Source organism: Nerophis ophidion, linkage group LG08 (genome assembly GCF_033978795.1).
Source record: "Nerophis ophidion isolate RoL-2023_Sa linkage group LG08, RoL_Noph_v1.0, whole genome shotgun sequence".
Taxonomy (NCBI): Eukaryota; Metazoa; Chordata; class Actinopteri; order Syngnathiformes; family Syngnathidae; genus Nerophis; species Nerophis ophidion.
In genome coordinates, this window is record NC_084618.1 from 73,328,997 (window position 1) to 73,401,085 (window position 72,089).

General features: G+C 40.6%; 1 long non-coding RNA gene across 1 annotated transcript; it reads right to left on the bottom strand.

Moving 5' to 3' along the window:
• Positions 1 to 10,630: 10,630 nt before the first annotated feature.
• Positions 10,631 to 42,904, bottom strand: LOC133558370 (uncharacterized). Its single transcript, XR_009807939.1, has 5 exons — positions 42,699 to 42,904; positions 42,462 to 42,550; positions 37,310 to 37,416; positions 14,385 to 14,493; positions 10,631 to 11,010 (listed from the first exon to the last, which is right to left on the bottom strand). It is a non-coding gene; the product is annotated as an uncharacterized LOC133558370 (long non-coding RNA).
• Between the last annotated feature and the right edge of the window lie 29,185 nt (positions 42,905 to 72,089).

Genomic DNA, 72,089 nt, shown 5'->3' on the forward strand with positions numbered 1-72,089 from the left:
GAGGTAGGAATTTAAAAGGTAACAAGGTATATGTTTTTAAAAATCCTAAAATCATTTTTAAGGCTGTATTTTTTCTCTAAAATTGTCTTTCTGAAAGTTATAAGAAGCAAAGTAAAGAAAATAAATGAATTTATTTAAACAAGTGAAGACCAAGTCTTTAAAATATTTTCTTGCATTTTGAAATTCTATTTGAGTTTTGTCTCTCTTAGAATAAAAAATGTTGAGCAAAGTGAGACCAGCTTGCTAGTAAACAAATACAATTTAAAAAATAGAGGCAGCTCACTGGTAAGTGCTGCTATTTGAGCTATTTTTAGAACAGGCCTGCGGGCGACTCATCTGGTCCTTACGGGCTACCTGGTGCCCGCGGGCACCGCGTTGGTGACCCCTGCTGCACTGCAATCTAATTTTCATCAGTTTTGATTATGGCTCACTACAAAAAAAAAAAAAAAAATACAGCGAAAACTGAAAAATCTTGATCAATGCTGTCTTTTAACGATGTGTACATTTTATCTCCAATTGGTAATTAAGAAACTTGATGAGAGGAAATACAAACACACACCTGAGCCCAGTGAACAGCTGAGCCCGTGCCAGTGAGGACTCTCTGGGGAGGATTTTCCCACCAACCATTATGACCTGCCCGTGAGAGCGCACACTATTATATATGTGTGTGTGTACGTGTGTGTGTGTGTGTGTGTGTCTACATGTGAGCATTTGTGCATGTACAAAGATTTGGGAACATGATTAAAAAAAACACACACACACGTATCTGCATCCTCATGAAATGGCTGCAGACAGACTGGCATGGTGTTGGCAAAGGAGGAGGAGAAAAAAAAAAAGGGGGCGGCGGCTCTTTGTAATTGATGTGCCTCACCAGAGCTTTTCGCTGGAAGATGAGGTAGGCGCCGGTGCCAAAACAGCAGCCGGGAGAAAAGGATGCACGGGCCTTTAGGGAAGTACCGTCGTGGGCTGAAACAGTGCCCATCAATCAGAGGCTAGTTCACCTTACCATGCCAATTGGTGAGGAGGGACCGTGCACACGCCAAGGGAAAGGTGGCGGCGGCGGCACAGGGACTGAGACTGGCACACTGGCTAAGCCCTTGCTAATCCTCATGGTGGGTGTAAACAGTGCCATGACCGAGCTCCAGCACCGTGCCGAGTCAGTCAGATTTGAGTTTATGAAAGTTCAACTGCTGCTCCGAAAGTGCATATTCATACCTCAAAAAGGATGTAAGCATGCCAACATAACTACTGCAATACAGCACACATACAATATAGAGAATGTTTGGCTATTTACAACAATGCATAATATTGTATCAATTCTGTATAACAAGAAAGAGAAACAGTGATTTACGGCACGGAACGTCACACTGTCATGAGTCTTCAACCTCACGGCAGTATGCTACAATTCGCAACTTTGTTTGGCCCCATGTTGGGTTATTTTGCAGCGGCAATTTACAAAACCCAAAACCAGTGAAGTTGGCACGTTGTCCATCCATCCATTTTCTACCGCTTATTCCTTTTGGGGTCGCTGGTGCCTATCTCAGCTACAATCGGGCGGAAGGTGGTGTACACCCTGGACAAGTCGCCACCTCATCGCAGGGCCAACACAGATAGACAGACAACATTCACACTCACATTCACACACTAGGGACCATTTAGTGTTGCCAATCAACCTATCCCCAGGTGCATGTCTTTGGAAGTGGGAGGAAGCCGGAGTACCCGGAGGGAACCCACGCACTCACGGGGAGAACATGCAAACTCCACACTGAAAGATCCCGAGCCTGGGATTGAACCCAAGACTGCAGGACCTTCGTATTGTGAGGCAGACGCACTAACCACTCTGGCACCGTGAAGCCCGTTGGCACATTGTGTAATTCGTAAATAAAAACCGAATACGATGATTTGCAAATTATTTTCAACTTATATTCAATTGAATGGACTGCAAATACAAAATATTTCCTGTTCGAACTGGAAAACGTTATTTTTTGCAAATAATCATTAACTTAGAATTTAATGGCAGTAACACATTGCAAAAAAGTTGGCACAGGGGCATTTTTACCACTGTGTTACATGGCCTTTCCTTTTAACAACACTCAGTAAACGTTTGGGAACTGAGGAGACCAATTTCTGAAGCTTTTTAGGTGGAATTAATTCCCATTCTTGCTTGATGTACAGCTTAAGTTGTTCAACAGTCCGGGTTCTTCGTTGTGGTATTTTAGGCTTCATATTGCGCCACACATTTTCAATGGGAGACAGGTCTGGACTACAGGCAGGCCATAGTAGTACCCCCACTCTTTTACTATGAAGCCACACTGTTGTAATACGTGGCTTTGCATTGTCTTGCTGAAATAAGCAGGGGCGTCCATGGATGGCAACATATGTTGCTCCAAAACCTGTATGTAGCTTTCAGCATTAATGGTGCCTTCACAGATGTGTAAGTTACCCATGCCTTGGGCACTAATACACCCCCATACCATCACAAATGCTGGCTTTTGAACTTTGTGCCTTTAATAATCCGGATAGTTCTTTTCCTCTTTGTTCCAGAACACACGACGTCCACAGTTTCAAAAAACAATTTGAAATGTGGACTCATCAGTCCATCTTAGATGAGCTCTAAAACAGTGGTTTTCTAAAAGTCTTCCTGAGCCCATGTGGTGATATCCTTTACACACTGTTGTCGGTTTTTGATGGTTTTTGAAGTCATGGGCATTCAATGTTGGTTTTCAGTCTTGCCAGTAATTTCTCCAGATTCTATGAACCTTTTGATATTACAGAATAGAATAGAATAGACTTAATTGTCATTATATTTGCATATAACGAGATTAAAGACTCCAATTTAAGGTGTGGTAGTGGGAACAAATATGGGGTAAAATAAATAACACAAGAGGTAGTAATAAAGGAAAAAAACTAACAATTGAAATAAACAGACTACTATCCAATAAAAATAACAAGCAAACCTGTACAATATACAAAACACTGTAGAAATACAAAATACTGTAGAATATACAGAAGAAAAGAAGAGTACCGAAGTAATAATTAACAATCAGTGTTGGACGTATTGCACTCGAAGAGTAGTATTGCACAGTAGGGTATTAGGGCAGGATATTGTACAGGGGTGAATTACTATTATTATAAGTTAGAGTTCAACATGGTGACAGCTCTGGGAAAAAAGCTGTCTCTGAGCCTGTTTGTTCTGGCTCTGATGCACTTGTAGCGCCTGCCCAATGGTAGCAAGTGGAACAGGTGGTAGCCAGGGTGTATGCTGTCTTTGGTGATGGTTTTTGCTTTCTTGAGGCAACAGGAGTTATGTAAATCCTTCAGGGAGGGCAGGGGGCAGCCGATGATTTTTTCTGCAGACTTTATGACCCTCTGAATCGCCTGTTTGTCTGCTTCAGTGCAGCTGGCGTACCACACTGTTATGCAGTACCAGAGGTGGGTAGTAACGCGCTACATTTACTCCGTTACATCTACTTGAGTGACTTTTGGGATGAATTGTACTTCTAAGAGTAGTTTTTATGCAACATACTTTTACTTTTACTTGAGTATATTTATAGAGAAGAAACGCTACTTTTACTCCGCTCCATTTATCTGCAATCAGCTCGCTACTCGATACTTTTTTTTTTTATCGATCTGTTAATGCACGCTTTGTTTGTTTTGTTTTTGTCAGACACGCATTCAAAGTAGGAACTACGTATGCTTGCGTTTCACCAATCACATGCAGTCACTGGTGACAGGTGGTCACGTGACCGTCACACGTAGATCCCGACATGTTGAAAAACTTATTGGGGTGTTACCATTTAGTGGTCAACTGGACGGAATATGTACTGTACTGTGCAATCTAATAATAAAAGTTTCAATCAATCAACCAATCAATCAAAAGTGTAAAGGAAAAAAGACACTTTTTATTTCAACCGTACTTCCTGTCAAAAGCCTAAAGACTGATCGCACAGTTCCTGTCTTCACAACAAAAGTGCCGCTCCATCGCACAAAATAAGAGTCTCCGAAAGCCAGCGCAAACAAACTAGCAAACTACGGAGTTTGCCGCCAATGTATTTCTTGTAAAGTGTATAAAAACGAATATGGAAGCTGGACAAATAAGATGCCAAAAACCAACGACTTTCATGTGGTATTAGACAGGAAGGAGGAACTTTTTTTCTCCTCCATTTGAAAACCGGGACGTTATCAGCACTATACTGTCTGATTCCAATCAATGCAAGTCATCAGAATCAGGTAATACACCAACTTATAGTCTTGTCTTCATTAAAGATAGGAATCTATATGTTAAACATGCATGTATATTCATTAAAACACCTTTAACATGTCAACAAAAACAGCAAAATAAATAAATATAAATTATATACTGTATATATATATATATGTATATATATATATATATATATATATATATATATATATATATATATATATATATATGATATGTGTGTATGTTTATGTATATATGAGGTAGATCACCTCGACTTGGTCATTTATTAAGTAATTGATTAACGTTGAAAAACTTATTTGGGTGTTACCATTTAGTGGTCAATTGTACGGAATATGTACTGTACTGTGCAATCTACTAATACAAGTTTCAATCAATCAATCAATGAATGCCTACTGAGCCTATGGTGCTGTTAAGTTATTGTGGCTCAATTTGCCGTAATTTTTATTTATTTAAATGTATTATTATTTTAATATATAATATTGTTTTAGTTGCTTAAGAGATATTCCTGGCTCTGAATTTGCTCATTGCTATTTTTATGTTTTTGTGCATTATTTGTTGCCGTAATCATTAAACAATCAGGTTACTCATCAGTTACTCAGTACTTGAGTAGTTTTTTCACAACATACTTTTTACTTTTACTCAAGTAAATATTTGGGTGACTACTCCTTACTTTTACTTGAGTAATAAATCTTTAAAGTAACAGTACTCTTACATGAGTACAATTTCTGGCTACTCTACCCACCTCTGTGCAGTACGTCAGCAGGCTCTCGACAGCCGAGCGATAGAAGGTCATCATCAGCTGCCTCTCCATTCTGTTCTTCTTCAGCACCCTCAGGAAGTGGAGTCTCCGCTAGGCCTTCCGGATTACGGACCGTAGATGGTGGAATCCCTAAATTCCTTGCAATAGCTCATTGAGAAAAGTTGTTCCTTAAACTGTTCGACAATTTACTCACGCATTTGTTGACAAAGTGATGACCCGCACCCCATCCTTTTTTGTAAATGACTAAGTATTTTATGGAAGCTGCTTTTATACCCAATCATGGCACCCACCTGTTCCCGATTAGCCTGTTCACCTGTGGGATGTTCCAAATAAGTGTTTGATGAGCATTCCTCAACTTTCTCAGTCTTTTTTGCCACTTGTACCAGTTTTATTTTTAAACATTTTGCAGGCACCATATTCCAAATTAGCTAATATTTGCAAAAAAATTACAAAGTTTCAATATAGAGACAACTTCTTTTTCCACTCTACTGGTACTTCATTTAAGCCAGGTGTATACTTTTGCGTCACGTAACTTGCATAAACGACACTGTCCTGCCCCCTCACCCTGCGTACCTTCCGGCAAACCTTGTATGTACCTCCCGAAAATCCAAATTTTGCATTAGTGGCGACGCAGACCGCTGAGCTGTGATTGGTTAACTTCTGCAGAGTAGGTTCCTTCAACACAGGAGAAGACTTTGTGCTTGAAATGCACAAATTATTGTACGAAATAAAGCAACTGTGTTTAAACATTTGCATGAAAATAATAATATTGTGTACGTTAAATCGCAGCGCGCTTTACAAATAATTACTGAATGCGTCGTTTTTAGTTTATTGTGTTGTTGTTGCGTCCAGAAGAAGTCTCAAAGTACGACAAACTGTTTAACTTTTATTGCCAAACATCAATAACACATCACCATACACCCATCCATCCATCCATTTTTTACCGCTTATTCCCTTTCGGGGTCGCGGGGGGCGCTGGCGCCTATCTCAGCTACAATCGGGCGGAAGGCAGGGTACACCCTGGACAAGTCGTCACCTCATCGCAGGGCCAACACAGATAGACAGACAACATTCACACTCACATTCACACACTAGGGCCAATTTAGTGTTGCCAATCAACCTATCCCTAGGTGCATGTCTTTGGAAGTGGGAGGAAACCGGAGTACCCGGAGGGAACCCACGCATTCACGGGGAGAACATGCAAACTCCACACAGAAAGATCCCGAGCCTGGATTTGAACCCAGGACTGCAGGAACTTCATATTGTGAGGCAGACGCACTAACCCCTCTGCCACCGTGAAGCCATCACCATACACATTAACCGCAATAACAACAGTTATTTTACAGCAGTGTTTATTTTCAATTACAATATATGATAGCTCGCTCTTGTCCCGTCTACCATAGGGCCAAATAGCGTTGCAAATAATAACAGTGTCCTCTGCAGAGAATCGTTCAGAAGTTGCACAGTCCATCTTCACGTACTTAATTAAATACTTGAGGTTTATAAGTACAGTACAGGCCAATAGTTTGGACACACCTTCTCATTTAATGTGTTTTCTTTATTTTCATGACTATTTACATTGTAGATTGTCACTAAAGGCATCAAAACTATGAATGAACACATGTGGAGTTATGTACTTAACAAAAAAGGTGAAATAACTGAAAACATGTTTTATATTCTAGTTTCTTCAGAATAGCCACCCTTTGCTCTAATTACTTTTTTGCACATTCTTGGCATTTTCTCGATGAGTTTCAAGCAGACCTGTGAAGTGGAAAGCATCTCAGGTGACTAACTCTTGAAGCTCATCGAGAGAATGCCAAGAGTGTGCAAAGCAGTAATCAGAGCAAAGGGTGGCTATTTTCAAGAGATACGAAAAGAAAACATATTTTCAATTATTTCACCTTTTTTGTTAAGTACATAACTCTGCATGTGTTCATTCATAGTTTTGATGCCTTCAGTGACAATCTACTATGTAAATAGTCATGAAAATAAAGAAAACGTATTGAATGAGGAGAAGGTGTGTCCGAACTTTCGGCCTGTTTTGATTCAATTGATTGATCGAAACTTTTATTACTAGATTGCACAGGACAGGACATATTCCGTACAATTGACTACTAAATGGTAACACCCGAATAAGTTTTTCAACTTGTTTAAGTCAGGGTCCACGTTAATCAATTCATGTACAATGTACTGTACAATGGCCATTAAAGGATTATTCTGAACGAGTAGTTTAAGTGCAGACAAGAACAAGAAAGTTTGATCATATTACGCCTGTACTGGCTCACCTGCACTGGCTTCCTGTGCACTTAAGATGTGACTTTAAGGTTTTACTACTTACGTATAAAATACTACACGGTCTAGCTCCAGCCTTTCTTGCCGATTGTATTGTACCGTATGTCCCAGCAAGAAATCTGCGTTCAAAAGACTCCGGCTTATTAGTGATTCCTAGAGCCCAAAAAAAGTCTGCGGGCTATAGAGCGTTTTCCGTTCGGGCTCCAGTACTCTGGAATGCCCTCCCGGTAACAGTTCGAGATGATACCTCAGTAGAAGCATTTAAGTCTCACCTTAAAACTCATCTGTATACTCTAGCCTTTAAATAGACCTCCTTTTTAGACCAGTTGATCTGCCGCTTCTTTTCTTTCTCCTATGTCCCCCCTCCCTTGTGGAGGGGGTCCGGTCCGATGACCATGGATGAAGTACTGGCTGTCCAGAGTCGAGACCCAGGATGGACCGCTCGTCGGGACCCAGGATGGACCGCTTGCCTGTATCGGTTGGGGACATCTCTACGCTGCTGATCCGCTTGAGATGGTTTCCTGTGGACAGGACTCTCGCTGCTGTCTTGGATCCGCTTGAACTGAACTCTCGCGGCTGTGTTGGAGCCACTATGGATTGAACTTTCACAGTATCATGTTAGACCCGCTCGACATCCATTGCTTTCGGTCCCCTAGAGGGGGGGGTTGCCCACATCTGAGGTCCTCTCCAAGGTTTCTCAAAGTCAGCATTGTCACTGGCGTCCCACTGGATGTGAATTCTCCCTGCCCACTGGGTGTGAGTTTTCCTTGCCCTTTTGTGGGTTCTTCCGAGGATGTTGTAGTCGTAATGATTTGTGCAGTCCTTTGAGACATTTGTGATTTGGGGCTGTATAAATAAACATTGATTGATTGATTGATATCGATGTTGTGGTTGTCATCACTCTTTACAAGAAGGTAAATATCTAGTCAACAAGCTGCAGTTGCTCCTTCAGGTCACACTGCTCCTTAGTGTTTTAAAAGAGAATTGCAAGTCTGCCACCACCCCCCACCGAAGAACTCTACATCAAACAAGACGCCGCCAGAAGAGAAATGCAAGCTACGTGATGAGAGAGTATATTCCAGCCTTGAGTCACCAACGATCGGATGCTTTGCTTAGGTTACCATGAAATGATTTACATGGACCCCGACTTAAACAAGTTAAAAAACTTATCCGGGTGTTACCGTTTAGTGGTCAATTGTACGGAATATGTACTGTACTTTTATTCTTTGGCTTTTAACACTACGTGTGTTGTGTGGTCCTCTGTTCTCTGTTGTCCTCTGTGTTTTTTATACACTTTGATTTCTATTTTAATTGATTTTACCCTTTAAAATAGTTTTTAATCATATTTGTTTTTATATTGTTTTTATTGGTTTTATATTTATTTATTTTTGGTTTTTATTCAGTCATTGGTGGAGCATAATATATATATATATATATATCCATCCCATCCATTTTCTACCGCTTATTCCCTTTCGGGGTCGCGGGGGGTGCTGGCGCCTATCTCAGCTACAATCGGGCGGAAGGTGGGGTACACCCTGGACAAGTCGCTACCTCATCGCAGGGCCAACACAGATAGACAGACAACTTTTTTTTATTTTATTTTATTTATTTATTTATTTATTTTTACAATTGTTTTTAACATGGCTGTGCAGCACTTCGGAAACGTTATTGTTGTTTAAATGTGCTATATAAATAAAGTGGATTGGATTGGATTGTACTGTGCAATCTACTAATAAAAGTTTCAATCAATCAATCAATCAAAAGTCAGGGGTGTTAAACATACAATCCATGGACAGAATCCTTTTGCTAAGTATAAAAGTGAGAAGAAATTTTTGAAAGAAAGAAACTGCTGTCGTAAATGGATAACACAATAGCATTTTTTTGTATCCCTTGAGCTATACGAGCCATGTCAACAGGCCCGTGTTTAGACACCACGTACTTACGCTGCTTATTAGTGATGGAATTCAAAATAAGGATTGTTACAATAATGCCCTGATTGTCAAATAAGTTGTTGGTAATGTTACCTGTGACATTGCTAACCAAATAAATGCTTCAGATAATCAATACATTTCGTGTTGTACTGGGGACACATTTCCTGGGCCCACATAAATATGCTGAAATAATATTCATGTGTACTTGATGAAATACGTTTAAATTCACACGTTTTGTTGTAGATGATGTACAGAATAAACCACATTGTGTTAGTACATCAGTTGAGGAAAATTGTTAAATTACATTGCTAACATCCTGTAATTTGATTTTGGTATTATTTATTTCATCTTTTTAGAGCTGCCAGACTCCATTCCATCAATTTGACTGATGAACATTGTCACATTGTTTATTCAAAAAGTATAAATATCGACAAATGAAGATAGATTACTATTAACCGCAACATGTATTTGTCATAAAACAACGTTATGATTTGTAATTTTTTAGAAGGTAATTGGTCTATTTTTAAACTAAAAAAACAATCTGAATTATTCTTTAATTTCAAGTTATTTCGCCACGAGTTTACCAGTCCGGCCAACTTGGGAATAGATTTCTCTCCATGTGGCCCCTGAATACATTTTAATTTAATTCTTCATTTTAGCTTCAGGTTATTCGACGAAGAATATTTGTTCAAACTTATTATGACTAAAATTCAAAAAAATTATTCTGGCAAATCTAGAAAATCTGTAGAATCAAATTTAAATCTTATTTCAAAATCTTTTGAATTTCTTTTAAAATTTTTGTTCTGGAAAATCTAGAAGAAATAATGATTGGTGTTTGTTAGAAATATAGCTTGGTCCAATTTGTTATATATTCTAACAAAGTGCAGATTGGATTTTAACCTATTTAAAACATGTCATCAAAATTCTAAAAATTAACCTTAATCAGGAAAAATTACTAATGATGTTCCATAAATTATTTTTTAAAATGTTTCAAAAAGATTTGAATTAGCTAGTTTTTCCCTTCATTTTTTCTGGTTGAATTTTAAATTTTAAAGTCGAAATTGAAAATAAACTATGTTTCAAAATTAAATTTTCTTTTTTTTCGTGTTTCCCCCTCTTTTAAACCGTTCAGTTAAGTGTTTTTTCATCATTTATTCTCTACAAAAAACCTTACGAAAAAAAGGAAAAAAAATGCACGACGGAATGACAGACAGAAATACCCATTTTTATATATATATATATATATATATATATATATATATATATATATTAAAGTTAAATTGAGCACTAAATTGGCCCTAGTGTGTGAATGTGAGTGTGAATGTTGTCTGTCTATCTGTGTTGGCCCTGCGATGAGGTGGCGACTTGTCCAGGGTGTACCCCGCCTTCCGCCCGATTGTAGCTGAGACAGGCGCCAGCGACCCCAAAAGGGAATAAGCGGTAGAAATGGATGGATGGATGAGCAAATTGGATATTTCTGGCAATTTATTTAAGTGTGTATCAAACTGGTAGCCCTTCACATTAATCAGTACCCAAGAAGTAGCTCTTGGTTTCAAAAAGGTTGGTGACCCCTGCTCTAGATTATACATCTATTATTCCTAAATTACATCTTATTCCAGATCAGCCAAATATTTTTTCTAGACTCAAATAGTTCTAGATGAGCCAACTATGGTTCTTGAAAGGAACCACAATTTTAGATAAGCAAAATATTAACCTTGCGATGAAGTGGTGACTTGTCCAGGGTGTACCCCGCCAACCGCCCGAACGCAGCTGAGATAGGCTCCAGCGATCCCCCCGCAACCCTGAAAGGGAGAAGCGGTAGAAAATGGATGGATGAATGGAAAATATCAACCTTGAATCAAATCATTCTACAGTTTAATTTTTGAATATAATTGTACTGTTTTAGGTCAGGGGTGTCAAACTCGATTTCACTGAGGGCCACGTTGCAGTTTTGGTTCCGCTCATAGGGCCGGCCGCTTGTAACATTAATAAAATAAACATACATGTATAAGGATTAGCCACATGATATAGTCACATGATTACCTATGCATTTGATTAGTAAATGTATATTTTACCTACACTGTAAGAAAAAAAAATCGGTGGATTTTGCGGTCAAAAAAATGGCAGAATTTTACCATAAAATTTATAGTAAAATGGTCACACTCTATTTTACTGTAAAATTCTGGGGATTGGAATGCCATTTTTTTGTGTTTTTTTGCATAAAAATATGGTTGCTGTTTTCACAGTGTATTACTGTAAATGTAAAAATGGTACCACAGTTTTTTTCTGACTGTAGGATTCTGAAAACCAAGCTGTTGGGGCAAAAAAGTATTTAGTCAGCCACCAATTGTGCAAGTTCTCCCACTTAAAATGATGACAGAGGTCTGTAATTTTCATCATAGGTACACTTCAACTGTGAGAGACAGAATGTGAAAAAAAAAATCCAGGAATTCACATTTTAGGAATTTTAAAGAATTTATTTGTAAATTATGGTGGAAAATAAGTATTTGGTCAACCATTCAAAGCTCTCACTGATGGAAGGAGGTTTTGGCTCAAAATCTCACGATACATGGCCCCATTCATTCTTTCCTTAACACGGATCAATCGTCCTGTCCCCTTAGCAGAAAAACAGCCCCAAAACATGATGTTTCCACCCCCATGCTTCACAGTAGGTATGGTGTTCTTGGGATGCAACTCAGTATTCTTCTTCCTCCAAACATGACAAGTTGAGTTTATACCAAAATGGATACATGGATGATACAGACAGCAGAGGATTGGGAGAATGTCATGTAGTCAGATGAAACCAAAACAGAACTTTTTGGGCTGAGATATATATATATATATATATACATATATATATCTCAGCCCAAAAACATTTTTTTGGAACAAATTGCACTGTCTTAGATGAGCCAAATATCATTCTTAAGTCCTATCATTCTACAGTAGAATCCTTGAACAGGATTGTATCATTCTAGATGAGTAAAATAACGTTCTCGAATGAAATATTGTTCTTGATGCTAATATCATTTCTAAATTGAATCATACCACTTTAGGGGACGATATAGCAGATGATTATTCTTCTTGAATTTTATTGATACTGCTTGAAATTTGAGTATCAATCTAGGTCAGCGGTACATCGTTGTTGATTCGAATATCATTCAAGATCAGCCATATATCGTTCTTGAATCGGATCATTCTACAGTAAATGAGCTCAAAAAGCCGCTGCCTGACCAGGGCTCAGAAAATCGTCAGGCCCACCCCCACCAAGGACTGTTTTCACTGCTGGATTGATTGATTGATACTTTTATTAGTAGATTGCGCAGTTCAGTACATATTCCGTACAATTGACCACTAAATGGTAACACCCGAATAAGTTTTTCAACTTGTTTAAGTCGGGGTCCACATTAATCAATTCATTGACTCTAGAAAGAGGTTTCGCAGTCTCCGTGGCAGAACCTTCAGGTTCTGTAACAGCTTCTTCCCTCAGGCCATAAGACTCTTGAACGCATCATAATAACTCCCTCATACCCCCCAAAAATAGATTATCTAGCTGGAATATAAAGACAATATAACATACATCAATATGTATGTTATGCAAAAGTACATTATATTTATCTGTACAGTAATCTATTTATTTATATCTGCACCATATTGCTCTTTTATCCTGCACTCCAACAAGCTAATGCAACAAATTTTTGTTCTTTTCTGTACTGTAAAGTTCAAATTTGAATGACAATAAAAGGAAGTCTCCAAGTCAATATTGTCCTTTGAAATTAATTGTTTCGATATAGATGAGCTGAGCCAAATATTTTGAGTTTGAGTTTATTTCGAACATGCAAGCGTACACATAAGGGCTGCGAATCTTTGGGTGTCCCACGATTCGATTAAATATCGATTCTTGGGGTCACGATTCGATAATATATCGATTTTTTCGATTCAACGCGATTCTCGATTCAAAAACTATATTTTTCCGATTCAAAATAATTCTGTATTCATTCAATACACAGGATTTCAGCAGGATCTATTGTACCCCAGTCTGCTGACATGCAAGCACAGTAGAAGCATTTAAGTCTCACCTTAAAACTCATTTGTATACTCTAGCCTTTAAATAGACTCCCTTTTTAGACCAGTTGATCTGCCGTTTCTTTTCTTTTTCTTCTATGTCCCACTCTCCCTTGTGGAGGGGGTCCGGTCCGAGGGGGTCCGGTCCGATCCGGTGGCCATGTACTGCTTGCCTGTGTATCGGCTGGGGACATCTCTGCGATGCTGATCCGCCTCCGCTTGGGATGGTTTCCTGCTGGCTCCGCTGTGAACGGGACTCTCGCTGCTGTGTTGGATCCGCTTTGGACTGGACTCTCGCGACTGTGTTGGATCCATTGTGGATTCAACTTTCACAGTATCATGTTAGACCCGCTCGACATCCATTGCTTTCGTCCTCTCCAAGGTTCTCATAGTCATCATTGTCACCGACGTCCCACTGGGTGTGAGTTTTCCTTGCCCTTATGTGGGCCTACCGAGGATGTCGTGGTGGTTTGTGCAGCCCTTTGAGACACTAGTGATTTAGGGCTATATAAGTAAACATTGATTGATTGATTGATAGTACATTTAAAAAAAAAAAGCTTTTATAATTGTAAAGGACAATGTTTTATCAACTGATTGCAATAATGTACATTTGTTTTAACTATTAACTGAACCAAAAATATGACTAATTTTATCTTTGTGAAAACATTGGACACAGTGTGTTGTCCAGCTTATGAGATGCGATGCAAGTGTAAGCCACTGTGACACTATTGTTCTTTTATTACATTTTTATAAATGTCTAATGATAATGTCAGTGAGGGATTTTTAATCACTGCTATGCTGAAATTATAACTAATATTGATACTGTTGTTGATAATATTAATTTTTATTTCACTACTTTTGGTTTGTTCTGTGTCGTGTTTGTGTCTCCTCTCAATTGCTCTGTTTATTGCAGTTCTGAGTGTTGCTGGGTCAGGTTTGGTTATGGAATTGGATTGCATTGTTATGGTATTAAAAAAAAAAATCAATTTAAAAAAAAAAAAAGAGAATCGATTCTGAATCGCACAACATACTCGAATCGTTTTTTTCCCACACTCCTAATACACATGATACTAAATATTGTCCTGGAATCAAATCATGCAGGATTCAAAGTCACCTTCCAAGTCACAGTGCAGGATGGACGATCCAGGGAACCTTTTACCCTTTTCCAGAATCATAACGGCACGGCCCATCTGTTAGTGATGCTCCACGAAGCAGGAAGTAGCCTGGCAGCGAACAAACAGATGGGCACACAAACACAACTTAGTGTTATTCTATGGTTATGTTATGTGCATTATAACAACAACAACAACCACAATGGCAACTTCGGCTGATAGGTGCACTCCATAAATCATGACTAGGGGGTGATTAGTACCATAAAAAAACCCATTGAGTTCACCTCTCCTACAAGTTTGAGACCGGTACGCCTGGAGGCTGGACACGGTCCAGAAAACAGTGCAGCATTACTCGGGTGCAGATTGGGAAGGGGTTGGGGGGTTTTGGGGCGGGGGTGAGGGGGGGGCACACTTTCTGCTTCCCTGGCGCCGTGTGCCTTGAAGTGTAAGGGCAGCTGGGAAGAGAGGAAGCTGTGAGGGAAGAGGCCGAGAGAGAGAGAGAGAGAGAGAGGTGGGAGGAGCTGGGGCCCCGGCAGGACCATTTGTGATGAGGCTCATTTGCACGGCGGCACTTAATTGGCTAAAACAATTAATTAATGTGTTGGAAAGTTGGCACGAAAAGTTCATTTAACAGGGTTTTAATATGCAATTAGGGAGAAGCGGAAGGCGGTGAGGTAGAAAGGAAGCGTGAATACGCACACACACATAACACAAGGGTAGTGTTTTAAGGAACATACAGTGGGGCAAAAAAGTATTTAGTGCAAGTTCTCCCACTTAAAATGCTGACAGAGGTCTGTAATTTTCATCATAGGTACAGAATGTGAAAAAAAAAAACCAGGAATTCACATTGTAGGAATTTTAAAGAACGTATTTGTCAATTACGGTGGAAAATAAGTATTTGGTCAACCATTCAAAGCTCTCACTGATGGAAGGAGGTTTTGGCTCAAAATCTCACGATTAATGGCCCCATTCATTCATTCCTTAACACAGATCAATCGTCCTGTCCCCTTAGCAGAAAAACAGCCCCAAAGCATGATGTTTCCACCCACATGCTTCACAGTAGGTATGGTGTTCTTGGGATGCAACTCAGTATTCTTCTTCCTCCAAACACGACGAGTTGAGTTTATACCAAAATGGATACATGGATGATACAGCAGAGGATTGGGAGAATGTCATGTGGTCAGAGGAAACCAAAATAGAACTTTTTAGTATAAACTCAATTCGTCGTGTTTGGAGGAAGAAGAATACTGAGTTGCATCCCAAGAACACCATACCTACTGTGAAGCATGGGGGTGGAAACATCATGCTTTGGGGCTGTTTTTCTGCTAAGGGGACAGGACGATTGATCCGTGTTAAGGAAAGAATGAATGGGGCCATGTATCGTGAGATTTTGAGCCAAAACCTCCTTCCATCAGTGAGAGCTTTGAATGGTTGAACAAATAATTATTTTACAAATAAATTCTTGAAAATCCCCACAAAGTGAATTCCTGGATTTTTTTTTCACATTCTGTCTCTCACAGTTGAAGTGTACATATGATGAAAATTACAGATCTCTGTCATCATTTTAAGTGGGACAACTTGCACAATCGGTGGCTGACTAAATACTTTTTTGCCCCGCTGTATTTGGGGAGGAACAGGATGCCTTCATGGACAGTTGGGAGTGCATCCTGTTGGGATGAAAACATCCACGCTCAATTGTTCACTTTCTCCCCCCGAAACAGCATCCCCTTTTCTATCCGTCTCCTCCCCTCCCAGTGTCTGCCTCCCCTCCTGCATGAAACATCGCATGACTAATGAGCGGAGCAGGTTGAAATCCTGGGGAAGATGTCCTTGGAAGACGAATGCATTTTCAGCAGAATAATTAAGTTAATTAACAAATCCGCATGCATATTCATCAGCCTATTAATGTCCTCCTCTGCGCGGCTTGATGAGCAGTGGGGTAATAACCATCTCATTTGCATAGCCTGTTCACACGACGCCACGTTTAAAGACACAGGCAGCAGGGGAGTGTGTGTGTGTGTGTGTGTCTGTGATGGGGAGGGGGGGGGGGGGCTGATTTGAATGAGCGGAAAAGAGAGTAAAAAACAATATAAGGGGAAGAAAAGTGAAAGTGAGGTGTGCTCAAGCCGGATTCCACCACTTCCCTGACTTTAGAGCACCCCTGGCCTATAGCATGAATGTCCCTTCCGATGGAGGCCACATGATCGTTTCCTCCGCCCCAACTCCCAAGGGACGGGGGCGGAGGGGACAGGGTGTGAGGGGATGGGGGACGGGGGGGTGGGGGGGTCTTCTTGGCATTGCTCCACTCCTTTCTTCTCCAACGCCAGCCAGGCAGCCATGTCTAACTGTGGCCCGCTGTCTACATGCAACCTGGCGCTCCTAGCAACGCCACCTCGCTCACACACACACACACACACACACACACACACACACACACACACACACACACACACGCTCTTCACATGGTGTGCGCACATACACGCACGCGCTGTGTTTACTGTGGCTTTATTGGTGGAGCCTGTGCTAACCCTGCACCGTGAGTGTGTGACTTAGAGAGGAAAACAAAAGAAGAATGTCAAAATCGGCCTCGATTCTATCGTGAAAGTGTATCAGGGCGGTTATTCCTCGATGCTGTAAAAGTGTATCGCAATATTCTAACAAGAAGGGGGGGAATGGGGTTCGTTGTCAGGCTCGTTATATCATGCCACCAGAGGGCATTGTCCCTCAAATTGGAAATGTATGGCATTGGGATTTCAGCTCGCTTAAATCAATCAATCAATCAATGTTTATTTATATAGCCCCAAATCACAAATGTCTCAAAGGACTGCACAAATCATTACGACTACAACATCCTCGGAAGAACCCACCAAATAGAGTCCTCTAGAGCTGGGGTTCTTCACCTTTTTGACCCCGGGGGCCAACTTTTCCACTGCAAAGGGGCCTGTAATCGTACTCTTGATTTTGATCGGATTCAATAATTATATCTTACCTACTCACAGTGTGCAACCCTCTTATCTAAGTTAACATACAGTGGGGCAAAAAAGTATTTAGTCAGCCACCGATTGTGCAAGTTCTCCCACTTAAAATGATGACAGAGGTCTGTAATTTTCATCATAGGTACACTTCAACTGTGAGAGACAGAATGTGAAAAAAAAATATCCAGGAATTCACATTGTAGGAATTTTAAATAATTTATTTGTAAACTATGGTGGAAAATAAGTATTTGGTCAACCATTCAAAGCTCTCACTGATGGAAGGCAGTTTTGGCTCAAAATCTCACAATAGATGGCCCCATTCATTCTTTCCTTAACATGGATCAATTGTCCTGTCCCCTTAGCAGGAAAACAGCCCCAAAGCATGATGTTTCCACCCCCATGCTTTACAGTAGGTATGGTGTTCTTGGGATGCAACTCAGTATTATTCTTCCTCCAAAGTGTGAAAGTCATTAAAACAGTTAGCTCCATCTTTTGACACTTCTTCCATTACCGTCCTTGCACGCTACACCGCTACAACAAAGATGACGCAGAGAAGACGCTGCTGAAGGTGAGCCACGTAAGTAAGAAAGCTCACAAAACTGCGCGTCTGGAAGGTACTTTCAGTAAGCGGCTTGAAGATGATCTGTAGAACATAATCCATGCGCCATTTTGACCAAAGAACTACCTTTTATCTGAAAAAAGATTGAAAATGGACCATTCGTCGGCAGTGCGCCTTATAATCCAGTGCACCCTATGCTCCAGAAAATACGTTAAACTAAATTAATAATAAATATGTTTCTTAATTAACGAAACTGTTTGTAAAGTTAAAGTGAAAATTAAAATACAGCTTCATCCATCCATCCATCCATCTTCTTCCGCTTATCCGAGGTCGGGTCGCGGGGGTAGCAGCCTAAGCAGGGAAGCCCAGACTTCCCTCTCCCCAGCCACTCCGTCTAGCTCTTCCCGGGGGATCCCGAGGCGTTCCCAGGCCAGCCGGGAGATATAGTCTTCCCAACGTGTCCTGGGTCTTCCTCGTGGACTCCTACCGGTTGGACGTGCCCTAAACACCTCCCTAGGGAGGCGTTCGGGTGGCATCCTGACCGGATGCCCGAACCACCTCATCTGGCTCCTCTCGATGTGAAGGAGCAGCGGCTTTACTTTGAGCTCCTCCTGGATGGCAGAGCTTCTCACCCTATCTCTAAGGGAGAGCCCCGCCACCCGGCGGAGGAAACTCATTTCGGCCGCTTGTACCCGTGATCTTATCCTTTCGGTCATGACCCAAAGCTCATGACCATAGGTGAGGATGGGAACGTAGATCGACCGGTAAATTGAGAGCTTTGCCTTCCGGCTCAGCTCCTTCTTCACCACAACGGGTCGATACAACGTCCGCATTACTGAAGACGCCGCACCGATCCGCCTGTCGATCTCACAATCCACTCTTCCCCCACTCGTGAACAAGACTCCTAGGTACTTGAACTCCTCCACTTGGGGCAGGGTCTCTTCCCCAACCCGGAGATGGCACTCCACCCTTTTACGGGCGAGAACCATGGACTCGGACTTGGAGGTGCTGATTCTCATTCCTGTCGCTTCACACTCGGCTGCGAACCTATCCAGTGAGAGCTGAAGATCCCGGTCAGATGAAGCCATCAGGACCACATCATCTGCAAAAAGCAGAGACCTAATCCTGCGGTCACCAAACCGGAACCCCTCAACGCCTTGACTGCGCCTAGAAATTCTGTCCATAAAAGTTATGAACAGAATCTGTGACAAAGGACAGCCTTGGCGGAGTCCAACCCTCACTGGAAATGTGTTCGACTTACTGCCAGCAATGCGGACCAAGCTCTGACACTGATCATACAGGGAACGGACCGCCACAATAAGACAGTCCTATACCCCATACTCTCTGAGCACTCCCCACAAGACTTCCCGGGGGACACGGTCGAATGCCTTCTCCAAGTCCACAAAGCACATGTAGACTGGTTGGGCAAACTCCCATGCACCCTCAAGAACCCTGCCGAGAGTATAGAGCTGGTCCACAGTTCCACGACCAGGACGAAAACCACACTGTTCCTCCAGAATCCGAGGTTCGACTATCCGGCGAAGCCTCCTCTCCAGTACACCTGAATAAACCTTACCGGGAAGGCTGAGGAGTGTGATCCCACGATAGTAGGAACCCACCCTCCGGTCCCCCTTCTTAAAGAGAGGGACCACCACCCCGGTCTGCCAATCCAGAGGTACCGCCCCCGATGTACAGCTTCAACACTTTAGTTATAATTTTCGCGCTAAAGAAACTTCTCCAGGACTTTAGCTACAGACTTCTTTTGTTTGTTTGACAGTGTCATTACTGCCACAAGTGGTGAAAAAGTGTCTGACAACCGAGTACCACTGAGGCCTATACTTGCCAACCTTGAGACCTCCGAATTCGGGAGATCGGGCGGGGGAGGCGGGGTTTGGTGGTAGCTGGGGGTGTAAATTGTAGCATCTCGGAAGAGTTAGTGCTGCAAGGGGTTGTGGATATTTGTTCTGTTGTGCTTATGATGTGTTATGGTGCGGATGTTCTCCCGAAATGTGTTTGTCATTCTTGTTTGGTGTGGGTTCACAGTGTGGGGCATATTTGTAACAGTCTTAAAGTTGTTTATACGGGCACTCTCAGTGTGACCTGTATGGCTGTTGATCGAGTATGTCTTGCATTCACTTTTGTGTGTGCAGAAGCCATATATATTATGTGATTGGGCCGGCACGCTGTTTGTATGGAGGAAAAGCGGACATGACGACAGGCAGTGCCCTTAAGGCACGCCCCCAATATTGTTGTTCAGGTGGAAATCAGGAGAAATTCGGGAGAATGGTTTCCCCGGGAGATTTTCGGGAAGGGCACTGAAATTCCGAAGTTTCCCGGAAAAATTGGGAGGGTTGGCAAGTATCCTGAGGCCCATACGGACCACAGCTGAGGAACAGATATTTTTTAGAGGCTCTGTATGGGGCATTGTCTCCTATGGTTAGGAATCACTGCTCTCGAGCAGTGATTCCTAACCATCGGTGCGGGGACCTGTACCGGTCCTGTGACACATTTGCTACCGGGCCGCACAGAAACATTAAATTATTATTAACTAACGCTTTTTCTCCAACTTAACTTTCGCCTGTCCCACTAAACACACCAATAGTTTGTTTATAGATGTATATTACAAATCTTGATAGGAAGTCAACATATGTTATAATACATTAATGAACAACATATAAAATGTTAATGTGCCAGCTTGTAGCCAATGGCTAATTTCCATCTGCAGTTCCCAGCAGGGTCATTGTCTATAGCAGCGGCTCTTAACCTTTTTCTCGGGTACCACTCCAATATTAACACTGAATGAGTAATCTTATTCTTGATTTTGATCATATTCAAAAATTATATTTAACCTACTTACAGTATACTACCTTGTCAAATAACATAAAAGCATGTGTCAATCACAAAGATTATTATTGATTTAACAAATAAACATTAGGCTCAGGTCAGGCAGATTAGAAAAAGAAGTACTAATCAAATAAACAATTAATTTACATACAATATGTATTAAGTTGTGCTAAAATAAATAAGCTAAATTAATGATATATAGTCATAATTTTTGCGCTTAAGAAATTTCTCTATGACATTAGCACCAGACTTCTTCTGTTTGTTTTGTATTGTCATAACTGCCACAAGTGGTGGAAAGGTGTATACGGACCGCAGTTGAAAAACAGATGTATTACTGTGGAGGGGGCGTGGCCTGCGGGCCTGCCGCGGAACGGGGTCTGCAAGGACCGGCCTCGAAGACAGCGACAGGTGAGTGGATGGCCCAGGTGGGCTTTGTTATCTAATCATCTGTCGCCTTTATTAGCAGCAGCCGGCACGAGACACGTGGTGGGAGCTGGAGTGGGAGCCAGAGAGAGAGTGAGAGAGAGAGAGAGAGACACACACAGAGACGCAGAAAAGACATTTTGCTGGGAAGCAAAATACTTGCACAATTTTATGAAAATAAAACAGTGTTGTACCCCTGGGCTCTCTGAGGCAGTGTGTGGGGGTCCGATGAACCCACTAGAGGGAAACCTCTACAATTACATTCAAAGGGGCGCTCGCAGCTCTGTGGTTAAGAAACAGCTGTATGTAGCATATGCCACCAATGTGCCGGGGACAATCTATTCGCAAAGAAACATGCCTCGTGCTCCCACGACTAATAGTGAGTTGATTTTTCATGTTCAAATTTTTTGCTGTTTTATTCTGCCACACGTGGAAAGCCGGTCCATAAAAATAGTGCGTACATTAAACCGGACCCTGGTGGAAAAAAGGTTGAGGGTCCCTACTCTAGAGTAAGACGACTGAACTTGAAGTGAGAGGAATTTTTATGTTTTATGTCAAATTGTACATTTTCATTCAGATTTTAGTCGAGGCTCAAAACAGTTTTCAAACTTAAAACATGTCAAAGGACAGTTGTTGTTTATTTCGGTGGTCTTATAGATTGATTGATTGATACTTTTATTATAGATTGCACAGTACAGTACATATTCCGTACAATTGACCACTAAATGGTAACACCCCAATAAGTTTTTCAACTTGTTTAAGTCGGGGTCCACGTTAATCAATTCATGGTCGAGGTCAAGGATCCCCAAACTGATGGAGAGATGGAGTGCGGACCCCTACTTACCTATCTTGAAAAAATGGTGTTTTATATTAAACTAGTCATAAATGTACCTTATTAATGTGCAATACTAATATATTCAAACCTACTCTATTCGCTAGCTGGCAACTGGCGCACTAATCGTTAGTTGACAACTACAGTGTTAATCACTAGCTGGCAAATAGAGCGCTAATCGGTAGCAGGCAACTAGAGTAATTGCTAACTGGCAACTGGCGCGCTAATTGCTAACTGGCAACTAAAGCAATTGTTAGAAAGCAACTAGACCAGTGGTTCTTAACCTTGTTGGAGGAACCGAACCCCACCAGTTTTATATGCGCATTCACCGAACCCTTCTTTAGTGAAAAATCAAATGTTTTTTTTTTTCAATTTCAAGAAAAAGTCATGTTTTTTTTTACTGATGCACAAAATTAACTGTGCATAAACATCACCTTGTTCATAGAACAAAACCAACACAGTGCATGAACTCACAACAAATTACACACCTTACACACATTACCATGAATTGTTAGTGATTCCCAAAGCCCAAAAAAAGTCTGCGGGCTATAGAGCGTTTTCCGTTCGGGCTCCAGTACTCGAGATGCCACCTCAGTAGAAGCATTTAAGTCTCACCTTAAAACTCATCTGTATACTCTAGCCTTTAAATAGACTCCCTTTTTAGACCAGTTGATCTGCTGCTTCTTTTCTTTTTCTTCTATGTCCCACTCTACCCTGTGGAGGGGGTCCGGTCCGATCCGGTGGCCATGTACTGCTCGCCTGTGTATCGGCTGGGGACATCTCTGCGCTGCTGATCCGCCTCCGCTTGGGATGGTTTCCTGCTGGCTCCGCTGTGAACGGGACTCTCGCTGCTGTGTTGGATCCGCTTTGGACTGGACTCTCGCGACTGTGTTGGATCCATTGTGGATTGAACTTTCACAGTATCATGTTAGACCCGCTCGACATCCATTGCTTTCCTCCTCTCTAAGGTTCTCATAATCATTATTGTCACAGACGTCCCACTGGGTGTGAGTTTTCCTTGCCCTTATGTGGGCCTACCGAGGGTGGTTTGTGCAGCCCTTTGAGACACTAGTGATTTAGGGCTATATAAGTAAACATTGATTGATTGATTGATGAATTGATTAACGTGGACCCCGACTTAAACAAGTTGAAAAACTAATTCGGGTGTTACCATTTAGTGGTCAACTGTACGGAATATGTACTGTATTGTGTAAACTGTACTGTTTCATAAAATGTATTCTCTTCCTTTGCAATCTGCTAGTAAAAGTTTCAATCGATCAATCAAACAAGCTGCAAATCAGATGGAAAATTAGAGGGAACATTGTTTGGGAGTATCCATAATACGCTGATAGGGAGAAGTTTTTATTTACACGATAAGTCGGATGTGTCTTTACCTTTGTGGCGGAGGCTCCGCCGAACCCCTTAGGCAGACTCACCGAACCCCTAGGGTTCGATCGAACCCAGGTTAAGAACCACTGAACTTGACAGTTAATCGCTTACTGGAAACTGGTGCACTGATTGCTGACGAGCAACTAGTGCAGAAATCGCTAGCTGGTAATTAAAGTGCTAACCGCTAGCTGGCAACTTGAGCGCTAATTGCTAGCCGGTAACTAGTCCGCAAATCTCTAGCCGGAAACTACTCAGCGCTAATCGGTAGCTGACAACTGGTCCGCAAAATGAGAGCTAATAATATGGTTGTTTACAGTGAGTATTCCAACGCCATTTATATGCTGTTTACTGTTAATGATCCATGCTGATTTTGCGTTAGGGTGCATTAAGTTATGTATTTGGCAACTTCCATCCATCCATTTTCTACCGCTTATTCCCTTTTGGGGTCGCGGGGGGCACTGGCGCCTATCTCAGCTACAATCGGGCGGAAGGCGGCGTACACCCTGGACAAGTCGCCACCTCATCGCAGGGCCAACACAGATAGACAGACAACATTCACACTCACATTCACACACTAGGGCCAATTTAGTGTTGCCAATCAACCTATCCCCAGGTGCATGTCTTTGGAGGTGGGAGGAAGCCGGAGTACCCGGAGGGAACCCACGCATTCACGGGGAGAACATGCAAACTCCACACAGAAAGATCCCGAGCCTGGATTTGAACCCAGGACTGCAGGACCTTCGTATTGTGAGGCAGACGCACTAACCCCTCTACCACCGTGAAGCCCTATTTGGCAACTTGTCATAGCAATTAAACCTAAACATTTAGTTCCACCTATTTGATTTAAAAAATATATAAAAAAATCCCATGTAAATAACATTAAGAAAACTAACTCTCGACAGCATCCAAGCATTTTACATAGACAAAACAAACAAAAAAAAAAACAATGAAAAAGCAAGTTGTACGTATTTGTATTCCTTAAATCAAATTATATTGGAACATTTTGTCCTTGAATTGAAAGGTGCCGCTTTTAATTGACAAATATCAACTTTATATCAAATCGTATCGCTCTAGAAGAGCTACTGTCCTTGAATTAAAATGTACGACTCTAAATGAGTAAAATATTGTATTGTGTTGTGTGGTATCGCATTGTCATTGATTAATTGCACTTGAATCGAATCATTCCATTCTAAATTTGCCAAATATTATTCTTGAATCGAATCATATTTTTCGAAAATGAGCCAAAGTTTAATGATTTAATATAATCATAGTAAATCAGCAAAATATTGTGTGAAAATGAAAAACCATATCATTGTAGATGAGCCAAAACATCATACCTGAATCTAATCATAGCAGATAAGACAACTATTTTTGCTAAATTAAACTCATTTGGGATGGGCAAAATATTGTTCAATTGAATCATATTAATTCAGATGAACCAAAATATAATTATTGAATGAAATCATGGTAGATGAGCCAAAAATAATTTGAATCCAATCATATTGTGTTGATTTAAAATCGGATCCTATTTTTCGAGATTAGCGGAATATCTTCATTGAATTGAATCAATCAATCAATCAATCAATGTTTATTTATATAGCCCCAAATCACAAATGTCTCAAAGGACTGCACAAATCATTACGACTACAACATCCTCGGAAGAACCCACAAAAGGGCAAGGAAAACTCACACCCAGTGGGCAGGGAGAATTCACATCCAGTGGGACGCCAGTGACAATGCTGACTATGAGAAACCTTGGAGAGGACCTCAGATGTGGGCAACCCCCCCCCTCTAGGGGACCGAAAGCAATGGATGTCGAGCGGGTCTAACATGATACTGTGAAAGTTCAATCCATAGTGGCTCCAACACAGCCGCGAGAGTTCAGTTCAAGCGGATCCAAGACAGCAGCGAGAGTCCCGTCCATAGGAAACCATCTCAAGCGGAGGCGGATCAGCAGCGTAGAGATGTCCCCAACCGATACAGGCGAGCGGTCCATCCTGGGTCTCGACTCTGGACAGCCAGTACTTCATCCATGGTCATCGGACCGGACCCCCTCCACAAGGGAGGGGTGGACATAGGAGAAAGAAAAGAATTGCCAATTGAACCTTAAATCAGACTAATTTAAGTTATCATAAAATAATTAGTGAATCAAATCGCATTGTTCTAGATGAGCCATGTATAGTTCTTGAATTTTAAATGTATCGATCTACATTTCGAGGAGAGCCAAACACACGGCTATTGAATCAAACTGTTGTAAATGCTCCAAATAATGTGAATCGAAAAAGGCTACCATCTTTTTTGAATCAAATTGTATTGCATAGTTCTAGATGAGCCAAATATCGTTCTTGAATCAAATCCTATTGTGGTACCTTGGCCAAATACTGCTCTTGAATCTACAAAACCTAAAACCAGTGAAGTTGGCCCGTTGTGTAAATGGTAAATAAAAAACGGATACAATAATTTGCTAATTATTTTCAACTTATATTCAATTGAATAGACTGAAAAGACAAGATATGTAATGTTTGAACAGAAAAACATTTTTTTTTTTAGCAAATAATAAATGGGTTGTACTTGTATAGCGCTTTTCTACCTTCAAGGTACTCAAAGCGCTTTGACACTACTTCCACATTTACCCATTCACACACACATTCACACACTGATGGAGGGAGCTGCCATGCAAGGCGCCAACCAGCACCCATCAGGAGCAAGGGTGAAGTGTCTTGCTCAGGACACAACGGACATGACGAGGTTGGTTCTAGGTGGGATTTGAACCAGTGACCCTCGGGTTGCGCACGGCCACTCTCCCACTGCGCCAGAAATAATGTTATTCAAAATAATTAGAGACTTATTATACTCTAAAAATGTTGGTCTTACTTAAAAAATGCACGCATTTAGTTGTATTCAGCGGTAAAAAATATGATATGGTTGTCACGGAAATACATTTTAAAATATTTGGCTTTCTACCATGAATTGATTAACGTGGACCCCGACTTAAACAAGTTGAAAAACTTATTCGGAATAATCAATTTAGAATTTATTAACGACAGCAACACATTGCAAAAAAGTTGGCATGGGGGCATTTTTACCACTGTGTTACATGGCCTTTCCTTTTAACAACACTCAGTAAACGTTTGGGAACTGAGGAGACCAATTTTTGAAACTTTTCAGGTGGAATTATTTCCCGTTCTTGCTTGATGTACAAAGTTTCCGGGGTCTCAGTTGTCGTGTTTTACTCTTCCAATTGCGCCACACATTTTCAATGGGAGACAGGTCTGGACTACAGGCAGGCCAGTCTAGTACCCGCACTCTTTTACTATGAAGCCACACTGTTGTAACACATGGCTTAGCATTGCCTTGCTGAAATAAGCAGGGGCGTCCATGATAACGTTGCTCGGATGGCAACATATGTTGCTCTCAAACCTACATGTACCTTTAAGCAATAATGGCGTCTTCACAAATGTGTAAGTTACCCATGCCTTGGGCACTAATACACCCCCATACCATCACAGATGCTGGCTTTTAAACTTTGCGCCTAGAACAGAACAGATTGTTCTTTTCCACAACATCCACAGTCTCCAAAAACGATTTGAAATGTGGACTCGTCAGATCAGAGAACAGTTTTCCACTTTGCATCAGTCCATCTTAGATGAGCTCGGGCCCAGCGAAGCACAGCGGCGTTTTTGGGTGTTGTTGATGTATGGCTTTGCATAGAAGAGTTTTAACTTGCACTTACAGATGTAGCGACAAACTGTAGACGGTGGTTTTCTGAAGTGTTCCTGAGCCCAAGTGGTGATATCCTTTATACACTGCTTTTTGGTGCAGTACTGCCTGAGGGGTCAAAGATCAGTAATATCATCGCTTACGTGCAGTGATTTCTCCAGATTCTCTGAACCTTTTGATGATATCACGGACCGTAGATTGTGAAATCCCTTGCAATAGCTGTTTGAGAAATGTTGTTCTTAAACTGTTGGACAATTTGCTCACGCATTCGTTCACAAAGTGGTGGCCCTCGCCCCGTCCTCGTTTGTGAATGACTGAGCTTTCTTGGAAGCTGCTTTTTTATACCCAATCATGTCACCCAACTCTTCCAACTTAGCCTGTTCCAAATGAGTGTTTGATGAGCATTCCTCAACTTTCTCAGTCTTTTTTGCCACTTGTGCCACCTACTTTGAAACATGTTACAGGCATCAAATTTCAAATGAGCTAATATTTGCAAAAAATAACAAAGTTTACCAGTTCGAACATTAAATATCTTGTCCTTGCAGTCTATTCAAATGAATATAAGTTGAAAAGGACTTGCAAAGCATTGTATTGTTTTTATTTACTCTTTACACAACATGGCCAACTTCACTGGTTTGTGATTAAATAGTTCCAAATGAGACAGAAATCTTCCATGTTTGATTCTGTCTCAGGCATTCAATGTCTGTTATGAAATATTTTGTCGAACTATTCCTTATGTGTTGCGTATGATACAAGGGTACATAAGGACAACAATCTTGTGCTGTCTCATTAGAGATTGCTTCATTTAACCGCAACTGTCTCAATCAGCAATTTCATGGAGTTTGTCTTTCTGTGACTTTCTCCTTCTTGTTATGAGCAAAACTCCCCATTAGGGGTCTGGTGTTTGTTTTTCACACGTGTGGCCGCTCCACGCTCTGACTGGCCGAGCCCAGAGTGTGTACAGGAAAGGCGATTGAGACACACATGAAGCATTAGCTGGTGTCATGAGGAAATTAAAGGCCAGATCGCCTTCTTAATCAAAACACAAGCTTTGTGTTCAGGAGGAATTAGGTGGACAGCTGCTGTGTTGCTGCCTGCCTTGCTGCCACTTCCCATCTCGCGCGCTCTTTCTCATCTTAACACCGTTTTCCAGCCACTTTACACACAGGCCGTGTCCCTCCTCTGTTCCCGCTTCAGCCCTTTTCACACAGCCAGAACTGCACCCCCTCGCCCGCTTTCCATCCCGCTAAAAGAGGGGACAACTTCTCGCCTTCTCAGGTACCGACAGTGTGTTAGATTACGTTGAGTTCAATGCAAATATATATTTAATATGGACCTAGACTTTCGGTGAATTTTGCTTGTGGCGCCGTTTTGGTCTTTATTATTACCTATTTATCATTATTATTATTGAACTCCAAAAAGACCCCAACCCCACTCTAAACATAGTCACCACTCCTCATACACACACGGGTAATATTACTTCAAGGGTGTCCAAACATTTTTCCAGAGAGGACCACATACAGAAAAGTTGAAGGCTCTAGGGTCCACTTCGTACTTTTTTTGTACAAAACTCAAAACCAGTGAAGTTGGCACGTTGTGTAAAAGGTAAATAAAAACACAATACAATGTTTTGCAAATCCTTTTCAACCTATATTTGATTGAATTGACTGCAAAGACAATATACTTAACTGGTACACTTTTTTGTCAAATATTAGCTCATTTGGAATTTGATGCCAGCAACATGTTTCAAACAAGCTGGCACAAGGGGCAAAAAAGACTGAGAAAGTTAAGTAATGCTCATCAAACACTTATTTGGAACATCCCACAGGTGAACAGGCTAATTGGGAACAGGTGGGTGCCATGATTGGGTATAAAAGCAGCTTCCATGAAATGCTCAGTCATTCACAAACAAGGATGGGGCGAGGGTCACCACTTTGTGAACATATGCGTGAGCAAATTGTCAAACAGATTAAGAACAACATTTTGCATGTCCTCCCCGTGAATGCGTGGGTTCCCTCCGGGCACTCCGGCTTCCTCCCACCTCCAAAGACATGCACCTGGGGATAGGTTGATTGGCAACACTAAATTGGCCCTAGTGTGTGAATGTGAGTGTGAATGTTGTCCGTCTATCTGTGTTGGCCCTGCGATGTGGTGGCGACTTGTCCAGGGTGTACCCCGCCTTCCGCCCAATTGTAGCTGAGATAGGCGCCAGCGCCCCCCCGCGACCCCAATAGGGAATAAGCGGTAGAAAATGGATGGATGGATGGATTTCTCAACGAGCTATTGCAAGGAATTTTGAGATTTTACCATCTACGGTCATAATAAATTCAAAAGGATCAGAGAATCTGGAGATATCACTGCAAGTAAGCGATGATATTACGAACCTTTAATCACTCAGGCGGTACTGCATCAAAAACCAACATCAGTATGTAAAGGATATCACCACATGGGCTCTGGAACCCTTCAGAAAACAACAGTCAGTAACTACAGTTCGTCGCTACATCTGTAAGTGCAAGTTAAAACTCTACTATGCAAAGCGAAGGCCATTTATCAACTACACCCAGAAATGCGGCCGGCTTCGCTGGGCCCGAGCTCATCTAAGATGAACTGATGCAAAGTGGAAAAGTGTTCTGTGGTCTGACGAGTCCACATTTCAAATTCTTTTTGGAAACTGTGGACGTTGTGTCCTCCGGAACAAAGAGGAAAAGAACCATCCGGATTGTTACAGGCGTAAAGTTCAAAAGCCAGCATCTGTGATGGTATGGGGGTGTATTAGTGCCCAAGGCATGGGTAACTTACACATCTGTGAAGGCACCATTAATGCTGAAAGGTACATACAGGTTTTGGAGCAACATTTGTTGCCATCCAAGCAACGTTATCATGGACGCCCTTGCTTACTTCAGCAAGACAATGCCAAAACACGTGTTACAACAGCGTGGCTTCAAAGTAAAAAAGTGTGTGTACTAGACTGGCCTGCCTGTAGTCCAGACTTGTCTCCCATTAAAAATTTGTGGCACCAAATGAAGCCTAAAATACCACAAGGGAGACCCCGGATTGTTGAACAACTTGAGTTGTACATCAAGCAAGAATGGGAATATTTCCAGCAGAAAAGCTTCAAAAATTGGTCTCCTCCGTTCCCAAATGTTTACTGAGTGTTGTTGAAAGGAAAGGCCATGTAACACAGTGGTAAAAATGCCCCTGTGCCAACTTTTTTTGCAATGTGTTGCTGTCAATAAATTCTAAGTTATTAATTATTTGTATTCTGTCTTTAATTACGAAGTACACAACGTGCCAACTTCACTGGTTTTGGGTTTTGTAGTATTTTAGTATCAATATTACACTCGGCTTGAGCACACTCAAAATCTTACTGTATCTTACAAGAAATGTGTACACATGTTCATCAAACACCAAGTAGAAGACGCACAGGTCAACGGCCATTTAGGTGTTCAGGTTTCATTTTGGGGGATACTGGGCTGGTTCCATATTTCCTTTTTTTTTGTGTTATGTTTTCTAATCAAAAACGTGTTTATTTTGTCTGTAGAAGGTGTCACGGGCCAAGAAAAGCTGAGCTTCGTGCCACAAATTGCCATATTTCAGACATCCCTGGTTTATATGCATGTGAAACAAATTATTGACTTAATTTACCCTATTTCCGCACTATAAGCGCACCTAAAAACCTCAAATTTTCTCGAAAGCTGACAGTGCGCCTTATAATCCGGTGCGCCTTATATATGATAAATGGTAAATGGGTTGTACTTGTATAGCGCTTTTCTACCCCTTTTTAAGGAGCCTAAAGCGCTTTGACAGTATTTCCACATTCGCCCATTCACACACACATTCACACACTGATGGCGGGAGCTGCCATGCAAGGCGCTCACCAGGACCCATCAGGAGCAAGGGTGAAGTGTCTTGCCCGAGGACACAACGGACGTGACTAGGATGGTACAAGGTGGGGATTGAACCAGTAACCCTCAGATTGCTGGCACAGCCACTCTACCAACTTCGCCACGCCGTCCCAATATTGGACCAATATTGGGCCACAACAGGTTTCGCAACTACGATAAGCAGCGGCCGACTTCGTTTTCCCCCAAAGAAGAAGAAGTACTCTTCTTCTTCTACGGCAGGGGTGCCCATTACGTCGATCGCGATCGACTGGTCGATCTCGGAGGGTGTGTCAGTCGATCTCAAGCCAGGCATTAAAAAATAGACATAAAAATGAGCAATCATCAATCATACCAAGACTTCACTTTAGTCAGTTGTTTGACATTCTCGGCACCCGAGGATCTTGTGAGATGACGCTGGCTGCTGCGAGCTCATATTTAAGAAAAAAATCACTAACAGGGCGGACGCAGAGAAACACATTTTATTTCTAGAGACTCCGTACCTACTGTCAAAACTCTAAAGACCGACTGCACAGTTCCTGTCTTCACCATAAAAGACCTGTTTCATCCTGCCTGTGCTAACAAAATAAGAGTCTCAGAAAGCTAGCGTGCACAAGCTAGCAAGCTACGGAGTTTGATGCCAATGTATTTCTCCCCCGCCCTCAGCGACCGCTTTCTCACTTGCTTGCCCACCCGCACACTCACTGACGTCACTCACCTGCTGCCAGACATTAAAGGGCCACCCACATATGCTACTCTCATAACAAAGTGTTTAAAAACGAGTATGCAAGTTGGACAAATGAGATGCCAAATCCAACCACTTTTTAATGTGGTATTGGACAGAAAGGAGGACTTTTTTTTTCCTCCATTTGAAAATGCGGACGTTATCAGCACCACTGTCTAATTCCAATCAATGCAAGTCATCAGAATCAAATACACCAACTTATATTCTTGTCTTCATGAAAGAAAGGAATCTATGTGTGTTAAACATGCTTGTATTATCATTAAACACCATTAACTTGTTAACAAAAATGTCTCTTTCATAAATAAATAAATATAAATTATAAATAGGAATGAGGTAGATCTCCTCGACTTGGTCAATTGAAAAGTAGCTCGCCTGCAGAAAAAGTGTGAGTGCCCCTGTTCTACGGTAAGCAGCCGCCAGCCTCAATTTTCCCCCTTAGGAGAAGAAGCGCGCGGTGCATGCTGGGATATATGACTGCGGGAGGCGTGCCGTTTCTGTGTGTTTAAGTAAAGACCCCAAAATGGCTCCTATTAAGAGACACGCTTACGACGCAGAGTTTAAACTCAAGGCGGTCAGTCACACAGTAGAAGACGGGAATAGAGCAGCAGCGAGAGATCCATCCATCCATCCATCATCTTCCGCTTATCCGAGGTCGGGTCGCGGGGGCAGCAGCCTAAGCAGGGAAGCCCAGACTTCCCTATCTCCAGCCACTTCGTCTAGCTCTTCCCGGGGGATCCCGAGGCGTTCCCAGGCCAGCCGGGAGACATAGTCTTTCCAACGTGTCCTGGGTCTTCCCCGTGGCCTCCTACCAGCTGGACGTGCCCTAAACACATCCCTAGGGAGGCGTGAGAAGCTCTGCCATCCGGGAGGAGCTCAACGTAAAGCCGCTGCTCCTCCACATCGAGAGGAGCCAGATGAGGTGGTTCGGGCATCTGGTCAGGATGCCACCCGAACGAGCAGCGAGAGAATTTAACATTAACAGCAGCGACATTGACTCGTTTAATGACGACTTCGACGAGACGTTGGATGTCGTATTCGCCCAACTGTTTAATTCGGACACTGAAGAAGAACAATTTGAGGGATTCTTGGATGAGGAATAACTTAATAAAGTGAGCTTTAGATGTTTATTTTGTGTGTTGTGTTGTGTGTGACATTATCGCTTGAGCAAGGTTGAGTTATTGATATATTATTGCTTTGCACTATTTCGAGTGTTAGTATATTGTGATTGCACTAATGTTTGATTTACCGTAACAGTATCAGACTGTTTTTTACGTGTTTATTGAATCGGGGAAAATAATAAAACAGCTGTTTCTTCATTTTTGGAGTGAACGGTGTTGTCAAAACGCTGGTTTGTAAAGTTTGACTGACCTATCTGACTGTTTTGTTGACATTCCCTTTAGCGCAGCTCCATCTAAAGGATGCATAACGTAACCCCAGCCTCTACTGTAGCATCTATTCTATGCGCCTTATAATGCAGTGCGCCTTATATATGAACAGTTTTAAAATAGGCCATTCATTGAAGGTGCGTCTTATAATCCGGTGCACCTTATAGTGAGGAAAATACGGTAGTTAAAAATAACTTTTTAAACATGTTTGCATGCAGCATGCATCTTGTAATGTGTTCAAGATTTTGTGTGGAAAAAACTTTTATAAGGTTTCTAACTAAAAAAAAAAAAAAAGGGAATAATATATCTTGATGATGTGATTGTAAACCAGTTCTTTTTCCTATGTATACACTTATTGATCGTTCATTGTATCTGGCGTTCTTCCCAACGTGAGAACCCGGAAGCACAGTACATGGTGCACTCCATCATCAGAAAACTCATAATATTTACATGTTTATGTCTTAGTTTTATTAATAATTATTTTTTTGTGGGTAGTGAAGTGAAGTGAAGTGAAGTGAATTATATTTATATAGCGCTTTTTCTCTAGTGACTCAAAGATAGTGAAACCCAATATCTAATTTTTACATTCAAACTAGTGTGGGTGGGTGGCACTGGTAGCAGGTGGGTAAAGTGTCTTGCCCAAGGACACAACGGCAGTGACTAGGATGGCGGAAGCGGGGATGGAACCTGCAACCCTCAAGTTGGCCCGCTCTACCAACCGAGCTATACCGCCCGTAAAATAGTCTCAAACCCCTTAAATTATTTGGTGTTGTTTTCATTTTTTTAAAGTATTTTTTCTACAATTTAATGACAAAAAATTTAACATGACGTAACCAAAATGTATGTTTTAATAATTATACAATATTATATATCTGTCATTTGTCCCTTTTCTTCATAGTGTGAGGTAGAGATGATCTGATTTGTGTTGGCCTATAATTAGTGGATGTTAAGTATCATAATTATACATCATTACTGAAATCACTATTACTTGTGCATCTACTAGCGGTTAAGCCTCCTCTGTCTTTAAAGACAAATGACGTCTCTGTTTCGAACTTTAATCAAGGTCAATGAACGCACCACATGTATGTACTATGACAAGCAAAGGTGAAATCTAAACATAATTTGTCCGGTGCTGCCAAAAAAAATGTTTTCGTCTTGGTTCCCAAATATTGGTGCTGTGTGTGAAAGCTTAAAGGTACATTAGGACAGGACAGGACAGGATAGGATAGGATAAGATAGGACAGGATAAGATAGGATAGGATAAGATAGGACAGGATAAGATAGGACAGGATAAGATAGGATAGGATAAGATAGGACAGGATAGGATAGGATAGGATAGGATAGGATAGACTTCTATTCACCTCACAATGGGGAAATTACATTGCTGCATTGCAGGTTTTTACATACAGTAACAGAAGCATAGCATAATTAAAAACAAAAAAATTGTAATAAATAGTACGCATTGCTCTATAATGTGTATAGATAGAAGATAACATGATGACGTCTGTTCTGAGTGAACATCGAAGTGGGCATGATAGGGTGAGTGACAGCCCTAAACACTGATTATTAATACTCGGGCAGGATTTATTTTTTGATTACATAATCAATCAATCAATCAATGTTTACTTATATAGCCCTAAATCACTAGTGTCTCAAAGGGCTGCACAAACCACCACGACATCCTCGGTAGGCCCACATAAGGGCAAGGAAAACTCACACCCAGTGGGACATCGGTGACAATAATGACCCAGTGGGACGTCGGTGACAATGATGACTATGAGAACCTTGGAGAGGAGGAAAGCAATGGATGTCGAGCGGGTCTAACATGATACTGTGAAAGTTCAATCCACAATGGATCCAACACAGTCGCGAGAGTCCAGTCAAAAGCGGATCCAACACAGCAGCGAGAGTCCCGTTCACAGCGGAGCCAGCAGGAAACCATCCCAAGCGGAGGCGGATCAGCAGCGCAGAGATGTCCCCAGCCGATATTGTGAAAAGTAAAGAGAGTTTTAAAAAAAGGTGTTCTGTTAAACCACTAATGGTAACCTAAGCTCACCAATGGTGTTCTTGTTAAAATTTTTGGTTTGAAAAATGTACATATGAGCAAGTTGCAAAAAGCCCCTTTAAATGGAGTGCTTTTTGGTGTTTTGGCGAGACCTGGTGGTCACAAATAGTAATAAAATTAAGGGCATGGCACGCAAAGTTGAATGATGCGGACACGTTTGTTACTGGATACTTTCTAATACGTTTTTGCCTTAGAGACTTTGTATGTAATATCCAACTATAATTATTTAATACTTGTTTATATTGACACGTTTAGTGTTTTAGACTATAATACTGTTGAAATGAGGATACTTATTAGGGGTGTGGGAAAAAATTGGTTCGAATTTGAATCGCGATTCTCACGTTGTGCGATTCAGAATCGATTCTCATTTTTAATTTAAATCGAGTTTTTTTTTTTAATCGATCCAACAAAACAATACTCAGCAATACCATAACAATGCAATCCATTCCAAAACCAAACCTGACCCAGCAACACTCAGAACTGCAATAAACAGAGCAATTGAGAGGAGACACAAACACGACACAGAACAAACCAAAAGTAGTGAAACTAAAATGAATATTATCAACAACAGTATCAATATTAGTTATAATTTCAGCATAGCAGTGATTAAAAATCTCTCATTGACATTATCATTAGACATTTATACAAATAAAAAAAAAAGAACAATAGTGTCACAGTGGCTTACACTTGCATTGCATCTCATAAGCTTGACAACACACTGTCCAATATTTTCACAAAGATACAATAAGTCATATTTTTGGTTCGTTTAATAGTTAAAACAAATTTACATTATTGCAAACAGTTGATAAAACATTGTCTTTTACAATTATAAAAGCTTTTTACAAAAATCTACTACTCTGCTAGCATGTCAGCAGACTGGGGTAGATCCTGCTGAAATCCTATGTATTGAATGAATAGAGGATCCTTTTAAATCGGGAAAAAAATCGTTTTTGAATCGAGAATCGTGTTGAATTGAAAAAAAAAAAAAATCGATTCTGAACCGAATCGTGACCCCAAGAATCGATATTGAATCGAATCGTGGGACACCCAAAGATTCACAGCCCTAATACTTATTATGCATGTCTCGCTTGTGTGCTATTGTGGGCTTTGCTGTTGTGTAGCTGCGAGCTCAGAGTACCCCGCAGCCTACCACGTTTACATGTTATTAAATGATTTGATTGAGTTACTGTCTAGAAGTTTGGGGAAATACATATAGGACGAACATCCAACCACTATTCATAATGCAAAAAAGGGCCATCAGACTGATACATAACACAGGACCCCGAGAACACACTAATGGATTATTTATAAAAACATTTGATTTAAAACTACCAGATCTCATCCAACTCAAGACTGCCCAAATGATTTATAAAGCAAGTAAACATTTACTTCCAACAGGGTTACAGAGAAGATTTTTACAAAGAGAAGGGAATTATAATTTAAGAGGAGAACTACTTTTTAAGATCCAATATTGTAGAACAACGCAGAAACGAAAGAGTATAACAATAGCAGGGGTTAAAATATGGAACTGTTTAAAGGATGAAATAAAACACAGCACCAACATAAACCAGTTTAAAAAGCTTTTTAAATCATTTATCATTAGTAAATATAAGAAAGAAGAGCAAACATTGTTTTAGAAAGACAATAATATATAATATGTATATAAATACAATTTATGATTTCATAATTATACATATAGGTTATAATAAAATGTATATATTACCACTTTATATGGAATTTAAATAAATTGTGTATATATAATATATATATATATATATATATATAAGTGTACAAATGTATATGTTTGATTTAAATGTTAAACTGTGTATATGAGATGTGTGCTACATATATGTTGCTTATATATTGTTTGAAAAAAAAAAAAAAAGTAATATAAGTGAAGCATGTTTTAGATTTGATATATTTTGAACCTTGTGATGGGGTAGGTTTATATAAGCGTTGCTTCAACCTACACCCTTTCGGCTCAATCATTGCTGAAATGAGTGGGGGTTTTTTTTCTTTTTTTGTTGTTGTTCTTTGTTTTATGTGAAGATTGCCGAAATAAATAAAATAAATAAATAAATAAAAAATACAAGAAAAGCTCAAGCTTACCTGCTTATTGCAGGACATGTAGATGGTCACTGTCTGTCCAGCTTTGCACGTTTTTTGCGCGATGCGTTGGCTTATGATACTCCTGAAGGCAGAAAACGGCCTGGTTTCTGTGTAAAAGGCACAACTGAATAAATACCGGATGTTCCGTGTTGTAGTGGATTCTGTATAAAAGTAAACAGGGTATAAAGGCAGGCTGTATGGTGTTACGTCACCCATGCCGCTGTTTAGTAGGATCTGTGTGATACTACCTCTAAAGATGGAAAACGGATATGTTTTTTGTTAAGTATGGACCACTACTGTACATAAAATGCAATTTTCCTGCCTACACTATAAAGGCAGATTTGATTTTGGTGAAGAAGGGTAGTAAGATTGTAAGATGTGTGTGTTTGTGAGAAGGGGGGGGGGGGGGGGGGGGCACAACAGATGGTGCGCCACGCTGCGAAAGACATCGGCTGCCATGGGTGGGAGTAGGAGGGGGGAGGCTTAGGGGCGTAGGGGGGCAAGTGGGGGCAGATAAATGAAAGTGGTAAGAGGGGGGCTTACTTTTTTCCCCCCATAGTGCCAGCGGGGATGATGATGATGACGAGTGTGTGTGTTTGTCTATGTGCATACCTCCATGTGTGCAGATAGACAGCCACATAGTCTCATCGACACACACACACACACACACACACACACACACACACACACACACACACACACACCTGCACACAGCTAGTGGGAGAAAAAAAGCGGCAATGCTGGAAATTACTTTTAACCCAGTTGTTGTGATGAACAACAAATTGGGATGGTCACGTCACATTAATCAGCCTGCGGCCAAATGAACATGTGTGAAGGAAACGTAATCACTCAATGAACGTGTTAATACATGTGCTCACCCCCGACTGCAAACTTACTTCCCAGCACTCACATCACTCAGCCCCATCCTGCACACCTTTTTGCCCACTAGGACAAAACCGACGAACCCATCGTCACTGGCATCTTTTTAGATGAGCTGAATACCGTGCTTTATGCCACTCATATTGTACCGTATTTGAGTAAGATATTGTTTTTGCCTAATTCCGTATTGTTGAAATCGTTCTAAAATCGAATTGTACTGTCTAGATATGGGGTTGCCAACCCGTGGCTCGAGAGCTGCTCTTTAGCGCTGGCCTAAAGGCTCTCTGGAGCTTTTTCAAAAATGTATGGAAAAATGGAAAGAAATGAGGGGAAAAATATATATATATTTTTTAATGTTTTTTGTAGGAGGGCAAACATGATACAAAGCTCTCTAATTGTTAGAAATCAGTGATTAGAGACTATTTGGCGAGCGCCGTTTTGTCCTACTAATTTGGGCAGTCCTTGAACTCACCGTAGTACTCACATGTACAACTTTGTCCGACTTTCTAAGACGTGTTTTATGCCACTCCTTTTTTTGTCTCATTTGGTCCACCGAACTTTTAATGTTGTGCATGAATGCACAAAAGGTGAGCTTTGTTGATATTATTGACTTGTACGCAGTGCTAATCAGGCATATTTGGTCAGTGCATTACTGCAAGCTAATCAATGCTAACATGCTATTTAGGCTAGCTGTATGTACATATTGCATCATTATGTCTCGTGTGTAGGTATATTTCAGCTCATTTAATTTCCTTTTAATTCCTCTTAATTCAATTCATATTTTCATGTCTCATTACACATTATCTGTATGTAATATTGGCTGCATTTCTGAAAGTTGTTGGTGTTCCATGTTGTTCCAGACCACAGCAAACGTTACCCAGCTTGCAAAGATTGTGATAAATCCATTAGAAAAAGACAGCCTGCCGTTTCCTTAAACCTGGACACACATCTATACCTTTGGACATTCTAAGCTAGTCATTTCCAGGAGTTACCTCACCCTCTGAGAAGCCTCCATTTTACTGGTGATTTCGAATGCTGTAGAAATGTGTAGAATAAATATTCCATTTTAACATTTCTGTCAACAAAGATTTGCGTCAGCCTGTGACACATAGTCATATTGATAGTTGGCTAATATAGCTAATATAGACACAGTTACATAATGTGTGTGTCTTTATTATAACACTTACACAAGGCTTTTGATTTTTTGCGGCTCCAAACAGATTTTTTTTTTCTGTATTTTCGGTCTATTATGGCTCTTTCAACATTTTTGGTTGCCGACCCCTGGTCAAGATGAGCCAAACATTGATCTTATATTTCACTTCTTATATGCTCTTAGTGATCCTAACCCAGCAGGCACAAGACATTTATACATTGTTGATTATACATATACACACGTCCTTTAATGCTGACTTTGAATCAACGTTGCAAAATAGTTGTATTTTTAAATTGAGGTCCTACAATGAATGGATCCACGTTGTTGGTTGAAAAATGACCACATTTCAAAGGTCAAATCAACGTCACAACCTGACATTGAATAAACGTTGTCAAAAAGTATGTTTTTTTCAACGTTGAATTTGTCTTGTAGACCAGTGGTTCTCAAACTTTTTTCAGTGATGTACCCCCTGTGAACATGTTTTTAATTCAAGTACCCTCTAATCAGAGCAAAGCATTTTTGATTGAAAAAAGAGATAAAGAAGTAAAATACAGCACTATGTCATCAGTTTCTGATTTATTAAATTGTATAACAGTGCAAATATTGCTCATTTGTAGTGGTCTTTTTTTAACTATTTGGAAAAAAAATATATAAAAATAACTTAAAACTTGTTGAAAAATAAACAAGTGATTCAATTATAAATACAGATTTCTACACATAGAAGTAATCGTCAATTTAAAGTGCCCTCTTTGGGGTTGTAATAGAGATCCATCTGGATTCATCAACTTCATTCTAAACAATTTCTTCACAGAAAAAATAAATCTTTAACGTCAATATTTATGGAACATGTCCACAAAAAATCTAACTGAATATTGCATTTTTGCATTTTTTTTTTTCACAGTTTATGAACTTACATTCGTATTTTGTTGAAGTATTATTTGATAAATATATTTATAAGGATTTTTGAATTGTTGCTATTTTTAGAATATTTTAAAAAATCTCACGTACCCCTTGGCATACCTTCAAGTACCCCATGGGGTATGCGTACCTCCATTTGACAACCACTGTTGTAGAATATTAGTTGGGATATGACCAAAATTCAATGGTCATATCAAGGTCAGAACCCAACATTGATTAAACGTTGTCAAAAAGCATGTTGTTCCAACGTCATATTCAAATTGCTAAACGTCAGGACCTAATTCAACAAGTTCTCAACTTTATTTTAATGTCTTGTGCCTACTGGGAAGATTGTTCTTGAATGGAATTGTAACATGCCAGATGAGCTAATATTGTCCTGAAATCGAACGTTAAACAAAGATCTAACATTCAATTTCAACGCTCTTGATGATCCAAAGATTGAATAATTCGATTCAAGAATATTTTAAATGAGCCAAATATGGTCCTTAAAATCAAATTATATATTTCTACATTAGTTTAAGATTGTAAAATCGTATTGTTATAGTTTATACCAGGTGTGACCAAAGTGCGGCCCTGGAACCATTTCTAGGCAGCAGCAACAATTTTAACAGCCTGTGGCACATTCTAAAGAATATTATAATTACATAAATGAAAACTAACACTTAATCAAAATACATGTTGTTTTGAGTTATTGACATATTAAAAGCTCCAGTTACTCTAATAATCCACTATGAAATATTTTTGGGGAAAATATTGCATATTTTGCCTGTTTGCTCTAAAAAAATGTTTTCTTTGACAAAAAGGACACTAAATGGACAAACAAAAAACATACAAGAATAATAGAAACTTATAATTGACAAGTAGATCTGAAGTTGATGTAGGGATTTAAGTGCTGAAAGTAATAAAAAAAAATGAATAACTTATTTATAGCACTTTTATGAGTGGAGCCCTTTTGGATTCCTGATAATTTATTGGGATATTTTTTTTTAGAAAGTGTCATTGCTCAAACATTAATAATGCATTAAAATCAATTTTATGAATTGTTGACCAATTCAAGATTTCAATTACTTCACATCAAATTTTAAACTTTTTTTTGTTTGACGAAATGCATAAAATGGGGCATAAAACATAAAAACATGTGATAACTTTCCATCGACAGATCTTTAGTTGATCTAGGGATTTAACTGTGAATAATAAAAAATACAAATAAAAATATACAGTGTATATGACTTATTTCTGACATTTTTCTGACTAAGACTCTTCCAGGGCCCCCAGGACTAAACTTGAGGGTTTTGGTTTCTAAAATAAAAAACATCTATTGTTACAGTTTGCCACTTTTAATTTTTTTTTACTGTAAAATCTATGCTCATTGTTTTTAAAGTACACTACTGTAAATCTAAAAAAGTTACTACTTATATTTTTAAAAGAAAATTTCGGCGACTGAGCTGCCACTATTTCACCGTAAAACCTACTGATTATTTTTTACAGCTCTTTGATTGCTAAATTTCAAAGTGTTAAAAATGTTAATGCTAATTAGTAGTATACATATGGCCTAACCAATGTAAATTAGCATCGAGCTAACGCATTTCGAAAAGCAGAGCCTTGCTTTTGAGCTCTTTCTATCAGGCACGCATGCTTTGTTGGCATAGACAATTAACAAGAGGCAGTCCGCTACAAATATGCTTGTTTGCCGTGCAACCGGATGTGATGTCACCGGCAACAAAGGTATCAAAATATGATACCGCTTGATATTTAAGTATCTGGAATTTGCTCAGTAGTTACAAAAGTAATATAAGTAATAAACGTAATTACATTTTATTATAATAGATAAGTCGAATATTGGCCTAGATTTTAACCAAATTAAATTGTGGTATATGTGAACAATTATAGGCCTACTCACAATACAGCAATTGTGACATAATTGCTATATTAGAAAAAAAATTACTTTGCTTTGAAGGACAAAGCGCTTAAATTGGGACACAGCCAGCATATTTCTATCATTTAGCGTTTCAGACATACGACACACACACACAAACACACACACACACACACACACGCACACACACACACACAGGCCAGCACACGCCAATAAACACACCAGCCCAGTTGGTATATATGGTGCTGCCTACTGAACAGATGTTGTGGAATTTCCGATGCAAAAACCCCTCAATCCAACACACAAGCATACATATGAACACGTACCCCCCCTAGCTGGCCCCGCCATCAACATGCCATGTGGCGCTCCATTCCCTCTGGCATTCCAACTCGGGCAACTCCGCCACGTCTGGCAACTGGAATAGAGGAAAGCACATCCAGTGTCAAATCCAACGTATTAGGACAATGAAGCGTCCCTTTTGCTTTTTTGAAGCATTAAACTGAACTATTTGCAGGTGCGCCTCGTATACGGTACATAATCATATCAGTAGGAGCGAACACAACCTGTCACACTGTTAGTCTGCACATGCCACGCTGCCAATCCACTTGGGAACGCCGGCGGAATCCCAGTTACCATGGAGATGTCCAAGCTGTAATAGAATATCAACTTGAGAGAGATTAATTCAGGGGGAAAGAGTTTATTTATTCATCCTGTTGATGCCCTTCCTCATTCGCTCTGATGTTTGGCATCCATCCCCTTGCACTTCCTCTCTTAGTCAACGGTGCACCAATTGAAGGCAGATAACAGAATTAAAGGAGGCACACCTGCATAAGCAAGAACAAAAAAAGTTCAGTTTTGATTTGAAACTGTCAGAAATATCAGCCTGTTTATAACCTCTGCCAAGCATGTTAAGTTATCATCACCTTTTCTTTGTTACTTTTACATTTCTGGTGCAGGGCTGGGTAAAAGTGCTGACCTAGGATTTTTTTTGTGTATAATATGTATACAAAAATATTATATACATGAAAAATCTCACATTAGAGCTTTATCGCTGAAAGTGTTTTGATTTTTTTTTGGGCTTATGTAAAAAATATACATATTTCACAGAAAGTGAAAATGAAAACTAAATAACCACAAAAGGCACTTCATAAGAAAGAAACGAAAGTAATTAGTTTAATTTTATTTTATTTTTACAAAACGTTAACTTTTGTTTTACGACAAAAAGGGACGGCGTGGCGCAGTGGAAGAGTGGCCTTGCCCAATCCGAGGGTCCCCGGTTCAATCCCCACCTAGTACCAACCTCGTCACGTCCGTTTTGTCCTTGAGCAAGACACTTCACCCTTGCTCCTGATGGATGCTGGTTAGCGCCTTGCATGGCAGCTCCCTCCATCAGTGTGTGAATGTGTGTGTGAATGGGTAAATGTGGAAGTAGTGTCAAAGCGCTTTGAGTACCTTGAAGGTAGAAAAGCGCTATACAAGTACAACCCATTTATCATTTATTACTTGTCCAGGGTGTACCCCGCCTTCCGCCCGATTGTAGCTGAGATAGGCGCCAGCGCCCCCCGCGACCCCGAAAGGGAATAAGCGGTAGGAAATGGATGGATGGGGATAGATAACATATGAGTGAGAGCAGACTTGGGCAAGTTAAGGCCCGGGGGCCGCATGTGGCCTGAAAAACTTTTAAATCTGTCCCGCCGGACATTCCCAAATAATTTTTTTAGATCTTTAAGCTGGAAACTGTAGCTGCCATGATAGTGTGCAGTGATGTTTTCAAATGACCGTAAGTCTTGAACTATTCAAAGTATTTCAATAGTTGGAATCTACGCTTTTGCATGATATACTAGTTACTCAATCAATCAATCAATCAATGTTTATTTATATAGCCCCAAATCACAAATGTCTCAAAGGACTGCACAAATCATTACGACTACAACATCCTCGGAAGAACCCACAAAAAGGCAAGGAAAACTCACACCCAGTGGGCAGGGAGAATTCACATCCAGTGGGACGCCAGTGACAATGCTGACTATGAGAAACCTTGGAGAGGACCTCAGATGTGGGCAACCCCCCCCCTCTAGGGGACCGAAAGCAATGGATGTCGAGCGGGTCTAACATGATGCTGTGAAAGTTCAATCCATAGTGGCTCCAACACAGCTGCGAGAGTTCAGTTCAAAGCGGATCCAAGACAGCAGCGAGAGTCCCGTCCACAGGAGACCATCTCAAGCGGAGGCGGATCAGCAGTGTAGAGATGTCCCCAATCGATACAGGCGAGCGGTCCCGACGAGCGGTCCATCCTGGGTCTCGACTCTGGACAGCCAGTACTTCATCCATGGTCATCGGACGGGACCCCCTCCACAAGGGAGGGGGGGACATAGGAGAAAGAAAAGAAGCGGCAGATCAACTGGTCTAAAAAGGAGGTCTATTTAAAGGCTAGAGTATACAGATGAGTTTTAAGGTGAGACTTAAATGCTTCTACTGAGGTAGCATCTCGAACTGTTACCGGGAGGGCATTCCAGAGTACTGGAGCCCAAACGGAAAACGCTCTATAGCCCGCAGACTTTTTTTGGGCTTTGGGAATCACTAATAAGCCGGAGTCCTTTGAACGCAGATTTCTTGCCGGGACATATGGTACAATACAATCGGCAAGATAGGCTGGAGCTAGACCGTGTAGTATTTTATACGTAATTAGTAAAACCTTAAAGTCACATCTTAAGTGCACAGGAAGCCAGTGCAGGTGAGCCAGTACAGGCGTAATGTGATCAAACTTTCTTGTTCTTGTCAAAAGTCTAGCAGCCGCATTTTGTACTATGGTCGTCTAAGTCACAGCAGCTTAGACGAGGCACCAAGCAGCGTGGGCGTGGTTTGTTTCCACAGAGTGTTTCCAGAGCGGCCAGCATGAAATGCGCTTGTCAGGGACAGACGCGGAAGGAGATTTTTACAACAAAGTTCTAAAAGTTAGTGATATATCAGATACAGTATGTTGAATTGAATTGAATTGAAATATTTATTTCAAACCTGCACAGTACAACTAAACACAGTTTTGTTTTGTTTTTTTACATGTTGGCAAATATATTTATGTAAGGCTTGAAAAGGGGTTGGATGAAGCAGCTGCTTATAATAACCCAACCCCTCTCACTTATTCCACATTTAACATAAACAGTATAATACAAGAACAATATGTTAAATTGTAGGTAGGTTTTTTTTCAACCTTGACGTTCATATTTTGCTGTGTTTGAGGCATTTTTTTTGCGTTTCACTTGATTGTGAAATATGTCGATCAAGAGGGGGTGTGGCGTTCATATGTCGTCAATATTCAGTGTTTTATCGTTCATAGTTAATATTGTAAATTCTCTATTTCCATGTACATTCTGGGTGTCTCATTCAGTAAAAAAAATTAAAATTCCATTCCGTTTTTTGAGGCGGTCTGTTGTAACGTTTTTAACATTCAATCAGACGTTATTGTGAGGTTTTGTTCTAGTGTTCTCCTAAAAAGACACATTTTCTTCTCTAAATTTGGACCCCAAGTCAAAATAATTGCCCAGGCCTGAGTTAAGGTGTGAGAATGTTATATAAAACCTACATCCTCTACTAGTGCAGTGGACCCACAATCAAAACTAATATTCAAAAAACATGGTAAAGGCACACATTTTCAATCAGGCTTTTTGCTGATTAATTTAATCTCTTTTTAGGTTATTCATTATTATTAAGTTTTTCATACATTATTTTCTATGTCATTTATTGCTATTATGATTACTGTTATTATTACTGTTTAATGGTTGTATTTATTTATTCATATTACTTTTACATAATTTTTTGGGATGACGATAATTTGAAGTTATGGCGTTTTGCGGTCAGTAATGCTGTGTGTGTGTGTGTGTGTGTGTGTGTGTGTGTGTGCGTGCATGTGTTTTTTAAAAACTGGTTGTAAAACAATTTGTGACTGATAGAGACATGATTATTCATTGTATAGAAGGAAAAATACACCAATATTTCAAGAATGCATTTCTTATACATTATTAACATTATACCGTATATTCTGGACCATAGGGCTCACCGGATTATTAGGGGCACTGCCGATGAGAGGCTCTATTCAGGTCTTTTTTTCATACAAAAGGTGTTAAAGGGGTCATATTGTGATTTTTTTCTAAAAAAAAAAATGGGCTGACAATCCATCCACTTGTACTGATACTTCTACCTTAACTACTGTGACTTATTGTGCAACTTATTGTCTTGTAATTAATGCACATCAGAGCTGTTCAAATGTTTGTATTTTTTGTATTTAGTGTATTAGATTTTGCAACTAGTGTTTGGATCCCACTGTACGCAATATCTGAAGAGCATGGATAAAGAGCATTTCACTGTGGCGTACTCTGCATGTGACGAATAAAACTTTGAACCTTCAATCGGTGCCGCTTAAAAGTCATACTAAAACATTTTGACAGATTTTTGAGTGCCATGTGTATTGTTCTTTATTTTTAATAAAACATTTAAAGATTTGTTGTTGTTTACTGGCATCCTGTTGCAGTCTACACGTATCTCTCATGTGTGACTGCCATCTACTGGTCACACCTATCATTACACCATTTACCAAATACAATTGCTTTGACGTCCGGTAAGCACAACCGGAATTATTCTGTATATTAGGCGCACTGTCATTTTTGTAGGATCTTTTATCATTTAGCCTTGGCGCAGGTTCGCTCTCAACTGAGAGTCATTCTAGCAAATTATTAGCAATGCTCTCAGTGTGATGGAGTGCAAGTACACCTCTGCCAGCTCCAACCACAATATCAAAAATGTTACATTTATCATTAATAAGCATTATATTTGCAGAGGCAAAAATGTTGATATCCCCTCACTGCAAAAACTGAAATCTAAGTAAGATTAAATACCTCAAATAAGGGTGATATTTGCTTATTTTCTGTCTGATAAGATAATTCTTCTCGCTGAGCAGATTTTATGTTAGAGTGTTTTACTTGTTTTAAGGGTTTTGGTCTCAATAAGATATTACTGCTCGTTGCCTAGATTTTATGACCTATATTGAGTAAAACATGCTTGAAACTAGGATATCAAGTGTTGCTAAGCTGTGGCATCAATAATGACAAGTATAAAACTATTTTTTTAATTTCTTATTTCAAGCATGTAAAAAAAATCATGATGACAGCCAAATGGACTTTGCTGTTTTATTTTAAATGAAACAATAGAAAATACGTACTCATATAGTAGTACAGTTGTTATCAGTGAAAATATACTTATTTTAAGGCATTTTTGGGTTCATTGAGGTTAGCTGACTTGACTTTTTTGGAAAGTCTTGACAAGCCAAATTTTCTTGTCCTATTGGCAGATAATTTTGCTTGGTTCAAATAAAATACCCCTCATTTCTGTAATTTTTTTTCTTGTATTTGAAAACTGACTTTTTGCAGTGCTGGATCCTACTAAATCAGGGATGTCCAAAGTGCGGCCTGGGGGCCATTTGCGGCCAGCAGCTAATTGTTTACCGGCCCGCCACACATTCTGGAAATGCTATTGCAAAAATAAAAAAGAACATTAAAAATATTGGAATGAGGTGAAATCTATCGAGAAAAAGTTGCAATGTTGACACAAAGCTGCCATGCAGGCTGTTTTTTTTTCTTTTGTCTGTATTTTACCATGTAAAACCATCTTTACCATGAATTGATTAACGTGGACCCCGACTTAAACAAGTGGTCAATTGTACGGAATATGTACTGTACTGTGCAATCTACTAGTTACAAGTTTCAATCAATCAATTATTTATTATTTTATTTTTTTGCCATTGCTCAAAAAAAAATAATGACCAAAAAATCCATGTTATAATGAATTATTTTCAAAGCTCCAATTAGTTCAAATATTTAACTTTAAAATGTTTTATGTGGTAAATGTTGCACATATTGTGTAGTTGCCATATAAAAACAAAGTTTTCTTTGACAAAATAGCACAAAACAAACAAAATAATAGTTTAAACGTAAAATTGACAGATATATCTGAAGTTCATCTCGTAACGTAAGTGTTGAAAGTAAAAAAAAAAAACAACAACTTATAAAATAGAGATTATCGGTCCTGCTAGACACCGACCTCTATTTGATAATACAACTGTAACATTTGACAACCAAATAGTTAAACAAGGTGACTCGGTAAAAAGTCTGGGTATTAACTTCGACCCAACTCTCTCCTTTGAGTCACACATTAAAAGCGTTGCTAAAACGGCCTTCTTTCATCTCCGTAATATCGCAAAAATTCGCTCCATTTTGTCCACTAAAGACGCTGAGATCATTATCCATGCGTTTGTTACGTCTCGTCTTGATTACTGTAACGTATTATTTTTGGGTCTCCCCATGTCTAGCATTAAAAGATTACAGTTGGTACAAAATGCGGCTGGTAGACTTTTGACAAGAACAAGAAAGTTTGATCACATTACGCCTGTACTGGCTCACCTGCACTGGCTTCCTGTGCACTTAAGATGTGACTTTAAGGTTTTACTACTTACGTATAAAATACTACACGGTCTAGCTCCATCCTATCGTGCCCACATTTGAGGTCCTCTCCAAAGTTTCTCATAGTCATCATTGTCACTGGCGTCAAATTGGGTGTGAGTTTTCCTTGCCCTTATGTGGGCCTACCGAGGATGTCGTAGTAGTAGCGGTTTGTACAGTCCTTTCAGACATTTGTGATTAAGGGCTATATAAATAAACATTGATTGATTGATTGATTGATTGAAAAATGTATCACTTTATGAGGGGGGCACCTTTTGGATCCCAAATATATTCAGTGGTATTTTAATTATCTTTTCACTGTGATTACTCAAAAATATAAAATAATTTAAATCATTATTGATCTTAGAATTCTTCCCAATCACGCCTCTCCAGGTTTCGGGTGAAGAGAGGGGCGGAGCTTTCTGCCGATCACCACCTAGTGGTGAGTTGGCTGCGATGGTGGGGGAGGATGCCGGACAGACCTGGGAGGCCCAAACGCATTGTGAGGGTCTGCTGGGAACGTCTGGCAGAGTCTCCTGTCAGACAAAGTTTCAATTCCCACCTCCGGAGGAACTTTGAACATGTCACGAGGGAGGTGCTGGACATTGAGTCCGAGTGGACCATGTTCCGCACCTCTATTGTCGAGGCGGCAGATCGGAGCTGTGGCCGCAAGGTAGTTGGTGCCTGTCGGGGCGGCAATCCTAAAACCCCTTGGTGGACACCAGCGGTGAGGGATGCCGTCAAGCTGAAGAAGGAGTCCTATCGGGTCCTTTTGGCTCATAGGACTCCGGAGGCAGTGGACAGGTACCGACAGGCCAAGCGGTGTGCAGCTTCAGCGGTCACGGAGGCAAAAACTCGGACATGGGAGGAGTCCGGGGAAGCCATGGAAAACGACTTCCGGACGGCTTCGAAGCGATTCTGGACCACCGTCCGCCGCCTCATGAAGGGGAAGCAGTGCACTGTCAACACCGTGTATGGTGTGGATGGTGTTCTGCTGACCTCAACTGCGGATGTTGTGGATAGGTGGAAGGAATACTTCGAAGACCTCCTCAATCCCACCAACACGTCTTCCTATGAGGAAGCAGTGCCTGGGGAATCTGTGGTAGACTCTCCTTTTTCTGGGGCTGAGGTCGCTGATGTAGTTAAAAAACTCCTCGGTGGCAAGGCCCCAGGGGTGGACGAGATCCGCCCGGAGTTCCTTAAGGCTCTGGATGCTGTGGGGCTGTCTTGGTTGACAAGACTTTGCAGCATCGCGTGGACATCGGGGGCGGTACCTCTGGATTGGCAGACCGGGGTGGTGGTTCCTCTCTTTAAGAAGGGGGACCGGAGGGTGTGTTCCAACTATCGTGGGATCACACTCCTCAGCCTTCCCGGTAAGGTTTATTCAGGTGTACTGGAGAGGAGGCTACGTCGGATAGTCGAACCTCGGATTCAGGAGGAACAGTGTGGTTTTCGTCCTGGTCGTGGAACTGTGGACCAGCTCTATACTCTCGGCAGGGTTCTTGAGGGTGCATGGGAGTTTGCCCAACCAGTCTACATGTGCTTTGTGGACTTGGAGAAGGCATTCGACCGTGTCCCTCGGGAAGTCCTGTGGGGAGTGCTCAGAGAGTATGGGGTATCGGACTGTCTTATTGTGGCGGTCCGTTCCCTGTACGATCAGTGCCAGAGCTTGGTCCGCATTACCGGCAGTAAGTCGAACACATTTCCAGTGAGGGTTGGACTCCGCCAAGGCTGTCCTTTGTCACCGATTCTGTTCATAACTTTTATGGACAGAATTTCTAGGCGTAGTCAAGGCGTTGAGGGGTTCCGGTTTGGTAACCGCAGGATTAGGTCTCTGCTTTTTGCAGATGATGTGGTCCTGATGGCTTCATCTGACCGGGATCTTCAGCTCTCGCTGGATCGGTTCGCAGCCGAGTGTGAAGCAACCGGAATGAGAATCAGCACCTCCAAGTCCGAGTCCATGGTTCTCGCCCGGAAAAGGGTGGAATGCCATCTCCGGGTTGGGGAGGAGACCCTGCCCCAAGTGGAGGAGTTCAAATACCTAGGAGTCTTGTTCACGAGTGAGGGAAGAGTGGATCGTGAGATCGACAGGCGGATCGGTGCGGCGTCTTCAGTAATGCGGACGCTGTATCGATCCGTTGTGGTGAAGAAGGAGCTGAGCCGGAAGGCAAAGCTCTCAATTTACCGGTCGATCTACGTTCCCATCCTCACCTATGGTCATGAGCTTTGGGTCATGACCGAAAGGATAAGATCACGGGTACAAGCGGCCGAAATGAGTTTCCTCCGCCGTGTGGCGGGGCTCTCCCTTAGAGATAGGGTGAGAAGCTCTGCCATCCGGGAGGGACTCAAAGTAAAGCTGCTGCTCCTTCACATCGAGAGGAGCCAGATGAGGTGGTTCGGGCATCTGGTCAGGATGCCACCCGAACGCCTCCCTAGGGAGGTGTTTAGGGCACGTCCAACCGGTAGGAGGCCACGGGGAAGACCCAGGACACGTTGGGAAGACTATGTCTCCCGGCTGGCCTGGGAACGCCTCGGGATTCCCCGGGAAGAGCTAGATGAAGTGGCTGGGGAGAGGGAAGTCTGGGTTTCCCTGCTTAGGCTGTTGCCCCCGCGACCCAACCTCGGATAAGCGGAAGATGATGGATGGATGGATGGATTATTGATATTTTGTGGCTCTAATTACTAAATACTGCATATTTCAGTTTTACTATAAAAAACAAAGTTGTTTTTGACAGAAAAGCCATAAAACTTTTTTTTTTTTTTTTTAAGTTGATATTGAGATTTACTGTAAGCGTTAAATAGAAAATAAAAATACAAATGTGACTTATTTTTAACATTTTAATAACTGAGACACTTTATGGTCCCTGGTAACCCTATAGGTAAAATACATTTGTAAAAAATCCATATATTTTGTTAAGGTTTGAAAATAAAAAATATTAAAATGGCCCCCACATGTTTTGATTTGTCCGTGTGCGGCCCTCAGTGGAAAAAGTTTGGACACCCCTGTACTAAATGGCGCAGATGTACCTAATGAAGTGTCCGGTACATGCATATTACAAAAACAAGACAACAACTCGCCCACGTCATAACAAAGCACATTAGGCCTTCAGTTTGTTTTGAGATGACTCCATCAATCACGGCCAAGAAGTCCCGAACGTGTATCCATCTTGTAAGCACTTTTAGAGCCTTCCTAAACGCTGGCACAGCGTTAAAAGTGACAAGTGAGGACTCTCGCGTGAGTCAATCCTCATGTCACATTCATTGGAGTAGTCCGTAAATTCATAATTGGTGGAGTGTTTATGTTCCTATATGCATAAATTCATTCACGAGCGCATATGCATGAGCATATGTTGGATACCAGCAGGTCTCTACGCGACCCTCGAGTCTCCCCCGCCTAATTCAATGGAAGACCCCCCGACGCCGCCCTACCTCCCACGCGGGGAAGTGAGAGCTCCTATCTTCTCCGCTCCTCTTCTGATAATCTCTTTTAATCTAGAAAGACGGGTGCTGTCGACGCGCCGCTGAGACGGCCACTCCATTCTGTTTGCTCGCTCTCGGCAGCCGAGGAGGGCCTTAGGAAGAGTGAGAGCTGGCTCGGAAACAAAAAGTGAAATTGAGTGACGGAACATGAGGCGGCGAGGGACAGCGGGAAAGACGCTGAGATATTCACGACGGCATCATTGGCCGTGAAGGATGTCAATAATTGAACGTCCTTGACTTAAATCGCGTCGTTCTCGATCGGAGGTCTTCAACAAGGTGGTCGTGGTATTTTTGGTTGTTAAAGGGGGAACATTATCACAATTTCAGAAGGGTTAAAACCAATAAAAATCAGTTCCCAGTGGCTTATTTTATTTTTCGAAGTTTTTTTCAAAATTTTACCCATCCCGGAATATCCCTAAAAAAAGCTTTAAAGTGCCTGATTTTTGCTATCGGCGAAGCCACTGTCCGATTCCCTGTGACGTCACATAGCGATGCCAATACAAACAGATGGTGGATAGCACAGCAAGATATAGCGACATTAGCTCGGATTCAGACTCGGATTTCAGCGACTTAAGCGATTCAACAGATTACGCATGTATTGAAACGGATGGTTGGAGTGTGGGGGCAGATAGCGAAAATGAAATTGAAGAAGAAACTGAAGCTATTGAGCGTATAGCTATTGACGCTATTCGGCCATGTTTGCCTTAGCATCGCCGGTAAAATGTGCAGACCAACGATCGGAAGTTTCGCATCTCGTGACACTGGATCAACTTAAATCCGTCGATTGGTAAGTGTTTGTTTGGCATTAAATGTGGGTGGAGGGAAACGCTGGATGCAAATATAGCTACAAATGTACATACAGCTAGCCTAAATAGCATCGATTATCTGGCAGTCATGCCACGACCAAATATGTCTGATTAGCACATAAGTCAATAACATCAACAAAACTCACCATTGTGATTTCGTTGACTTTATCGTTGGGAATGCATCTGCTTTGAGTGTCGCAGGATATCCAGACATTCTTGCCATCTCTGTGCCATCTCTGTCGTAGCATCACCGGTAAAAAACAAACGAGGGACTTTCGCATCTCTTGACACTGGAGCAACTTAAATCCGTCAATTGGTATGTGTTTGTTTGGCATTAAATGTGGATGGAGGGAAAGGCTGGATGCAAATATAGCTACAAATGAGGCATAACGATGCAATATGTATATACAGCTAGCCTAAGTAGAATGTTAGCATCGATTAGCATGCCGTGCTAATTGATGCACATTCTACGTAAATCAACTTGAATCCGTCCCTGATCGTGTTGTTACACCCTCCGACAACACACCGACGAGGCATGATGTCTCCAAGGTACCGGAAACAGTCGAAAAAATGGAAAATAACAGAGCTGATTTCACTTGCTGCGTGTAATGCGGTGGAGAAAATGGCGTTGACTCTAGGTGACGTCACGTTTTGACGTCATCGCTGCGAGAGCGATAAATAGAAAGGCGTTTAATTCGCCAGAATTCACCCATTTAGAGTTCGGAAATCGGTTAAAAAAATATATGGTCTTTTTTCCGCAAAATCAAGGTATATATTGACGCTTACATAGGTCTGGTGATAATGTTCCCATTTAAGACTTTTTAAAAATAAAAACAGCAATAATTATGCAGTCTTATTGTACGCATGTAAACATTTAAGATAGCTAGCGACGAGCGACTAGTTTCCAACTAGCGATTAGCGCTCTATTTGCCAGCTCGATACTGTATTCTTTGAATATCTTAGTATTGCAATCTGTGCAATCTACTAATATAATTTTTAACCAATCAATCAATCAATCAATGCACGATAACAAGGTTCCTTTAGGACAGATCTCTCTAGCTGGCAGCTAGCGATGAGAGCGTTAGTCGCCAGCTAGCACTTAGCGCACTAGTTGCCTGTTAGCGACTAGTGCTGTATTTGCCAGCTTATAATTAGCACAATGGCTGCCGGTTAGTTAATAGCGGTGGTATACTGTATCCTTAGAATATCTTAGTATTGCACAATAATGAGGTACCTTTGGGACCAGTTGGATTTACAACACAAATTTTTACAGCATACATAAGACGGGGGTTTTGGGAGTTGCCAGCTTGTTTATTATGGCTAATTATACTGTATTCTTTGCACAATTACAAGGTGTCTTTTAGTCGTGGTCAAAAGTTTGCATACACTTGCCTACCGGAACACCAAGCACGGTGGTGGTAGTATTATGCTCTGGGCCTGTTTTGCTGCCAATGGAACTGGTGTTTCACAGAGAGTAAATGGGACAGTGAAAAAAGGAGTATTTTCCTCCAAATTCTTCAGGACAACCTAAAATCACCACCCTTGAGGTGGGGTCTTGGGCGCAGTTGGGACAATGGCCCCAAACACACGTCAAAAGTGGTGAAGGGATGGCTAAATCAGGCTTGAATTAAGGTTTTTGCATGGCCTTCCCAAAGTCCTGACTTAAATGTGTGGACAATGCTGAAGAAACAAGTCCAAGTCAGAAAACCAACAAATCTAGCCGAACTGTACCAATTTTGTCAAGAGAAGTGGTCAAAAATTCAACCAGAAGCTTGTGGATGGCTACCAAAAGCGCCTTATTGCAGTGAAACTTGCCAAGGGACATGTAACCAAATATAACATTGCTGTATGTATACTTTTGACCCGGCAGATTTGGTCACATTTTCAGTAGACCCATAATAAATTCATAAAAGAACCAAACTTATTGTAGAAAGGATTGGAAACTCAAGACAGCCATGACATTATGTTCTTTACAAGTGTATGTAAACTTTTGACCACGACTGTATCTCTAGTTGCCTGCTAGAAATTAGCGCACAAGCTGCCAGCTAATTAATAGCAATGCTATACTGTATTCTTTGAATATCTTAGTATTGTACAATAACATGGTACCATTAGGACCAGTTTCGTTGATAACATAAATGTATACAGCATATATAAGTAGGAGCCACTCCATCTCTGTATACGTTTTTTGGAGTCTAGCGCGCTAGTTGCCAGCTAACGATTAGCACTCTAGTTGCCATTGAGCTAATAATGGCGCTATAATGTATTCTTTGAGTATGTTAGTATTGCACGATAACAAGGACACATCACTCCAGCTGGCAGCTCGCGACTGGCGCTCTAGTTTGCATACATAGGTGGTCCTTACATCTCTCTATAAATTTGGGGGTCCTTGGTCTGGATAACACTCAAGACCCCTGTTCTACATAGATAAAGCAAATATAATCTCTGAGCCAATTTATACTGTTCCAAGTGAGCCCAGATCTACAAAGTTTCCGTGCGGGTTGTCGTGTGTAGCAGCCTTGTGAGAATCCAAAAATCTAATTCCAATGGCCGAAAATTTAATATAACGACCAATTTACATATTTTGGGAACTCAAATTGTAGTAGTAAAAAAGTTCAATAATTGATTATAAAAAAGGTAAAATATTGTAATCTACACAGTACTCAGTGGCCTAGTGGTTAGAGCAGTGGTTCTCAAATGGGGGTACGCGTACCCCTGGGGGTACTTGAAAGTATGCCAAGGGGTATGTGAGATTTAAAAAAAAAAAAATTCTAAAAATAGCAACAATTCAAAAATCCTTTGCAAATATATTTATTGAATAATACTTCAGCAAAATATGAATGTAAGTTCATAAACTGTGAAAATAAATGCAACAATGCAATATTCAGTGTTGACAGCTAGATTTTTTGTGGACATGTTCCATAAATATTGATGTTAAAGATTTCTTTTTTTGTGAAGAAATATTTCAAGAATCCAGATGGATCTCTATTAGAATCCCCAAAGACGGCATTTTAAGTTGATGATTACTTCTATGTGTAGAAATCTTTATTTATAATTGAATCACTTGTTTATTTTTCAACAAGTTTTTAGTTATTTTTATATCTTTTTTTTCCCAAATAGTTCAAGAAAGACCACTACAAATGAGCAATATTTTGCACTGCTATACATTTTAATTAATCAGAAACTGATGACATAGTGCTGTATTTTACTTCTTTATCTCTTTTTTTCAACCAAAAATGCTTTGCTCTGATTAGGGGTCACTTGAATTAAAAAATTTTCACAAGGGGTGCATCACTGAAAAAAGGTTGAGAACCACTGGGTTAGAGGGTCCGCCCTGAGATCGGTAGGTGGTGAATTTAAACCCCGGTCGAGTCATACCAAAGACTATAAAAATGGGACCCATTACCTCCCTGCTTGGCACTCAGCATCAAGGGTTGGAATTGGGGGTTAAATCACCAAAAATGATTCCCGGGCGCGGCACCGCTGCTGCTCCCTGCTCCCCTCACCTCCCGGGGGGTGATCAAGGGTGATGGGTCAAATGCAGAGAATAATTTCGCCACACTTAGTGTGTCTGTGACAATCATTGGTACTTTAACTTTAATGCTCTGATCAAAAAATTTAATTGTCAAAAAATTCTTGAACCTGTATAGTGCAAATTATTTGCCACTTGCCAAAATTAGAAATGTCCTTAATTTTAAGAAGTATTTACTTATTTTTAGTCACTGACTTTACATCATAATCTTAATTTTAGCATGGTTTTTCTATTACAGTTTAAAATCAATAAAATAACTATTTAAATAGGATATTTTTGGTTTTCCCCTCAGACAAAAAAATCTTGTTTAAAGATTCTGCAACATCCCGAGAATGCTTAATTTAAGAACTGCAAATTACATAATGCTTGTTTTTTAAAAGTCCTGCTAATTTCTAGATATACAAACCCCGTTTCCATATGAGTTGGGAAATTGTGTTGGATGTAAATATAAATGGAATACAAGGATTTGCAAATCATTTTCAACCCATATTCAGTTGAATATGCTACAAAGACAACATATTTGATGTTCAAACTGATAAACATTTTTTTTTGCAAATAATCATTAACTTTAGAATTTGATGCCAGCAACACGTGACAAAGAAGTTGGGAAAGGTGGCAATAAATACTGATAAAGTTGAGGAATTCTCATCAAACACTTATTTGGAACATCCCACAGGTGTGCAGGCTAATTGGGAACAGGTGGGTGCCATGATTGGGTATAAAAGCAGCTTCCATGAAATGCTAAGTAATTCCCAAACAAGGATGGGGCGAGCTGTCGTATTTTACGCTTCATAATGCGCCACACATTTTTGATGGGAGACAGGTACTGCAGGCGGGCCAGGAAAGTACCCGCACTCTTTTACTTCGAAACCACGCTGTTGTAACACGTGGCTTGGCATTGTCTTGCTGAAATAAGCAGGGGCGTTCATGATAACGTTGGTTGGATGACAACATATGTTGCTCCAAAATCTGTATGGACCTTTCAGCATTAATGGTGCCTTCACAGATGTGTAAGTTACTCATGCCTTGAGCACTAATACACCCCCATACCATCACAGATGCTGGCTTTTGAACTTTGCGCCTATAACAATCCGAATGGTTATTTTCCTCTTGGTTCTGGAGGACACCACGTCCTCTGTTTCCAAATATAATTTGAAATGTGGACTCGCCAGACCACAGAACACCTTTCAACTTTGCATCAGCCCATCTTAGGTGAGATCGGGCCCCGCGAAGCCAGCGGCGTTCCTTGGTAATGTTGATAAATGGGTTTGGCTTTGCATAGTAGAGTTTTAACTTGCACTTACTGTAGTTACTGACAGTGGTTTTATGAAGTGCTCCTGAGCCCATGTGGTGATATCCTTTACACACTGATGTCGGTTTTTGATGCAGTACCGCCTGAGGGATCAAAAGTCCGTAATATCATTGCTTACGTGCAGTGATTTCTCCAGATTCTCTGAACCTTTTGATGATTTTATGGACCGTAGATGGTAAAATCCCCAAATTCCTTGCATTAGCTCGTTGAGAAATGTTGTTCTAAAACTGTTCGACAATTTGCTTACAAATTGTGGACCCTTGCCCCATCCTTGTTTGTGAATTACTTAGCATTTCATGGAAGCTGCTTTTATACCCAATCATGGCACCCACCTGTTCCCAATTAGCCTGCACACCTGTGGGATGTTCTATATAAGTGTTTGATGAGCATTCCTCAACTTTATCAGTATTTATTGCTACCTTTCCTAAATTCTTTGTCACGTGTTGCTGACATCAAATTCTTAAGTAAATGATTATTTGAAAAAAAAAAAAAAAGGTTTATCAGTTTGAACATCAAATATGTTGTCTTTGTAGCATATTCAACTGAATATGGGTTGAAAATGATTTGCAAATCATTGTATTCCGTTTATATTTACAACTAACACAATTTCCCTACTAATAGGGATACGGGGTTAGTACAAATCATAATTTTATTATGTCTTATCAAGTAAAATTAACTTTCTGCATGGACAGAACATTTCACTAATCTACTCTTTTAATCTTAATCTTCTTTAATTCTTTGTGCAATGTAATTAGTCTCTTTGTCTTAATTGAACTGCTGAAATCAAACAACTTTTGCACCATATTCTTATTTATTGAGATGCATGAGTGACAACGACTCGTAACTGTAAACAATTCTAATTGCTCACTTGAAAAAGCCATTTATAAGGCTTAACGCATTTGCAAACATCTGATTGTGAGCAGCGAAAAGCCAAAAAAGGTCTCGGTTTAGAAGTACTGTCTTATATGATAACAATATTGTCTTTCTATGTAAGGTGTACTATTCTAGGTTGGCCAAATATGATCCTAAAAACACAACAATGCCACTCAGGCAAATATTGTACTTGAATTGACTCATAGAATTATCGATGAGACTATATTGGTTCTTGTGGTGTCCCTTACAATACATACACATGAAAAAGGGCTGGTCGATTTAGTTTAAAAATAATTGAAACCAAAATGTACAGCTCATAACCGATTAATTGAATATTAGGCTCATCTACTAAACTGCTGTCTTGTATTTTTCCCCATCAACAAATGATAAATGGGTTGTACTTTTATAGCGCTTTTCTACCTTCAAGGTACTCAAAGCGCTTTGACACTACTTCCATATTTTCCCATTCACACACACATTCACACACTGATGGAGGGAGCTGCCATGCAAGGCGCTAACCAGCACCCATCAGGAGCAAGGGTGAAGTGTCTTGCTCAGGACACAACGGACGTGACGAGGTTGGTACTAGGTGGGGATTGAACCAGGGACCCTCGGGTCGCGCACAGCAACTCTCCCCAAGCGCCACGCCGTCCCTAGCATTGTTGTTGATGGGGAAGGGATCTTTGGTTCCTAACACTGTGTCATGGATCACGTGACTGGCTTCTTCATTAGCTCTCAAAATGGCTGTGGAATCTCTGAGAGATTGATACTATGTTGATCATATATTCTCAAACTTTGGAAGTCTTTTGTTGTCATAAATTCGATGTATGTTCATAATAACGACGATATAGAGGCCACTTGTTTATACATTCTACTGGTACATGAAAACATGTTTTATATTCTAGTTTCTTCAAAATAACCACCCTTTGTTTTGATTACTTTCTTTGCACACTCTTGGCATTCTCTCGATTAGCTTCAAGCACACCTGTGAAGTGGCGACCATTTCAGGTGACTACCTCTTGAAGCTCATCGAGAGAATGCCGAGAGTGTGCGAACAAGTAATTAGAGCAAAGGAAATTAGAATATGAAACATGTTTTTAGTTATTTCATCTTTTTTGTTAAGTACATAACTCCACATGTGTTCATTCGTAGTTTTGATGCCTTCAGTGACAATCTACAATGCAAATAGTCATGAAAATAAAGAAAACACATTGAAATGAAAAAGGTGTGTCCAAACGTCAGAGTCGACTTGTCCAGGGTGTACCCCGCCTTCCGCCCGAATGTAGCTGAGATAGGCACCAGCGACCCCAAAGGAGATGGATGTACGTCAGAGTTTGAAACAAATAACTCTGTCTTGTATTCGTTTTGCAATGAGATATGTTACTATTTGATATACTGCACATGCATTTTAAAATTTTAGCAGACATATTAAATATGAATTCACACAAAATATTGGTAGCCTGAATTTTACTCTTGTATCGGATCGGAAAGAAAATCAGTGCCATCGCACATCACTAATGATGTGGGCTGTTTGGACACACTTTGGCTACAGTAAGAACCCCACTAAAGAGTCAAGTAGTAGTTGAGAGTGAAATAATTGTGCATTAACCTAAATGGAAGTAGAAAGCTCAATCGCCCAGCCCGAGCAAACGAGCATCCCTCAGCAGCAGCAGACTGCGCCCACCGGGTGAAATCCTCACACGGTCAAACGTGCACTTTGGAGGTCAGAGCCACACAAACCTGTGGGTGGCGGCTTGAGAGTGGCGGTGCAGCGATTAAAGACCCACGTCTGCGTGTGTGTGTGTGTGTGTGTGTGTTGGGAGCATCTGCGTGACACCATGGCTGTGTGTGAATTTCAGTGACAGATGTTCATTAGTCTTTGACAAGCCCCGCACTGCTCACGTCTCAAAGCAGCAAAGGCATGAACATAAGGACCAGACATACTGCCTTTCATGTTTTTTATAGTGTTATTTGACTAAAATATCATTGAAATGGTCTTACTTTGGATTTCTAGGACTGCAGAATATCCTGTACCACCGATGATATGATTTCCCATGTACTGATAGTGGCTATATTTACCGCACACACTGCAGGGATACAACATGTCACATCAATTCCGTATAAAAATGTATCAAAGACAATTATATAACAAAGTCCGTATCTTTTTCATTTCAATGCTCATCTTTAAAAATCATCCGGTGCGAATCTTCAATAACGTCTGCTAAGTCATTGGATCCACATAGCTACACTCTCAAGCACAAAACAACAACAACAAACTGAACCTATAATGAGTACTAAATGTGGAATAAAAGCACTGTCAATTAATGAATGGATTCATTTTATATAGCACTTTTCTCTAGTGACTCAAAGTGCTTTTACATAGCGAAACCCAACATCTAAGTCACATTTAAACCAGTGTGGGTGGCACTGGGAGCAGATGGGTCAAGTGTCTGGCCCAAGGACACGACGGTAGTGACTAGGATGGCGGAAGCGGGGATCGAACCTGGAACCCTCAAGTTGCTGGCACGGCCACTCTACCGAACGGGCCGTACCGCATTGAGACATTATGTAAACAAGGGTGGTTAGAGCTGAGATTTATGGCTCTTTGAAGAGTTCTTTAGAAGACATTCCTTTCAAAGAGTCGTTCAAAGGAATGGCTCGTTTTTGTTTTTTAATCAGGGAAACAATCACTGGTAGCAGTTACAAGATAAGATGTAGGTCAGAATAATTTAGATTTACACAAATATAACTCCATTGGTGGAAATTATTCTGCAATATTGACTATGACTTTATATTTGTTGGATTTTCATTGTATATATTGCAAATTATTTGCCAAGATCTAGAATATTATTTCAAAAAATGTCCCTCTTTTTAAGAGCTTGATACTTATTTTTAGTCATTGACTTTACATCATAATCCAAATGTATGCTGTCTATTGTAGTTTAAACAGATTAAAATTGAAAAAAGAACTATTAAAATAAGATATTTTAGTTTTCCCTACATAGGAAATGTTGTTTAAAGATTCTGCAACATACCAAGGATGCTTAATTTAAAAATAGCACGGTGAATAGTGAAATTCTAGTTTTAATTGATTTCTAGATATGTAAATCAAGTAAAAATCAACTAGTTGCATGGACAGATCATTTTACTACTTTCAGTTTCTTCTTAATTTCTAGTTTTTTTATCTTATACTTTGTAAGTTTTAGTTTTTTTTGCAGCGTAAACGGGTGCCTTATCGGAATGCTTTGACAGTGACATCACAATTTTGGATTTTATCTTTATGTAAAAGAAATTGCTTCAGAGGAACATTTTAACAATACCGAAAAAAAGCACAAATAATTTGTTTATGTGTATATAAAATGGTTCTCAGTGGTTCTAAAACATTTTTCACCAAGTACCACCTCAGAAAACACTTAGTTCTCCAAGTAGCGCCATAATGCCCATCCATCCATCCATCATCTTCCGCTTATCCGAGGTCGGGTCGCGGGGGCAACAGCCTAAGCAGGGAAACCCAGACTTCCCTCTCCCCAGCCACTTCGTCTAGCTCTTCCCGGGGGATCCCGAGGCGTTCCCAGGCCAGCCAGGAGACATAGTCTTCCCAACGTGTCCTGGGTCTTCCCCGTGGCCTCCTACCGGTTGGACGTGCCCTAAACACCTCCCTAGGGAGGCGTTCGGGTGGCATCCTGACCAGATGCCCGAACCACCTCATCTGGCTCCTCTCGATGTGAAGGAGCAGCGGCTTTACTTTGAGTTCCTCCCGGATGGCAGAGCTTCTCACCCTATCTCTAAGGGAGAGCCCCGCCACACGGCGGAGGAAACTCATTTGGGCCGCTTGTACCCGTGATCTTATCCTTTCGGTCATGACCCAAAGCTCATGACCATAGGTGAGGATGGGAACGTAGATCGACCGGTAAATTGAGAGCTTTACCTTCCGGCTCAGCTCCTTCTTCACCACAACGGACCGGTACAACGTCCGCATTACTGAAGACGCCGCACCGATCCGCTTGTCGATCTCACGATCCACTCTTCCCTCACTCGTGAACAATACTCCTAGGTACTTGAACTCCTCCACTTGCCATAATGACGTACATTAAAATAGAGTGTAGAGTAGTAGGTCTAAGTATTAATTAAAAAACAAGGCAGATACTTTAATGAATATGTATATTAAATATTTTGGCCACTGTCACATTACACACAGTTTGAAATGTAACAGTTTATTTGAATATAGGAAAATAAAACACTGTACTTTAAGCAAGTGATTCTTTGGCATACCACTGGATGAAGTCCGCGTGCCTCGTAACACGGTTTTTAGAATGACTGAACTCGAAAAAGACTAGGGCAAAATAAAAATGCAAATACCAAATTGTACGACCATGCCAGGTGTGTATATTCTTGAACAATGTGCACTTCAGCACAATAAACCCAAAAAGTAAATCACTCCCCCCCCCCAAAAATGTTGAAGATAACAAAAGAGTGTATCCAAATGCTGATATATTTACTTTGACTTTGGCTCTCTTTCTAGTCCAGTAACCATTAACGTGCATAAAAATGAAAAAAAAAAACGGCTCCCAAACAAACGGCTTGCAACAGCAAATCGATTCTTATTGTTCACTTAAAAGAGACGTTCAAAACACTTGATTCATTCGCGAATGTCACATCTCTAGAAGGGGTGTCCAAAACGTGGCTCCTGAGCTAGTTTTTGGTAGCCCTCTGTATGTTTTAAAACTAGTGTCAACAGATAACAGAGGAGTGTAAGGAGAAGAAAAAAAAAGTTAATGAAAAATGATTACGCAAAAAGATTAAATTCTACCCAACATCAGACCAACACCAATAATTGTTTAACGGAACGTTAAGTGATTTGCATTTATTTAGAATGCTAAATAAACACCAATTGAGGAATGTCAAAGTGGCCATCGCATTTGCCATTTTTCATGTCGGGGAAAAAATTTACACACCCACAAACAGGAAGTGCAAACAGAAAAAAAAAATGTCGGGTTTATACTAAAAATGAATGACAGTGCTTTGGAACCTGAGAATTGAAAAAATTATTTGTAGATTGCTTCAAAGTGACCATTTTTTTAAAAATGGCAATGCCTCTTATTAGCTCATTAACAATAAAAGTGGACATTTGCGCATGTTAGTGTAAGTGTTAAGTGTAGGCATGTCAAAAAAATAACTGACCACTTTGCAGTGTGCCTCTCCAGCAGAGGTGGGCAGTAACGCGCTACATTTACTCCGTTACATCTATGTGAGTAACTTTTGGGATGAATTGTACTTCTAAGAGTAGTTTTAATGCAACATACTTTTACTTAATTGTTTTTTATAGAGAAGAAACGCTACTTTTACTCCGCTCCATTTATCTACATTCAGCCCGCTACTGATTTTTATCGATCTGTTAATACACAATTTTTTGTTTTGGTTTGTCAGACATACCTTCACAGTAGGATCTATCGCATGCCTGCGTTTCACCAATCAAATGCAGTCTCCGGTGACGTTTGACCCCGTTTCACCAATCAAACAGAGCCAGGCGGTCACATGATTAACTGCCCAACAAGTTTCAGCGGCAAACAACAACAACAATGGCAGAGACGACAACGAATGCAAACACCCCTGGCCTCACATAAAATCGATGTTCACGCTCCAGACAACCAAAAAACAGTTAGCTAGGGCCTTGTCATAAGTGTCTCCCCAAACAAGTGAACATTTCAGCTTACGTGAACTCAACGTCAAATTTGAGGAAGCACATCGCGGTAAGTAACGTTAGTAGATATTTTATAAAATACTACACGGTCTAGCTCCAGCCTATCTTGCCGATTGTATTGTACCATATGTCCCGGCAAGAAATCTGCGTTCAAAAGACTCCGGCTTATTAGTGATTCCTAGAGCCCAAAAAAAGTCTGCGGGCTATAGAGCGTTTTCTGTTCGGGCTCCAGTACTCTGGAATGCCCTCCCGGTAACAGTTCGAGATGCTACCTCAGTAGAAGCATTTAAGTCTCACCTTAAAACTCATCTGTATACTCTAGCCTTTAAATAGACCTCCTTTTTAGACCAGTTGATCTGCCGCTTCTTTTCTTTCTCCTATGTCCCCCCCTCCCTTGTGGAGGGGGTCCGGTCCGATGACCATGGATGAAGTACTGGCTGTCCAGAGTCGAGACCCAGGATGGACCGCTCGTCGGGACCCAGGATGGACCGCTCGCCTGTATCGGTTGGGGACATCTCTACGCTGCTGATCCGCCTCCGCTTGAGATGGTCTCCTGTGGACGGGACTCTCCTTGCTGTCTTGGATCCGCTTGAACTGAACTCTCGCGGCTGTGTTGGAGCCACTATGGATTGAACTTTCACAGTATCATGTTAGACCCGCTCGACATCCATTGCTTTCGGTCCCCTAGAGGGGGGGGGGGGGGTTGCCCACATCTGAGGTCCTCTCCAAGGTTTCTCATAGTCAGCATTGTCACTGGCGTCCCACTGGATGTGAATTCTCCCTGCCCACTGGGTGTGAGTTTTCCTTGCCCTTTTGTGGGTTCTTCCGAGGATGTTGTAGTCGTAATGATTTGTGCAGTCCTTTGAGACATTTGTTATTTGGGGCTATATAAATAAACATTGATTGATTGATTGATTGATTTTGGCTTTCACCACGGACTAATGTTAGCTTCCCTGCTATGAATCACTGTCAAACGTACGTAGTTTGGGTATAATTTATTAAAGGCCTACTGAAATGAGATTTTCTTATTTAAATGGGGATAGCAGGTGCATTCTATGTGTCATACTTGATCATTTCGCGATATTACCATATTTTTGCTGAAAGGATTTAGCAGAGAACATCCACAAAAAAGTTCGCAACTGGAGAAAAGCCCTGCCTCTACCGGAAGTCGCAGAAGATGACGTCACATGTTGAGGGCTCCTCATATATTCACATTGATTTTAATGGGAACCTCCAACAAAAACAGCTATTCGGACCGAGAAAACGACAATTTCCCCATTAATTTGAGCGAGGATGAAAGATTCGTGTTTGAGGATATTGATAGCGATGGACTAGAAAAAAAATAAATAAATAAAAATTGGAAAAAAATACGCAATTGCAATCGCGTTGCATTGGGACGGATTTATATGTTTTTAGAGACATTTACTAGGATAATTCTGGGAAATCCCTTATCTTTCTATTGTGTTGCTAGTGTTTTAGTGAGTTTAACAGTACCTGATGGTCGGAAGTGTACGTCCACGGCCGGGTGTCTCAGGGAAGTCGACGGCATAGCTCGGTTGGTAGAGTGGCCGTGCCAGCAACTTGAGGGTTGCAGGTTCGATTCCCGCTTGTGCCATCCTAGTTACTGTTGTTGTGTCCTTGGGCAAGACACTTTACCCACCTGCTCCCAGTGCCACCCACACTGGTTTAAATGTAACTTAGGTATTGGGTTTCACTATGTAAAGCGCTTTGAGTCACTTGAGAAAAGCACTATATAAATATAATTCACTTAACACTCACTTTATGGCACAAGCTCAGCTGGTAACTGGCGACTTTTTAACCACAATTTTCTCACCGAAACCTGCTGGTTGACAAGTGGTCGGGATCCATGTCCACTGTGATCCATAGTAAAGTTTTAACTCCGGGAATTTTAAACAAGGAATCACCGTGTGTTTGTGTGGCTAAAGGCTAAAGCTTCCCAACTTCATTGTTCTACTTTGACTTCTCCAATATTAATTGAAAAAATTGCAAAAGATTCAGCAACACAGATGTCCAAAATACTGTGTAATTATGCCGTTAAAGCAGACGACATTTAGCTGTGTGTGTGCAGCGCTCATATTCCTAACAGCCTGTGACGTCACGCGTGCACGTCATCATTACGCGACGTTTTCAAGAAAAATGTCCCGAGAAATTTAAAATTGCAATTTAGTAAACTAAAAAGGCCGTATTGGCATGTGTTGCAATGTTAATATTTCATCATTGATATATAAACTATCAGACTGCGTGGTGGGTAGTAGTGGGTTTAAGTAGGCCTTTAACGTACTGCAGACTCATACACAGACAGAGACACACACACTCACGCATGCATACAAACACCAATCAGAAGTGCAGATGTGTTCCCAGGTGCAGTTTGCGTAAAGGCTAACTTGTTATTTTCCTTTGTAAATCTCTGCCTACTGAGCCTATGGTGCTGTTACGTTGTTGTGGCTCAATTTGTCTTAATTGTTTTTATTCCAATGTATTATTACTTAATATATTTTAATGTAATATTATAGTAATAATAACATTTTTGAAATAATATATTTTTCCCCTCGGGGATCATTAAAGTATTTCTGATTTCTGATTCTGATATATTATTGTTTTAGTTGCTTAAAAGATATTCCTAGCTCTGAATTTGTTCATTGCTATTCTTATGTTTTTGTGCGTTATTTGTTGCCGTAATCATTAAACAAACAGGTTACTCATTAGTTACTCAGTACTTGACTAGTTTTTTCAAAACATACTTTTTACTTCTACTCAAGTAAATATTTGGGTGACTACCCCTTACTTTTACATGAGTAATGAATCTCTAAAGTAACAGTACTCTTACTTGAGTACAATTTCTGGCTACTCTACCCACCTCAGCTCTCCAGTATGGTTGTTTTTTTTCTTTCTTTACAAAGCAGCATCGCCCACTACTGGCCTGGCATGCATAATACAGCGTTTTTATTTGTGTTTTGTGTGTCCAATTTTGGAAATGTGTTGTCCAAAACCTAACCTTGATGTTGGAATTTGCAAAAGTAGGCATTTTAAAATTGCATTCCGCAATTTATGAGTATGGTTTGAGTTTATTTTAATCATGTCTACAGATACAACATAAAACATCGTACAATTCACAAATTCTAATTTTTTTTTGAACATGTTCAAAAAGGAGTAGGAAAAAGTAAAGTATATTTAATCCCACCCCCTTTTCCATTTCATGGCAATTAGTAACACATTTGTTCACTTCCTGTTATCGTCTTGTAACACAATTTACATCAATTCATTCTAAATACAGCTGCTCTCTCAGTTAAGTCAGTTATGATCCACATGAGATGAATATTATCTCATTTTTAACAAAGTTCACAATGTTAATCAAAATTATTCTTCCTTGTGCTTTGTAGACACTTGCAATTTGAACAACACCTGTCTGACTTATTTACTTAAACCATTCCATAATTAAATTCCACATACTGATATGCTATAGGTTGTAAGTGTTGTGCTTGCTTGCAAATGTTTTAAATTACATTTTCCTTCGAGATTGTATTTTTCTTCTCATTTGGAGGAGAATTGTTGTGCACTCAGGCTGAGTGGCTTTGTACATAATGCACCAAATCACTGAGTTTTTGTATTTTGGCCTCAATAAATAGTGTTTGTATGTTCTCTATATCCAGCATGTTATTCTAAATGATCTTTTTATGTACCACAGTTAGTGGATGAAGTGTAGTTTTGTAGTTATTTCCCCATATTTCTGCACAATAACTCAAATATGGTAACACTAGCGAGCAGTAGAGAATATGGTGAGATTTTTGGTCCGAGACATATTTTGCTTTAATATTTATTAATAATGTATTTTTTGCCACTTCATGTCGTATATTTCCATATGAGATTTCCAGTTCATTTTATCATCTATTACTACACCCCGAAATTGTCTTTCAGTCTTTCAATGTCTACTCTGTCTATTTATATTGTATCGATAAAGGTACCAATTTTTGGTACTTGCGTGTATGTGTTAATAAATGTTAATTGTTTAATAATAAAATCAATTTTGTTGATGTAACATTTTGAAATGAGCTGATAATCCTAACTGTGCTGCCCAGTTGTCTTATTACATTTATGGATCTCATTTGCAAGTCTTGTGTATCAGACTATGCTGCCTTTGCAATTCCAAGACATTAGAGTGCAGTGTAGACTATGGTGTGTTATCAAGCTAGGAAGTAGTCTTTGCCATTAAGCAGAATGTGCCAATCGAATCTTATGTTGCGCCCTACAAAGGCTTTATACAGTAAGTTTTGTACCTATAACAAATTTGCTGTTTGATTGTAAAGTGCATCTTAATTGTAGTTTCATCACCAAATTTGGAGGTGTTGAATCGCCACATAAAATCGCTAATGCTAATCATCCATCCATCCATCCATCCATCATCTTCCGCTTATCCGAGGTCGGGTCGCGGGGGCAACAGCCTAAGCAGGGAAACCCAGACTTCCCTCTCCCCAGCCACTTCGTCTAGCTCTTCCCGGGGGATCCCGAGGCGTTCCCAGGCCAGCCGGGAGACATAGTCTTCCCAACGTGTCCTGGGTCTTCCCCGTGGCCTCCTACCGGTTGGACGTGCCCTAAACACCTCCCTAGGCAGGCGTTCGGGTGGCATCCTGACCAGATGCCCGAACCACCTCATCTGGCTCCTCTCGATGTGAAGGAGCAGCGGCTTTACTTTGAGTTCCTCCCGGATGGCAGAGCTTCTCACCCTATCTCTAAGGGAGAGCCCCGCCACCCGGCGGAGGAAACTCATTTCGGCCGCTTGTACCCGTGATCTTATCCTTTCGGTCATGACCCAAAGCTCATGACCATAGGTGAGGATGGGAACGTAGATCGACCGGTAAATTGAGAGCTTTGCCTTCCGGCTCAGCTCCTTCTTCACCACAACGGATCGGTACAACGTCCGCATTACTGAAGACGCCGCACCGATCCGCCTGTCGATCTCACGATCCACTCTTCCCCCACTCGTGAACAAGACTCCTAGGTACTTGAACTCCTCCACTTGGGGTAGGGTCTCCTCCCCAACCCGGAGATGGCATTCCACCCTTTTCCGGGCGAGAACCATGGACTCGGAATCAGTAGCATGTATATGGAAAAGCAAATTAGCATTAAGCTAGCGCATTATTGAAAAGGGGAGACTTAATTTAGGTTGGAGTGTTTTCTATCAGGCAAAGAAAAACCCTGGGGGCAGTTTGGCTAAGTGCTCCTCAAGTGTGTTTTGTTTGCAACCGGTTGAGTCATCACGAGCAACAAAAGGTATCGAAATATGGCACCGTTTGATTTCAAATTAATTTAATACCCGGTAGTACTGACGGAATTTGGTCAGTACCTATAAAAGTATGTGTAACGTCTGAGCGTTTGAGCACATCTACTCTCAAAAGTGAAAGAGATTATCATTTTTTTGGCCCATTTGGTGCTCATAAAGACAGTAGGCACACATATTACTGTCAGAACACCATTCAAAAGTCACTTTTACATAAAAGGGGACCTTTAAGAGACGTCTGCCAACACTTTGGTCCATTTAACGTACATTTGCAAGAAGAGGCGAGTGCAGGGATGAAGTGTGTGTGGTGAGAGCTTGTAAGTGTGTGTTACGTGTAGGTGACCCGCCAATAGCACCAATAGTAGCCAGGCGAGGGTGTGATGTTCTTGCAAAAGTTGAATGTGTTAGCCAGAAGTGACCAGCCAAACCATTGTGAGAGAAAAGGTTACGTGTAAGGACGGGGGAAAGAGTAATTTGTGGTTGCCTTTTTTTTTTTTTTACATTTTTAAAAAAAGTGTGGGATGAAGAAGAAGCCAAAGAAAACAGAAATGTCCAGAAAAGTAGAGGACAAGGCAATGAGTTGGATTGAATACCATGTGACAGGTCCATCTGGGGGCTTGCCCACCCTGCAGCGCCGCAAAAACCCCTCAATATGGACGCCAATTACTGCTGCCCGCATGACCGTGCCATGGTGGTGTATTCTCCTCTTCCTCTTCGCCTCTCCTTCACATCCCTAAAAAATAAATAAATAAATAATATGGAAAAAACACACACACACACACCATCTGTGCAGAAACAAAGCTCACCACTGCAATGCACACACACACACACTCACCTCATGAGCCACTTCATTAGGGACACCTGCACACTCATCTGATGAGATCCAAGGCTATAAGTTGTGTTGTGAAAAAAAATAAGGAATATGACGAACACGCGATTTTGATTGGTTATTATTGTGGGTGACAGGGCACAGCATCACGGGGCCTTCCTAACATTCTGGCTACTGTGAGAGGCACAGAAATTTGGAAACAGTTTATGGAATCCAATAGAATAATAATTAGCCACAACATGGACATTTAAGTTTTAAAGCAGCAGATTGGACATCAACAGCACCGAGTACTGTCAGTGTATACATTTAAACACTATGGATGTATTTTGACACCAGCAATATATTGTCAATTAGAAAAATAAATAATAATAGAGGTCAAATTTTGTGTAATGCATGATACAAACTATTACAGCCAATGCTGATAATGTACATATAACACACATGACATATCTGACAAGCATTATTCATTTACACTAAAAAGCTGCAGAATGGGACACACTTGTGTGATTGCGTGACATTCACAACACTTGCAGCCGGAAACATTTTAATAATCATACTCCTTTTTCCAGGTACAGAGTTAATGATGCTTTGTTTTTAGGAAACCCAAGTGCAAATACGTCCATTATAATTTTTTTCCTGGTGGCTTATTTCCACCATTTTTAATACGGAACATCACATGTTTGCACAAGTCAACATGTCCAAAAGAGAATAATCAGTAGGTATTTTACATACAATATCAGTCAATAGCATATTCCACAACAAAAATCTTATTTATTATAAAATGAGTTCGATGGACAATGTAGGCCTATTTGAAAAAATCTGGCTTATTTATATGCATCCTGCATTTTTATTATTTTATAAATTAAGATACATTTCAACAAAGTAACTGAGATAGGCACCAGCGCCCCCCGCAACCCCAAAGGGAATAAGCGGTAGAAAATGGATGGATGGATGGACTCAATATTACACTAGCAAATAAAAAATGAAAATGTCCAAATTTTAGAATGATATTAGGAGTCAAGATTCACATTATATATATATATATATATATATATATATATATATATATATATATATATATATATAAACACACAATATTACATAAAATGTCATTATAAATAACATAATGTAACCCAAAAAGAGCAATTAATATTGAGTGTCCCTTTTAAAAATCTTTCTGTATGTTTTTTTTGTTGTTGTTTTTTTTTAGACGTTCAGCCTCCTGTGTTGCACGATGCAGAATAATGAACAGATGCTGGTGGAATTAGCAAAGAAATACTGGGGGCCTCCCACAAGGGCCACTCTTGGCAGGGGCCGCATGGCGCAGCTGGCAGCGTGGACGTGCATGCTTGCATGCTCGTCACCTCCTCCATGCAGGATGCTGTCTATATATACTATGCTGGTGGCAATGCCAACTTCAAAACATTTTTTAATAACAGTTGGCACCTGTATTTTGGCCCAAAAATACATTTACTATAGCTAAAATTATAAATGTGTTCTGCGCCCACCCCACACCCATTTTTTTCGTTCCTTAATAATGCAAATTAATTAAAAATAGATTAATGTTCAATATCTTGTATTATTATGTTCATTTCATGACTTTTTTTTATTTTATTTTTTTACAATTAATTGTTTAT